Genomic DNA, 72,089 nt, shown 5'->3' with positions numbered 1-72,089 from the left:
CAGTCTATAATAGATATGTTCATAGATATTACTTCTGTAAATATGAATTCTTTCAAGATTTTCTGAGAGTGACAAAATTCAGCTATATGTCTTTTACTTAAATTATTTGGAAATATTATTTTGAATATGGTTTCTGCTAAAATTTTATTTACTGAAAATAACATACATTTTTAAGTTAATTTATGATACCTTCTAAAAAGGCTGCTGTGTTAGACCACCACCACCTGTGATTCACTTATGAAGTCTGTCATATTCTAGAATTTGTAAGTTTTTTATAGGTTTGTAGCTCAAAAGTAAAATTTTTATAATGGATAAATCTAGACTTTTATTCCCCTGCCTGGGGACAAATTATTTTTATACATTTTTGTGAAAAGAACTTTCTACTTTGAAATTTAAAAAGCAGTCACTCTTTTAAAGCAAGTAAGTTATTCGCCTCTATTCATCTCTACAAGATGTCATACAAGAAACAGAACCCAAAGAAATATGTTGAAGAACATATTACGAGTTAGAGTAGAAAAATGCACTGTATTCCCTAAAATAATATTTGACAATATTTTCCAATTGCTTGTTAATGTTTTTAGTCTAGGTTTTTGTGCTTTCTTGGAAATAGTTATAAATAAATTGACGTTCTTCATATAAATGAGCATTCAATACCCCTGAAAATAATGCAAACATTTTCCACTTATTTTAAAAGTGTATCAGGGAAAAGGAAGTCTAGCATGACTGACTTCATTTTGCTCCTAATCTCCCCGCCCCTGCAATGATCTCTTATAGGTTTACTGCATTTGCTTATCTCTGCAGGTAGGCCAAGCTAACTATGGGAGGAATTTGGTTGATAGTTTAACTTTATTTATTTTCTTTTTAAATTTTACTCTAAGTCCTGGGCTACATGTGCAGAATGTGCAGGTTTGTTACATAGGTATACATGTGCCATGGTGGTTTGCTGCACCCATCAACCTGTCGTCTAGGTTTTAAGCCCCACATGCATTAGGTATTTGTCCTAATGCTCTCCCTCCCCTTCCCCCTAACCCCCCCACAGGCCCCAGTGTGTGATGTTCCCCTCACTGTGTCCATGTATTCTCATTGTTCAACTCCCACTTATGAGTGAGAACATGCAGTGTTTGGTTTTCTGTTCCTGTGTTAGTTTGCTGAGAATTATGGTTTCCAGCTTCATCCATGTTCCTGGAAAGGACATAAACTCATTTTTTTATGGCTGTATAATATTCCTTGGTGTATATGTGCCACATTTTCTTTATCCAGTCTATCATTGATGGGAATTTGGGTTGGTTCCAAGTATTTGCTATTGCAAATAGTGCTGCAATAAACATATGTGTGCATGTGTCTTTATAGTAGAATGATTTATAATGTTTTGGTATATACTCAGTAATGGGATTGCTAGGTCAAATGGTATTTCAGGTTCTAGATCCTTGAGGAATGGCCACACTGTCTTCCACAATGGATGAACTAATTTACACTCCCACCAACAGTGTAAAAGCATTCTTAATTCTCCACATTCTCTCCAGCGTCTGTTGTTTCCAGACTTTTTAATGATCACCATTCTAACTGGCATGAGATGGTATCTCACTGTGGCTTTGATTTGCATTTCTCTAATGACCAGTGAGGATTAACTTTATAGCAAAGATGTGAATAGTCCTTTCCCAAAACTAACCCCCAGGAGATAAGGAGGATACACACAACTAACAATGTTATGTTAAAAATTTATAAGAGCATTGTGACCTGACCGAGGACAAAGAAGTTTACCCTTACTGCTCTCTAGATGTCTGTGGCCATCTGTCACTATTGGCCTCAACCCTCTTGTTCTCTCCCCTTCCCCTAACATCAAAGGAGCTCAAAATTTCTCGTAGTTTAAGATGAGTCTTTGGGACACCAGTCCTCCACCTTCATTGTTTTCTGGCTCTCCAAAAAAAGTCACCTTCTTTGCCCCAACATCGTGTCTCTCAACCTCTTGGCTATCATACAGTGAAGAGTGCCAGCTTTGGTATTGGTTACAAAAGACTTCAGTTGAATTCAAAGAACTAATTTTGAAAAAAAAAATTGGTAAAAATTAGTTGGATGGAAAAGATGTGGCTACCTTCAAATATGTAATTATTGAATGCACATTTATTTTGTTTTCTGAATGCAACGTATCATTGAAATATGAGCCATTAAAAAGTACAACATGCATGTTATCAGAGAGGTTAATACTTTTGCTTTCATGCATTGAAACAAATATATGTTGTCTACCTAAAGGAAACATGGTGGAAAATTAATAGATGTAGAGAGTTTATTTGGGCCAAGTCTGAAGACTGCAGCCAGGAGGATAGATTCAAGTTGCCCTGCATCTATGCTCTGATTAGCAGAGTGAATTTTTAAAAGGAAAAATAGGAGATAGTTCCTAAGTTGTTTACCAGAATTTACATTAAAATAACATAAAGCTATATGGCTTGGTTACACATTGTTGTTTTATCACAAATTCTAGGAACATGAAGAAAATGGGTGAGGAAGCTAGTCAGGAAACTACAAAGAAGTTAAGAAAGAATAAAGTGCCTTGAAACAATGGCTCCAAAGCATGGTGGCCAGGGGCACCACTGAGGTCCCATATTCATGTCTTTCTGGGCCTGATAAATTTTGCTTATTTCACATAACTCACGCTGCTCTGAGCTATTTTTCTTTTCTCAACATTTTAATCTAAATTAGATATTTCAAATAATAGTTTGTTATTTTAGGGTATATTCCTTTATATCCCTCTTTGATATTGTGAAATATACATGTGGTCTTCCTCATTATTTTCTGACATATAGCTCATAAACTCCTTGAGATTTCTGGAATGATAAGAATGTCTTTTTTTTAATGCTAAGAATGTCTTTTTTATGCTAATAAAATGACGTGTGGCTGGAGTTCCTCTATAACCTCAAAAGAGGAGTTGGTTGTCAGGCAAACCAGCTATGTGATTAGAAGTTTTGGACTTTTGGTCCCACCTCCTAGGAGAAGAGAGAGGATAAAAGTTGAATTATTAAGCCAATAGCCAAGAATTTAACCAGTCATGCTTAGGTAATGAAGCTTCCATGGAACCCAAAAGGATTAAGTTCTGAGGGATTATGGGTAGCTGAACACATGAAGCTTCCTAGAGGGTGGCACACCCATAGAGAGCATGGAAACTCTTTCTCCCATGTTTCACACTAGGCATCTCTCCTATCTGGCTGTTCATCTGTATCCTTTGTAATATCACTTATAATAAACTGGCAAACATAAGTGTTTTCCTGAGTTCCATGAGCTATTCTAGCAAATTAATCAAACCCAAGGAAGGGGTAGTGGGAACTCTAATTTATAGCAAATGGGTCAGAAGTATAGATGACAACCTGCTGCTTGTGATATGTACCCAAAGTGGGGGTAGTTTTGTGGGTCTGAGCCCTCAACCTGTGGATCTGATGCTATCTTCAGGTAGGTAGTGTAGGAACTGAATTTAATTAGAGGACACAGAGCTGGTATTTGCTGAAGGACTGATTGATTGCTTGGTGTTTGGAGAAATAGCCCTACACATCTGAGATCACAGAGTTATTCTGTGTTGTGAAAATGTGGTAGGAAAGACAGGTATTTTTTCCTCTCCCTCTCCTCTCCTCTCCTCTCCTCTCCTCTCTTCTCCCCTCCTCCCTTCCCCTCCCCTCCCCTCCCCTCCCCTATCCTCTCCTTTCTCTCTCTCTCTTTTCTTTCCTTTCTTTTCTTTTATTTTCTTTTCTTTCTCATCGTCTCGCTCTTGTCACCCAGGCTGGAGTGCAATGCTGTGATCTTGGCTCACCGCAAACTCCACCTCCTGGCTTTGAGTGACTCTCCTGCCTCAGCCTTCCGAGTAGCTGGGATTATTGGTGCCTGCCACCACATCCAGCTAATTTTCGTATTTTTAGTAGAGACGGTATTTCACCATGTTGGCCAGGCTGATCTCAAACTCCTGACCTCAGATGATCCACCAGCCTCAGCCTCCCAAATACTCACCCTTTCTATTAGTTTTATGTTTATGTAGTTAATTTTGTCATTTTTATGCTACATTCCTCTTTCAATTTTCTAATTGAGTTGGGAAATAAACTATTAAATCAGATAAATCTTCTCATCTACCAACTATGAATACCATTACAGACAAATACATTTTGCAAAGTATATTTTCTCTAAATAAAAAGTAGCATTTTCTTCAATAAAATTTACTTTTACAAGTATTGATTCATGAAAATATTGTGATGAGAGCATCACGGCAACCTCACCCTATATTTCTCTTAGGAGAAATGGCTCAGTATTTGGCAAATTACTATCCAAAGCAACTTTATGGAATATAACTACTGTAAAAAAAGATAATCCACTGTATATCATCATTAAACTTTTTATGGATGGAACATTGTAGATCTGGATAAAACTTTGATGTAATATCAGGCATTTTTCTATTACATGACTTCTGATTCTTTCATATTTGATTATTGATTATTGAGAGGAGAGTTAGCAAAGAAACTAGAGTGCTCTATCCATACAAAAGAGTTTAACTACATTTTATATAAGTAGATTATCTTTTTTTACTGTAGTTATATTCTATAAAGTTGCTTTAGATACTAGTTTAGCAAATACTGAGCCACCAGTCCTAAGGGAAATATAGGGTGAGGTTGCTGTGAAGCTCTCATCATGTTTTCATCAACCAATCCAACATAATTTTGTTTTAAATCAGCTTCTGTTAAAAACACTTCATTATATATATGGATTGGTTAATGTAATATATATATATAGTGACATGTTTTATATATAAATATACATATGTATTACAAATAACTCATTATGTGCAATATTTACAAGGAAACATTAGTGAAACTGGGTCTCACACTTTACTGACCCTGGGTAACAGGACCAAGACATTCTTTGGCTTTTGGCCTAAAAACAGTGCTATCCACTAGGTTGATTTCACCAATCATCAGCTCCTGACTCCCATAAATATAGTGAAGTTTCCATCTTTTTCATAGTTTCATCGTGCACTGTAGATGCTATTTTAGCACTTTTGAGAGCATTCTCAGGTAAAGATCAGTGAATTTCCCCTTCTTATCTCTGGGTATATGCTATTGTTGATTGACTGACATTGAACTCAGGTCAACAACGTTGCACTTCATGCATGAACAAAGTCTATCTAATGCTCGTATTTTCTCTGTAAGGCACATCATAGTCTTCTTGCACTTTGGAACACTAGACGGCACTTCAGCCCTACTCTTTAGGGCCATTTTAAACAGAAAATTGACTGACAAAGGACACAAAAATTTCAACAACACTTCTAAATAGATGGCAAAATTACAGTCGTTTACCATATGAAGGCTGAAATCAGAAGGTTAGGCTGGGCGTGGTGGCTCACACCTGTAATCCCAACACTTTGGGAGGCCAAGGCTGGTGGATCATCTGAGATCAGGAGTTTGAGACCAGCCTGACCAACATGGTAAAACTCTGTCTCTACTAAAAATACAAAAATTATCTGGATGTGGTGGCAGGTGCCTTTAATCCCAGTTACTGGTTACTCTTACCCATACATAGACAAATATTTCTGTATATTTTAAGTGATATTATTTAGAGATATCATTCCCAGTATTTTAATCTAAAACTAATAAATAAATAAATAAAACCTTTGTTACCATCTATAGTTTTCCTATAAAATAATCAGTTGTTTTTCTGGTCGCTAATCTCTGAAGATTTACAGGCTGTTCATTCTACCTCTCTCCTTCCACAAACAATTGAACACATTTTGTTCATTTAAATTCTCATTTCACTTTGTGAAAGCTTAGCTTACCTTCATAGTTATAATTTTTTTTACCTCTACTGTATTTATAGGTGCCAGATTTGACCTTCTTATTCTAGAGCATGCCATTCTGCTCTGCATTTACTTGATTACAAGTTTCCTTCTCTGAAATATGTATTGTGGGGCATGAATTATGTCTCATTTCTTTTTTCTTCTATTTGAAATGTCTAGAGTGACAATACATAGTATTAAATTATGAAGACAAGCCATCCACATAAATTAAAAACTTGTCTCAAATTTTTAATAATATCGAAATTAAAGTCTAGGAAAAATGCAATGGTTTTTAAACATAGTATTCTATTATTTCTGATTTTTTTCTGACATTCTCCTGATAACGATATTTATTTTGTCCATTGCTTCACGGGCACCACTACCCCAAAAAGCAGGCCATAATGAAAATAGCTAGGTTGTTTATTGTTTACTGTTTAGTGACTATAAGGACTCAATTAAGTGGAGGATAAGATAATTATGCAATCAATCTGGGTAGGAAAATAGCAAGCACACAATGACTTTTTCTTTAAGTCATGCAAAATAGCTTTGAAACAAATCTAGAATTTGCTAATTATGGTTAAACTTTTTTCTTAATTTAAGTTGTATGACTTAACAGCCAGAGTTCATTTTCAACCTAGAGCTAAAAATTCTCATTGTTATGTATTTTAAAGGGAACTTTACAGGCTTAAAGTTAAAATCATGACTGATGGAGTGTTGGCAAGATTTCACTTCTAATTCTTCCAGGACTTAAATCTATTATAATAATTCTAATTAGAATATTTATGAAAATTGAAGTACATTCTCTGCAGTTCAGAAGGTGGTGCATTTGCAATCCCTGTCAAAATATTATTTTTAAATATTGTTGTGAATAATCATTTTAAATTTAACAAGTACCATTCATAAAATACACATTTATAAATAGCAGGCCTGTTTCTATTACTTCCAACACAGCAATTCATAATGTAATGGAGTGAAGGTAAAATGATATCTAATCTCATTTTCTTTCCAAATTCCAAAATCCTTTGTCTATTCAATTCCATATTCAGAACATGAAGTAAAATAAGAAGTTTCTTCTTGCCACTAACTAGAAAAATTAATGACACAAGAGAAGAAACAATTTTAGAGTTATATTTCAAAAACTAGAGTTTTTACAGAATAAGGAGAATTTTAGTATTGCAGTTCACCTAGCCCTTCATATCTGTATCATTAGATATAAAAGAGGGTGATGATATCTAGACGTTTAAATCCTAACTCATCCTCCATAGCACCTCACTGTAGTTTGTGTCTCAATTCAGTTTCTTGATAGACTTCTCATGCACTTATTATTATTCTCACACACTTATCATGATTGACATGCATAGTTTCAGAACCCAATGTCACTACCAAAACCTATATATAGTGAGCTGCTGCTTAAGTCATGAACTCTGGTTGTTTCTGGGCCTTGCCAATTGAACTAGATTGGGCTTGTTTTTCAAAGTGTTGAGAGTCTGTCTAGGAACTGACAAGTAAATAGATTACTTATTTTAAAAACTGAGAAGTTGTATAAAAAATACAAAAGAACCATGGAGGAACATATTATACCTGAGTCCCTAAGGGACTGAATTACGTAAGGGGAGATATTTGAATAATGAGTATAAACTTGCCAAATGAAGGTGGAAAAATTATCATCACTTTTGAAAGAAATAAAGAAAAGGGGTATGAACACTACCAAGAGAATATGAGACCAGTAATTGGTCTGGGGCCTGAACATTTAAAAAGCATTTGACTAACATCAAGCACAGAAGTAAAGGTAATCCTCATACTCTCTGCTGCAATGAATGGGTCAGAATAGCTATCTTTGTACTCAAATATGCATTAATACAGTGGAGCTGACATGAGGCATATTTTAACAAAATATTCTGTAGAACAAAGAAAAAAGCAAAGCAATTCTAAGCATCAAAAATGTCTACAAAATTATTTATAAATAATTATACTGTTTGGTGCCTTAAGAAGTTGTAGCTTGTTCCTGTGACAGAGCTTCCAGGGGTAATAGGCACGCCTACCATTTTTAAGCTCTGCAATCCCTGCCCCTGTTGCCCTGAAGCTCAGGAGGGAGCAAAGCACTTAAGGCCTATCATTAACCTCCAGCATCATGCAACTGCCTTATGGAAAAGCTGAGACGGTTTTCCATAGTTATCCCTGCTCCATCTATGCCTCATTGGGTGGGACCTCTTCATGTCAGACCCCAGTGACCCCACATCTGCCTGGGCTCTTGGGCCACTAGCGGCTCTGCACTTCCTTGGGGCAGAGTTCCCAGAGGTAACAGGTAGGAGTGCCATTTTGCCACTCCACAGCCCCTGCCTCTGCTGCTGTAAGGCTTAGGAGGGAGTGAAGAGCTTAAGGACTACTGTGGATTTTCAGAACAGTGCGGCTGCTTTATGAAAAAGCAGCCAGACTGTTTTCCACGTGTGTCGTTGCTTCTGTTACTCCTTACTGTACAGGGCCTCTCAACCTGGGCCTCCAGCACAACCACCCTGCCTCTATCTGAACACTTCAGTCAGTGGTGGCTTCCAGAGACAACACACAATCACTCTGCCATTGCAGCTGCAATAGATCTTCCCTTGCTGCCTTCAGACCGGGGAAGGAACGAAGAGTGTGATTGCTTTACTTGCTCCTCCAGCATGCCAGAGTGACTGTATGAAGTGGAGCCCAGCCTCTCTTTCCTGGGAGACCCTGGCCCACTGCTCTTTACCGGGCAGGGCTCCAGCTTGACCCTGCAGCGTAGCCACCCCTTCCCTGCCTGAACATTTCTACTGGCAGTTGTTCTGTGCTTCTCTGGGGTGGAGCTCCCAGAGGCAATTGAAATTCCATCTGCCACTGCCACTGCCATAGTACCACCCTTGCTGCCCTTAGATTGGGGAAGAACAAAGATTATGATGGCTTTACATGCACCTCCAGCATGCTGCAGCTGCCCTACAGAGAAGAGCCAGTCTGTCTTCCCTATGATCTCCCCCCATCTGCTCATCACAATGTAGGGTTCCCTGGATTGGGCCTGCAACACAGCTGCCCCAACTCAGGCTGATCATTCCAACTGTGTTTCTTTGGGGTGGAGCACCAAAAGACAAGTGAAAGATCCTCTGCCATGGCCACTTTCAAGATCCCCGCCCTTGCTGCCTGCAAGATAAGGAAGAAACATAAACCCTGAACTTGTCCCAGGGCCCAGGGCTGTGGTGTGCAGCCCATGATTTGAGTGGGAGAGGAGCTCACACTCTCGGAGTACTGAGAGGGAGCACAGCTGCAAATGCAAGAAAATACAGAGGAAACAAGTGGCTGAGCAAGAGCCTACCTATTAGCCATTAACTTTAAGCAACATCTATGGGATCACAGCCAAAATATTAACGCCAAAAATATTTTGCTAATGTACTCCCCCACCATCAAACCAAGGAAAAAATTCAGTGACAAATACAGATCCTGTACAAAGTTTCAGCCCTCTGAAAACATCCAGAAATGAAGACAACTGACTATCCTCAAATTATACCATAGTTAAAGGAACATCAGCCCACATGAATGAGAAAGAACTGGCGAAAAACTCTGGCAACTCAAAAAGCCAGAGTTTCGCTTTTCCTCCAAACACTGCACTGGCTCCCCAGCAAACAGCTCTTAACCTGAAGGAAATGGCTGAAATAACAGACATAGAATTCAGGATCGGGATGGCAACAAAGATCATCAAGACTCAGGAGAAAGTTGAAACACATTCCAAGGAATCTAAGTTATCCAGGAAAATGATTCAAGAGATAAAAGCTGAATTATCCATTTTAAGAACAAACCAAACCAAGAGATAAAATTGAAAAACTCACTGCCAGAATTCTTAACACAATTGGAGGTGTTCAGCAATATAGACCAAGCTAAGGAGAAAATCTCACAGCTTGAAGGCAGGTTCTTCTAACTAACTCAGTCAGCCAGAAATAAAGAAAAAAAAAAGAATTTAAGAAAAATGAACAAAGCCTTGTGAAATATGGGAATATGTAGAGACAAAATCTACTACTCATTGGTGACTGTGAAAGAGAGGGATAGACAGTGAGCAACTTAGAAAACATATTTGATAATATTGTGGCTGAAAATTTCCCCAATGTTGCTAGAGAGGTAGGCATATAAATTCAGAAAATTCAGAGAACACCTTTGAGACATTATATAAGATGACCGTCACCAAGACACATACTCATCAGATTATCCAAGAACAACATGAAAGAGAAAATATTAAAGGCAGCTAAAGAGAAGGGGCAGGTCACCCAAAATGGAACCCCATTAGGCTAACAGCAGACATTTTAGCAGAAACTACAAAGCTGAAGAGATTGGGGGCCTATGTTCAGCATCCTTAGGTACAGAAAAATTCCAACAAAGAATTTCATATTCATCCAAATTAAGCTCCACAAATGAAGGAAAAATAAAATCCTTTTCAGACAAGTAAATCTAAGGGAATTCATTCTCACCAGGCCTGCCTTATAAAAGGTCCTTAAGGGAGTGCTAAACATGGGAATTAAACACCATTACCAACCACCACAAAAATACACTCAGGTGCATATACCATCTATGCCATAAGGCAAATACAAAATTAAGTCTAAATAGTAAACAGCTAACAATATGATGTCAGAATCAAATCTGCACATATCAATATTAACCTTGAAAGTAAATAGATTACAAGTACCAACTTAAAAGGCATGGAGAGGCAGGTTGGATAAAGAAGCAAGAGTAATTTTTATGCTGTCTTCAAGAGACCCATCTCACATGGAAGGATACTCATGGGCTCAAAGTAAAGGGATGGAGAAAGATCAATGAAACAAATGGAAAATAAAAAGAGCAGAGGTGGATGTTCTTATTTTAGACAAAACCAACTTTAAACAAAAAATCATTGAAAAAAACAAAGAAAGACATTACATAAAGGTAACGTCAACAAGAAGACTTAACTATCTTCAGTGTATATGCGTCTAACACTGGAACACCAGATAATAAAACAAGTTCTTAGAGACTTATGAAAGCTTGAATAACCACACAATAATCCTAGGAGATGTCAACCCCCACTGACAGTATTGAACAGATCATCAAGGCATAATGCTAACAAAGATATTCAGGACCTAAACTTGACTCTTGACCAAATGAACCTAACAGACATTTACAGAACAGTCCTCCCAACAAAAAGAGAGTATGCATTCTTATCTGCATATGGCACATACTCTAAAATTTGCCACACATTCAATCATAAAGCAATTCCCAGCAAATTAAAAAAACACACACACACTCGTAACTACAGCACACAAAAAAATAAAAATCAATACCGAGATGATCTCTCAAAACCATGCAATTAAATTGAAATTAAACAATCTGTTCCTGAATGACTATTTGGTAAATAATAAAATTAGGGCAGAAAGCAAGAAATTCCTTTAAACTAATGAAGACAAAGATGAAACTTACCAGAATCCCTGGGACACAGCTAACACAGTATTAAGAGGAAAGTTTGTAGCACTAAACACTCACATTAAAAAGTTAGAAAGATCTCAAATTAACATCCTAACATCACAACTAGAGGAGTCAGGAAAACAAGGGCAAAGCAACCCAAAAGCTAGCAGAAGACAAAACATGACCAGAATCCAGCTGAATTGAATGAAATTGAGATGTAAAAAGCCATACAAAAGATAAACAAATTTAGACTTTTGTTTTTGAAAACATAAATAAGAGCAATAGACCCCTAGCTATACTAATGAAGAAAGAAAGAGAAGATTCAAATAAACACAGACAGAAATAACAAAGGAGACATTTGCCACCGACCCCACAGAAATACAAAAAACCCTCAGAGGCCATGATGAACACTTCTATGCATGCAGACAAGAAAGCCTAGAAGAAATGAACAAACTCCTGGAAACATACAACCATCTAAGACTGAAACAGGAAGAAATGGAAACCCTGAACAGACCAATAATGAGTTACAGAATTGACTTGATAATAAAGAGCCTACCAACTAGAAGAAGCTCAGGATGCAACAGAGTCATAGTCAAATTCTGTAAGATATATGAAGAAGAGCTGGTACCACTCCTATGAAAACTACTCCAAAAAATTGAGGAGGAGAGATTCCTCCCTAATTCTATGAGGTCAGAAGCCTTCTGATATTAAAACCTAGCAGAGACACAACAGAAAAGAAAACTTTAGGCTAGTATCTCTGATTAACCTAGAACCAAAAATCATCAATACAATACTAGCAAACTGAATCCCGTAGCACATTAAAAAGCTAATCCACCACCCTCAAGTGGCCTTTAGACCTGGGATACAAGGTTGCTTCAACATATAGAAATTAATAAATGTGACATAAAAACATAAGAAGAACTAAAACTAAAAACCATATTATTATCTCAATAGGCACACAAAAAAGCTTTCAATAAAATTCAACATCTCTTCACGTTAAAAACCTTCACTAAACTAGGCATCGAAGGAACATACCTAAAAATAGTAAGAGCCACCTATGTCAAACTCACAGCCAGCATCATACTGAACAGGCAAAAAAGCTGGAATCATTCTCCTTTAGAACTCCAACAAGACAAGGATACCCACTCTCACTATTGAATATAGTACATTTGTTATGCAGAAACTCATTAATTTAATTGGCTCATGCTTGTCAACTTTTGTTTTTGTTGCAATTGCTCCCGGGGCTTGGCCAAAAATTCTTTGCAAAGGCCTATGTCGCATAGTGTATTTTCCAAGTTTTTATCTACAATTTTTATAATTTGAGGTATTAAATTTAGATCTTTAATCCATCTTGAGTTAATTTTTATATATGGTGAAAATAGAGGTCTAGTTTCATTCTTCTGCATGTGGGTATCCAGGTATTTCATTACCACTTATTGAATAGGGAGTCCTCTCCCCATTTCATATTTTTGTTGACTTGGTCAAAAATCAGATGGCTGCAGATGTACAGCTTTGTTTCTGGGTTCTCTATTCTGTCCCATTGGTAATGTGTCTGTTTTTGTAACAGTACCATGCTGTTTCGGTTACGATAACTTTATAGTATAGTTTGAAATTGGGTAGTGCGATGTCTCTGGCTTTGTTCTTTTAGCTTGGGATTGCCTTGATTATTCAGGCTCTTTTTTTGGTTTGATATGAATGTTAGAATCTTTTTATTAATTCTGTGAAGAATGACATGGTAGTTTGATAGGAATTACAGTGAAACCCTAATTTGCTTTGGGCAGTATAGCCATTTTAATAGTACTGATTCTTCCAATATATGAGCATGGAATGATTTTCCATTTGTTTATGGTGTCTGTGATTTCTTTCATCAGTGTTTTGTAGGTATCCTTGTAGAGATCTTTCACCTACTTGGTTAGCTGTATTCCTAAGTATCTCATTTTATTTGTGGCTATTGTAAATGGTATTGCATTCTTGATTTGACTGTCACTCTGGGCATAGTTGATATATAGACATTTTATTAATTTTTTTACATTGACCTTGTATCCTGAAATCTTACAAAACTTGTTCATTAGTTGAAGTAACATTTTGGTGGAGTCTTTAGGGTTTTCTAGCTATAGAATTATATTGTCAACAGAGAGAGATAGTTTGACTTCTTTACCTATTTTGATGCCTTTTATTCCTTTCTTTTGCCTGATTGCTCTAACAAAATTAAAAGGAAAGCCATACGATTATCCAAATAGATGCAGAAAAATCTTTTAAAAAAGTCCAACACCCCTTCATGATAAAAAATAAAAATCCTTGACAGACTAGACACTACAGGAACATCCTAAAAATAATAAGAGCCATTGATGACAGACATGCAGCCAACATCATACCAAACAGGCAATAGCTATAACCATCCTCCATTAGAATTGAAACAAGACAAGGATACCCACTCTCACCACTTCTATTCAACATAGTACTGGAAGTTCTAGCCATTACATGAGTTTTTGGAACTAGAAAAACTAATTATTGCTGGAAAAAAAAACTATAAACGTGGTTGCCTTTGCTAGGTCTCAGAAAAGACTTGATTTAAAAAAAGCATGAGAAAACTTTCTGGACAATATTAATGTTGTGTGTCTTGGCAAGAGTTAGATTACATAAGTAGATGTATATGTCAAATGGCAGCCAACATAAACATTTTATTGTATGCAAATTTTATTTCCAAAGAAAAAACTGTAAATAAAGACTTAACACTAGCTAGTAATATACATGCTAGACTATCAAGGGAGAACTGTACTTATGTCTGAAAATTACTTTGAAATTCACTTAAAAATTTAAATGGATTGATACAAGGATAGAAAAATAACTAAATGGATAGATATGTGATAAAACAAATGCAGTCAAATATTAACAGTAGAATCTAAGTGATAGGTATGGATGGTCGTTTCAAAGTTCTTTAAAATTTGCTCTTTGAATATTTTCATAAAAACATACTGAAAACATTAAACATACCTCTACACTGACAAAGTTATTCTATTCCTAGGTAGTTACCTTAGAGAAATGAAAACATTTATGCACAGAGCATGCTGTACAAGAATATTTAAAGCAGCCAATAACTGGAAAAAGCCCAGGTACTCATATGCAGGTAAATGGATAAACAAATTATGTTAATATTTATACAATGGAATAACGTCGAGCAATAGAAATGAACAACCTACTCATATATGCAACATTTGCATAAATCTCAAAAACATTATATTGGGTGAACAAAATGTAGCACAAATTAGTACCTAGTGAATGATTTTCACATACATGAAGTAGTACAACAGTCGACATTAAGTTTCAGTAATACAAGTCAGTGTAGCAGTCACCTAAAGGATTGGGGATCTTTGCTTGGTGATGGAAGCATTTTGTATTTTGCATAGAAGCTTGGGTTACATGGGTATATAGATTTATCAAAACTGATTTCAGTGTATACTTAAGATCTGTGCATTTAAGCATATGTAAATTATACCTAAATTAAAAAAAAAACAAGAAGGAATGTGTGTGCATGTGTCTATAACTGGAATTTCAAAGGTTCAAGAAGCTCTAACATATATATTAAGAGCCCATTAAGACCATATTTATCAAACTATAATGTGCACATAAATAATCTGGTGATTTTGTCATGCAGATTCTGATTCATCCACTGGGGATGCGGTCATTTTGCATTTTTAATAAGCTCCCAGGTCTTAGTAATAATACTACTGATGCACAGACTGCACTTTGATTATAGCAAGGGTTGGAGATGGAGATGTTAAAGCCAAAGAAAAATAATAATGGGGCAAATTGCTGTCTGCAAATATTAAAAACACTCTCATGTGAAAGAGCGTTCTAGTTCCTCTCTCTTGCTTTAATACATAGAAGAGAATAAATGGTAAACTATTTATGAGGAAGTAAATATTTGATCAATGTAAATATATAACTTTAAACAATTGGATACTATTAATAATGCCAATTGTTGTTTTGTAATAATTGTGGCTAGAATTGATCCAGCAGAGACTTGCCAACTCTTAAGAATATAGCAGAAGCCTGGCACACTGGCCCATGTCTGTAGTTGAAGCTACTCAGGAGGCTGAGGGACAGAGGATCACTTTAGCCCAGGTGTTCAAGACCAGCCTCGACAACATACTGAGACACCTGTCTCTTAAGAAAAAAACAAACAAAAACTAAAAATATACCTCTAAAGTGTTTAAACATACCTCTACATTGTGTGTGTGTGTGTGTGTGTGTGTGTGTGTGTGTGTGTGTGTGTTTAATTTTAGATCAACAGTCTATTAAATGGTCTGTAAATCCCTATCATGTTTATTATTTTAATATCATGGTGAGGAAGATGCAGCTATTACAAAACAAATGTTATAACAAATCTACAACTTGCATATATTTTGAATCCAAGAATAAGAAAATGATTTGCACTTTTTAGTCAAGTATATAGACCCTTCAGAAAGTTTCATGTTATATATTTTTACATTTAGTTTAACCAAAAATATTAATATAATTAACTGAAATAAGGTTTCCTGGTTATATTTAAGCATTTTGATAGTACATCACAATAAAAGTATCTGTAATCAAAATCTAATTTTATCATTAGAATTTAATCTCTCTCTCACTGGTCACCGTGTCTCTTCTTTGAATTTATACATAATGTTACACTGTATTACTCTAACAAGACATTCACATACTGTGCTCATGATGCTATCAGGAGAACTTACTTTTCCCTTTTCTGGCAAAAGACATATTGTGCTACAACGAAAATAGCCTAATTTTGTTTCCCTTGTCACACTGAAACTAGGGCGATGTCATTCAGAAGAGTTAAGTATTCAGAAGATGTCCAAAATCACACAATGGTAACATTAATTTACATCATTAAACTACCCAAGGAACCTGCCTGGCATCAATTGGTTTTATTCACAGGTTTCCAAATTTAAACTCTATGTAAGTGCCCACAATATTCACTCATTCTAAATCTTACCAATCACAAGTGGAAGCAATATTATATTTTTTTAGATATCACTTTTAAATTTTTCAAATATATAATCATAAAACAGTTTGAAGTATATAAACTTAAGCCACCATGAGTTGGGGAGTAGAGAAATCTGTAATATCTGTTTAACACATTTAACTTAAATATATACATTCTTAAAATAGATGTCATAGAATATTAGATTACCTAGGGAAGCTAAAGAATGTTCTTTTTTTTTTTTTTCTGAATGTCACTAGACAGTTAAACTTTTATTGAAGCGTAAATTGTGGTACAGAAATACATTTCAACTGATTTAAGTCCAACACCAGTGAAAGGAGAAATTATGGCACCAAAACTTTCCCTCTTCTATCATACCATGATTTAGATTATGATTCAATCTACATTTCTCTTTTCTAGGCTTTGTCCCATAAAAATTTGTGCAGTTTTTCAACATTCTTAATTCTATTAGAAAAAAAAAAAAAAAACCAGACCTCAAGTCAACAAATCTATTGGGATATTGTTTACGAACAAAGTCCACCTTAAGCATTGGTCCTCGAAACAGAGCTCCTCAAAATATTAGGTGCTGTGCTCATTACAGAATCAAACTGATCACACTGATTGAAAACTTCCTCAATGTTCTAATTTAAAATGAATTTAAAAAGTAAATTATTCTTTTTAATTCATTAATATTGAAAAAGCACTATAATAATCGATCAAAATCCCAAGGAAAGAGTATAGGATGACTCTATTTGTTCATAAAATCCTTGAGTATTTTTTTGTTACAATAATATTTTGTCTTTAATTTTCTACTGTTTTTACTTACACTTCATATTTGTTGCCTACTTTCCTAAAGAAATTGAAGAATGTCCTATCATAGACCACAAATGAAACAAGTCACTTAGATTTAGATGGATGAGAAGAAAAGAGAGACTTACAATATTATATTAAGCAATATTTTTATTGAACCCGATTTTAATCCTGTTTCTATCTTGACACAGAAACATAAAATTTACATTTAGGCATCAATTTATGAAAATACAAATAAAATGAATGCAAGCAATAGACAGCAAGGAACACACTTTTTTTTGCCTTAACGAAGTAAAAAATCATGATCTCTTTGGATTTCTTTTCACAGTCAAAATATGAAGAGTTATATCAAATTTGTTAAATGTCTTCTCATGCTTCTTTCTATTTTAATTATAAAAATCAACCCAAAAAGTGACAACAATGATTATAATATCCTTAGCTACTGTGGTCTACATTTTATATCAAGTTTCGGACAGATACTATTGGAGAAAATTAGGCTAATCTATCAGTGCTTTCCTATGTTAAAGAAAAATGTTTAAAAGTTGGTAAATTCAGTTGTGTTAGCTTAGAAGGAACATTTTGAAATTACTAGGTTATTGATTTGAAATGTAATACTGGACAATAAGAATTTGTCCATTATAAAAATAAAATTTATCCATTATAAAAATTTATCCATTATAAAAATAGTATTTCAAATACATGTATTAATATGTGTAAAATTCTTAAAAAGTAAAATGAAAATATTTTCTTAATTTTGTGATTAATTTGGTTATTTAGTAATGGTAATTCTGTTGAAAATATTTTCATTTAAGAAGAAAGTGGGTGTAACTGAAAATTATTTGATATTACTTATCAGGTGTATGGTTTTATTAACAGATTAAGAGCAAACTAAAATGTAGTTTAAATTGCACAGAAGAAAACCATTTTAATTAGGAAACTATTACAAATATTTCTTCATGAAAAATTATATACAGCCTCAAGTCAAAATTTTCAATGTCAAAATGTCTTTCTTTTAAAATCGTTTTTTTTTTTTGCCTTTTTTTATTATTATAAGTTCTAGGGTACATGTGCACAATGTGCAGGTTTGTTACATATGCATGCATATGCCATGTTGTTGTGCTGTACCCATTAACTTGTCATTTACATTAGGTATATCTCCTAATGCTTTCCCTGCCCCCTTCTCCCACCCCATGACAGGCCCTGGTGTGTGATGTTCCCCTTCCTGTGTCCAAGTGTTCTCATCGTTCAATTCCCACCTATGAGTGAGAACATGCAGTGTTTGGTTTTTTGTTCTTGCGATAGTTTGCTGTAAATGATGGTTTCCAGGTTCATGCGTGTCCCTGCAAAGGACATGAACTCATCCTTTTTTATGGCTGCATAGTATTCCATGGTGTATATGTGCCACATTTTCTTAATCCAGTCAATCATTGTTGGACATTTGGGTTGGTTCCCAGTCTTTGCTATTGTGAATAGTGCTGCAATAAACATATGTGTGCATGTACCTTTATAGCAGCATGATGTATAATCCTTTGGGTATATACCCAGTAATGGGATCACTGGTTCAAATGGTATTTCTAGTTCTAGATCCTTGAGTAATCACCACACTGACTTCCACAATGGTTGAACTAGTTTACAGTCCCATCAACAGTGTCAAAGTGTTCCTATTTCTCCACATCCTCTCCAGCACCTGTTGTTTCCTGACTTTTTAATGATCGCCATTCTAACTGGTGTGAGATGGTATCTCATTGTGGTTTTGATTTGCATTTCTCTGATGGCCAGTGATGATGCGCTGAAACAAGTTGAAGAAATATAAAAGGGATTGGTTGGAAGGACGCTGGGACATTTCAAAGAACTGAAGCGCAAACCAAACAAATAAACTCATAAACATCTGAAACCAGAGCAGTCTTTGGGACTTCAGGGAAAAGAGCTGAATAGTTAGCCATGATCATCCACTTTTCGTACATATTGTGACTCTTTCTTTGTCAGCATTTAAAAATCCCCCCAAGTGTATTTCTCTATAATGCTAAAATTGCAACTAGAGTTTATGTAAGTTCAGTTCAAAATACTTGGTTCCCATTGAGATCACATGTGGTGGTAAGTTACAGGGAAGTAGGGAGATGGGCAAAAGGAAATATGAATATTATTTTTGGGAAACAAGAAGGGATTTTGGAAGTCAAAGTTGCAATTTCATCAACCAATAATGAGAAACATAAAATGAGTCTTAAGCCCGATTTCTACACTCAAGAGAAAAACTTTAAATATATTTGAAGATAATGACAAGAATAGCAAGAGAAACAAAAATAAGAAAGGGCAGATAAGTCGCTCATTTTAAGAGATTACAACTATGACAGCGGTTTAAAGAAGTAAAGAGCAAGTTTAAGTTTGTCCTTAGCTAATGGATTACACATCATTCCGACAGTGGTATTTGAAATGACTTAAACATTAATGGCAACTGTCTACATTAAGAAGGCGACCTCTGGTGGAGTGGACCTCATAGCAAGCCAGCATCTTGAGCATAATATTTATTTATTGGGCTATTTAATGCTAATTTAGGCACTCCTTTATCCTTTTCTTCACCAAGACCCAGGGAAGCTATGTAACATTTACTTTTTTTTTCTTTTTAAATTAAGGAATTCGTGCTTGTATATGTGAGAACTAATTGATAACAGTTAAAAGTATTTGCACACGAACAAGAAAGAGGATAGCAATATAATGAGTTTTTAACAAAAAATAATCATTCAAATACCATATATAAATTAAAACAGGTATGATACTTGTATCAATTCAGTCTTAATTGATGCTAGTCATACCCTTTTATAGTATTTTAAATATTTTTATCTTTTAACAAAGTTTTAAGAAAAAACATCTTATGCATGTAGCAGAAAAAATACATTTTAGAAAAGTCAAAACTAAAAATTAAATTTTAGGGAGTATGTGGGAACTTCATACTTTCTGCAAAAATTGCCATGAACCTAAAACTCCTCTAAAAATTAAAGTCTATATAAAAAAATTAAATATCACTTCCTGTGTCACCAAACCTCTTACTAATCCAGAGATAATAAGGATAATCTTATTCCTAGCATTCCAAAAGTGTTTACGTAGTTAAATATGTATAATTTCTATAGACATACATGTGTTATAGTTTTAAATGAGATTATACTACACAACATGTTCTACAGTTTGTAGTTTTACTTAAATGCAGTGATTTCTTTGAAATTGATACTTACATCATCTTTTTCTTTCTTTCTTTTCTTTTTCTTTCTCTCTTCTCCTTCCTTCCTTTCTTCCTTCCTTCCTTCTTTTCTTCTTTTTCTTTCTCTCTTCTCCTTCCTTCCTTCCTCCTTCCTTCCTTCCTCTTTCTTTCTTTCTTTCTTTCTCTTTCTTTCTTTCTTTCTTTCTTTCTTTCTTTCTTTCTTTCTTTCTTTCTTTCTTTCTCTTTCTCTCTCTCTCTTTCTTTCTTCTTTCTCTCTCTCTCTTTCTTTCTTCTTTTTTCTTTTTTTTTGAGAAAGGGTCTTGCTCTGTTATCCAGCCTTAAGTGCAGTGGCACTACCGGAGCTCACTGCAGCCTTAACCTCCCAGGCTCAAGCAATCCTCTTAACCTCAGCCTCCCAAGTAGCAAAGACTAGAGGCATGTGTCACCATGCCCAGCCAATTTTTTTAACTTAATGTAGTGATGGGGTCTCTGTATGTTGCCTAGGCTGGTCCCAAGCTCCTGGGCTCAAGCTATCCTCACACTTCAGCTTCCCAAAGTACTGAGATTACAGCTGTGGGTTACTGAAAACAGCCAACTTGTTTTAAGTAAGTGTATAGAATTCCATTTTTCAAATGTACCATAAGTTATTTCATAAATATCCTATATACCAACTGCTTCTATTTTTTACTGCATAGTTATGCAATCATGATAAACACCTCGAGTTTAGAGTTGTGGAATATATTTCTTTTAAATTTACTCTGACAATCATGCTGTACACCAAAGTGGCTGCAATAAGCCATACTTTCACAGGTGGTAAATGATCCTCTACATTTGATTTAGAAAGACTCTTTAATATAGTAAACTCTCCCAAATTTATCTCTTTGGAGTAAGTTTGATGGAAATTACTGAATAACCAAAAGAACGACCTTGTAAACAATATATTAGGGGATCTCTACTACTTACCTTGAATTACAATTCTATGATTTTTTTTTTTTTTGGACAGAATTTCCCTCTTGTTGCCCAGGCTGGAGTGCAGTGGTGTGACCTTAGCTCACTGCAAACTCTGCATCTCGGGCTCAAGCGATTCTCCTTCCACAGCCTCCCACGTAGCTGGGATTACAGGCACATGCCACCATGCCCAGCTAATTTTTGTATTTTTATTAGAGATGGGTTTCACCATGTTGGCCAGGCTGGTCTCGAACTCCTGACCTCAGGTGATCCGCCCACTTCTGCCTCCCTAAATGCTGAAATTACAGGCAGGCCTGAGCCACCGCGCCTGGCTATGATTCATTTTTGTATAAATAATAGGAAACACCAGAGCCATAAAATGGGAACCTTCCAAAGGTAAACAAATGGGCCATATTGAAAAAAAGAAAGAAAGAAAGAAAGAGATTGTTTGAGTCTGGCTTCCAGTCACAGTTTCATTGCTAGTTTACCTCATGATTAAGTGACTCACTTGAAATTTCTGGGCCTCGGTTTTCTCATATGTGTAAAAAAGATCAGTCTGGGCCGGGCGCGGTGGCTCATGCCTGTAATCCCAGCACTTTGGGAGGCCGAGGGGGGCGGATCACGAGGTCAGGAGATCAAGACCATCCTGGCTAACACGGTGAAACCCCGTCTCTACTAAAAATACAAAAATGAGCCGGGCATGGTGGCGGGTGCCTGTAGTCCCAGCTACTCGGGAGGCTGAGGCAGGAGAATGGCGTGAATCCGGAAGGCAGAGCTTGCAGTAAGCAGAGTTCGCGCCACTGCACTCCAGCCTGGGCGACAGAGCAAGACTCCGTCTCAAAAAAAAAAAAAAAAAAAAAAAAAAAAAAAAAAAAAAATCAGTCTGTATATTGGGGAATAATATCCCTTCCAAGCTGATATTATGTTGAAATTTCATGGAACTAATAACCCAACTACTTTGTTCATAAAATTACATTGTCTAATGGGGAAACACAAATTTTGTCATGACATAATGAAATACTACAATTTGTCTCATTAAGATTTCCAAGATGGAAATAAAAACTGAGAGGGTGAAGAGATTTCATTAGTTGGAGTATATTCTCTCTAGAATAGCAAAAACTCTACAAGAAATAAGGTTCCAGTAAGAGCAATTGATTGTGGGATGACATGAAGTTCTATAAATATTAGGATTAAAGACTAGGAGACAAAGACATAAGATTTTTGAATTAAAAAAACGGATATTTAAAGTTAGTAATATCAGTTTTTACTGTTAGTGTTTGATGATGTCCTTCAGTACTTGGGTTTAGCTGACATTAAAGACGTTAACAATTCTAAATATGAATAAGCACTATTCTCTGAGTCAAGTAAACAATGTCTGAGGCATCAATGTACTGTTCCTGCCACATGTTTGTTATTCAATCTTGTTGAATTTTTAAAACCTCTTGAAATTTAAATTGGCAAACTCTGACATAGTTTTAATATAGCACTAGCAAAGGAGTTTCCTTAGAGAGTAAGAAATGTTTACATAGGAATTACATTGTAATTAATATTAAAACATTTAGAGATACCGTGATTATTTGAATACACATTCTTTATAACTATAGCCACCATATCAATTTCCTTAAAAAATACAACCCAGAAAAGGATTTTTGAAACATCTACATAAAAGGCACGATGAAAATCTTTACTCCAGTAGAAATAGAGATGCAGATTCTGTATTAAAGTCTTCATAATCATTGAGGTTTTATTTAATTTACTTGACTTTAGGATTCTCATTTGGGGATATTAGTTCTCCTAATGTACTTTTTATCTTTCTGGTTGAATCTATCATAAATATATAAAATATATCATAAATCTGTGTCTAGATAAAAAACCTACTATATAAACCTTTATTTGTTTGCTTTATATCTAATAGTATAGTACGTTTTTGCCATAGAGTCTCATTGTCACTTCTTTTTTTTTTTTTTTGCTATTACCACAATTGTATCACTGAAACAATACACTGCATTTTCTCTATTTTGAAATATCTGTTCAGGAAATGACAACTTAAACTGGGCAAATCTGACCATAAAAAGAAATGTAAGCACAATAGACACTTTTTGGAAAACATAAAATGTCTCATATACTAATCAAATAAATTTGCTTAATTGTGTTAATGTTGTTAGCTAATTAATTATTAGACTTTTACCATTTTGAGTGGATTAATAACTTGCATCTTTGTAACTGAATTCACTGAAGTCACAAATCTTTAGCTTTAGGGCCTGAAATCACACTGAAATTATATTAAAACATAACATTGACTTGATTTGTCATGGAATACTGGTCAGTGACGGGCAGAAATCAAAGTGAACTGTTATGCTGTTATTCACACTTTTTCACATATTTACTTCATTAGCAGTTGTTGTGTGTTTATATGTGTTGTGTATAATATACATATTCCAAGGCAATTATCATTAGCAGCTGAAATTATCAAAACTTTGGAGCCATTAACCATTATTCACTTCAAATATATGAAGCACTTATTACATACAAAATACTACAATGAGAGTTTGTGGTAAACAATATTAAGGGCAGTTATAGAATGAATTCTCATAGAGCTTAAAATTTAGTAATTCTAGCACTTTGGGAGGTTGAGGCAGGCGGATCACCTGAGGTCAGGAGTTCAAGACCAGCTTGGCCAAGATGGTGAAACCCCATCTCTACTAAAAATACAAAAATTAGCCGGGTGTGGTGGCGGGCGCCTGTAATCCCAGCTACTCCGGAGGCTGAGGCAGAGAATTGCTTGAACCCGGGAGGCGGAGGTTGCAGTGAGCAGAGTTCGCGCCACTGCACTCCAGCCTGGGCGACAGAGCAAGACTCCGTCTCAAAACAACAACAACAACAAAATTAGTGTGAGGAATGGACATTAAATACGCAACTAAAATACAGTGTGATAAGAGCTCTGAGAGAAGGAGAATGCAGAGTACTATCAGAAAATTTAAGAAAAATGCCTGGATATGGGTAGCCTGCTAAGGCTTTTTGAAGGAGAAGGAATAGTGTCAGGAGGTGGTTGAAGTACAGCAGCACACTCCTTGTACTAACTGCCAAATTTTAACAAAAATAATTCTTGTCTGTTTAATCTTTTATATTGTGTTTTACAAATACAGCTCCAAACTCCTAACCCCACCCTGAATTATAATGCTGTCCCCAACATTATGCAGACCTTTTGGAACTGCCACTCAGCCATCGTGTCACTTAATCTTGAAATTCAGTGATGAGCAGGATTGCTTCAGGAAAATCCTGGGACAGGTATCAGGGGAAAGGGATTGAACATGGCTTGGGTCCACAAATCCAAAGCGAGACTAACCCCTTCAAAAACGAAAATAACTGAGCATAGAGGTGGAAAGAATCAAATTAAGGACAGTCTAATTGGTTTTTAACATTTTGATACAAGAAAGAAAACGATGATTTTTGCATAACACCTAATGGAGAATAATGGATAAACTTAGAGAATTTTATATATAACATTGAGAAAAACTCTAAAACTATGTTTAATTTTAAAATCAGTAAATTAAAAATAAAATCCACATAGCTGAAGATTCTCATGCTTTCTCTCCCTCTTGGATTATTATCTCTGCAGGAAGCAAGCTGACATATTGTAAGTAACCTTAGGATGGGAGCCTTGTGGTGATGAACTGGAGGCTGTAGCTAATAGCCAGAAAGGAGGTGAAGCCTGTCCCAACAAGCACGTGAGGGAGCTTGAATGTGGACCCCTCAGCTTCCGTCAAATCTTGAGATGACTGAAGCCCTGGCTGACAGATTATGGCAAGATCATGAGGGACCCCAAGCCACAACAACTCAGCTAAGCCACTCCTAGATTCCTACCCCATAGAAACTGTGAGATAATAAATGTTTCAGCTGCTATATATTGGAGTAATATATTGCATAGTAATTGATTACTCATATGCAACTCAAATGCCCACTAACAGGAGAAAGGATATATAAAGTCTATAAATCTTCTAACAGTGAAATGTTACTCAGCAATGAAAAATGAATGAGCTACTGCTCTACAAAACAATATGGATATATCCCACAGATGTAGTGATGAACAAAAAAAGCCAGGCTAAAAATTGTATATATCATAGGATTCTTTTCATATAATGTTTGAAAGTCTCTAGCAAAACTAATTTGTTTAGACAGAAGTCAAAATAGTGGTTGCCTTGGGGAGTACTGACTTGGAAGAGACAGAGAGTATGCTTTTAAGAGTCTGGAGATCTGTTACATCTTAACATTGAAGTATTTACATCAGGTTCACATTAAGTAGAAATTAAGTAAGCTTTAGACATAAGATTTGTATACTTTATTGTGTGCATATTTTATTTCAATAAGATTTTTTTAAAAAAGAACACAGGATGAAGGGCATGTTTTTAAAAACATTATATTAATATTATAAATACATATTGTATTATATTTTATTGCTCATGGAGAACATATGAAGTGATGATGGAGTAGAGCACAGACCACAGATCTCCAAGAAAAACCAATGTCAAAGGACCAGGAAACGAAAAACAAGTTTCATTGAAGGCCAGAAGCATCAAAGGAGAATCAAGCCTGGGCCGCTTCATAGAAACCCAAGTTTGTGGGTTTGTTTACAGTAGAATGGAGAGGTCAACTGCATCACATATGGTAGGATGGTCAGTACTATTCATTTAGGTCATCGACAAAGTGATCATTTCTGACCTTGAAGAAAGTCGTTTCCTGAAGAAAAGGTAATCTATGGTCATCTCTACAAACATCTTATGCAGAAGTGATTTTCAATTCATGATATAAAATAGAAACAAATTTAAGTAAGTTTCTGGTTGCCATAAAATCTTTTCTCTGATTACATTATTTCAGGCCATCTGAACACACAAGAACCTGTCATACTTAGATCAGTAAAATAAAGTTGAATTCAGGCAAACAACCTGCTATTGTCAAAATGGTGCCAAATACCTCTTTAGATTGAATGCAATACTTTTCAACTAGTTATACTGTTGTCATAAGGCTATAGTTACAGAGTTTCTATCTCAGGAGCTTCGAGGCTTTTCAAACTTTAAATGATCCTGCAGATAAGACAACAAATACATATTGTCAACCCCTTCACACCCCATGAGAATGAATCTTCTGCATTTCCAGGTGTAGTATGGGAAAATTTTATTTGCTATTACTCACAAATTTCCCATCTCTATTATAAAGTGATAAGTTGCTCTCACTGGAAAGTGGATAACCTATTTTGGAAAAACATCCCTTATTTCATTATTTTAGAATATTGCTTCTATAGGTGTGAAATTAGATTGATCTTTTCTCAGGAAACATTGATCCTTTTACAGATTCTCACAATTCAGGAATTTCTACCCTCAAACACAAGATCAAACTATCTCACCCAATAGGCAACAAATAGGAAACATACAGTGGTGTGACCTCAGGATGCTAGACAGAGGACATACGCTATCAGGGTTCACAACCAGATGGTAGAAGATCTGTAAGTTAAAGTATTTCTCCTAAGAAAAGCTATAACTTAAAAGGCAACAACAAAACTGTTTGCTATGTGGTTAAGTGTAGCTGTGAATAAGTTAACTTGTAATCAGCTTTGAGAAACTAGCTAATGCCCTAAATCTCCTTCACATATAATTCACAATTAAATTCAAGAGGAAAATATTGATTTTATTATCAAAATCTAATAAACCAACTGAATCTGGTTACAGTGTCAAATAGACTATACTGTCCCATATACACACATACACAAACATGCACACACGAAATGATTAGCTTACTTATATTGTTGGTAGTTGTATAACATATTTAGTTAAATTTCTCATTTTCTTTATACATTTAGTTATCATGTTTATTTATAACTTTCTAGCATTTAAAGACAAAACACCCAAAATAATTAAAACTTGTGAAATGTTCAAGTTGTTACCATGTACATTATGGGTAGATTATTTTTGCTTCTCAGTGACGATTTTATACATTTGTTCATACAGTTCAGTTTCAGTGATTTTCAGTATTGAAATTTATGAATATATTTGATGGTTTAGGATTACATTTAGTATCATAAACCTAAGCAGTTGGTCATATGTTGAAAAATAAATGTTAGGCACATAAGGCGAATACCGACAACTTTTCTGAGTATATGGAATTTTTTTTGATATGGTGGGAGAGTTAGTTATTAATCAACTAATGCTAAGGGCCACTTTAAAACTGTTTATGTAAAGAGCATTTTGAAGATTCATCAGAGTTTTCATCTGGCTTGGGATATCAGGGAAGGCTTCCATGGGGAAGTCATGTTTGCACCAAGGTATTACAAATTGAATGGCATTATTTAGGTGAAGAGCAGAGGAATGTGGATAGTTTCTGAGGATATTTATGTGTCAAATTCCACAACATTGAGTAATAAATGAACTTGAGGATGTGTGAGAGAGGGGCTTGATCTGGATGTCTTAGGTTTTATTGCTTATGCTATCAGAAGGATGATGAAGCCCTTTGTTGTAACAGGATATCCTGGAAGGAATATCCTCTTGGTGTTGGAGAGTTGGAAGTTGATATAATTTGCAGTTGTGTCCCCACTCAAATCTTATGTTGAATTGTAATCCCCAGTATTGGAGAAGGGGCCTGGTGGGAGGTGTATGGAACACGGATGTGGATTTCCTCCTTGCTATTCTTGTGATAGTGAGTGAGATCTCATGGGATCTGGTTGTTTAAAAGTGTATAGCACCTCTCCCTGCTCTTTCTTCCTCCTTCTCTGGCCATGTAAGAAGTGCCTGCTTCCCCTTTGCCTTCTGCCATGATTGTAAGTTTCCTGAGGCCTTCCCAGCCATCTTTCCTATACAGCCTGTTGAACTGTGAGTCCATTAAGCCTGTTTTCTTTATAAATTACCCAGTCTCAGGCAGTTAGTTCTTTATAGCAATGCAAGAACAGACTAATACAGAAGTCCATAAATTTAGTATTGATTTGTTGGCTTTGAAGTGTGTTTCAACACTGATAAAATGTCAAGGAGTGGTTGGACACACAAGCCCAAAGTTCAGAGGAAGTATCTGAGCTGGATATATAAACTTGAAAGTCACATGCATATAAGTAGAAACTGAAAGTTTGGATATAGATAATGTCAATCTACAAAAAATCTACACAGTTTGATGAATAAAGAAGTTCCACCTGTTTGAAAAAGTGGAATATTTAGTAGCTGACTAGAAGAGGATGAGCATGCAAATGAGAGACATATGAAGCAGCCAGAAAGGAAAGTAATCATTTAAAAAATGTTGGTGTCAGTAAAGGAAAGAGAGTTTATTAAGGAACTAACTGACAGGAGTATTGTCCAAGGCTTGGTGCATGGCCAAATGGTAAAATACCATTGAATATATAGCAAGATGGAGGTTATAGATGACCTAGTCAAAAAGTTGGTTTTATGGAATGATTGAAGAAGATTGGAATTAGATCAGTGTGCACTGCAAAGATTGTTAACATTAGGGGCTGCCCCTCTGGATCCACTAAAGGGTTTATCTTGAGACCATGTTTACCTAAGGGTGCTCCCAGCAAATAACTGATACTAAAGTTAATAAAGTCAGGGCAATAAGGTGACAGGTGGGACTTCAATGGGCAAGTTTTGTTCAAGTACTGCCCATTGGCTTGGTCTCACCTTTATTGGAATTATGCTGCAATCTATCTTATCTAATCCTCCTTTCTTACTTTTCTTTTCTAATCTTATCTAATCCTCCTTTCTTATCTAATCCTCCTTTCTTACTTTTCTAATCTTATCTAATCCTCCTTTAATATCTAATCCCCCTTTCTTATCTAATCCCCCTTTCTTACTTTTCTTTTCCTACCTGTGAGAGTCTTGCACCACTGTGTGAAGGCTGATGCAGTTGGCACTGGGATGGTGTGAGAAAACAGATGGTAACATGAAATTAGTTAATTCACATTTGGTAGCTGAATTGAGCATAATCCTGAGTGCTAAGTGGGATGAAAGGGAACCTGGTGCCAAATGGTGCCCATTGGTAAAGATTTCATGGGTGGTGATACAATAAAACATCCCTGTGGAAGGGAAGGCCCTTGTTGGTGTGATGATTCAGAACTGTTGTCTAGTTATTGCTAAGTTGTATTTATTACATGCCAGCCTCAAGAAAAGATCTTGGTGCTAATCTGAGTTGATATGTTTGCGTATGTAGGGAATGAGTTATAATCAAAATGCACTCTGAGAGGAAGAGATGGTATCAGTAGAACTGGAAGAAGGTGTTTACTAACTTTTTCTTTTCCTTCTTTTCTACACTTCTGAAAATGTATAAGTTGTGTTTTTAGAGGTAAAAATTTGTCTTCAGAAGAAAAGATAAACCTAGGCAACTAGCTGATTGTAAAATAAATTGTCAATCTAATTTAGAGTGTTGAATTTAGTCAAAAATATCTTTGCTATTTGATAAATATAGGACTTATTTTGAGGGAAGGTTGTGTTTGACAGCTCTAGTGTGAGGAAGATGGTATGAAGTGTCTAGGGATAGTGTTTGTGCCTGCACGGCTTGAAATTAAAAATAAGTCATCTTTATTTATAAATACAAATATAATATAAAGAAGTTGGTACTTCTTTATCTAAGAAAAGAGAAATAAATGAAACCATCACTGTTCCCAAGATAGAAGAAACAGATCTGAGATAAATATTTTCTACAAGATGAAATGTGATTTTAAAATAGTAACTCTGAATTAGGATGGAATCATATGAGTTTAGCATTTACAAAACAAGTGGAACGGAACTTTAAGAGAATGAAGGAGTATTTATATGGCTTAAGAGAAGTAGAGTTCACAAAATGTATTTTTTTAAAAAGCTGATGGTACAGATAAAATGTAGGCTCTTTTCAAATTTATAATAATTTATTCATATTGATATAAACAAAAACTATTTGGTATATATGGTATGATAATATATGATGTATTGTCTATAACCGGAGAAATTTGTCTAGACTGCTGGGAGAGAGTGGCGAGCAGAAAGTGCTTTCTTGAAGACATATTGTTTCCTGAAAACAGGCGTGAGTTAGTCAGGTAGAAAACAGGGACGATCACTATGAAAGTTATGAAGGTGGAAGAGTAGTCAGTGTTTGCAAATAAAATAGCTTGTGCAAAATCTCTAACGCAGTACAAATTTTAATAAATTTGGAGAATAGTCCTAAAGCATTATTGCTAGACTATTGAGAGAGGTTAGTAGTAGGTAAGTGTGGAGAAATATGCCACACTATACAGGCTGACATGGGCCTTGGCCAGGCTTACACAGGCTTTTAGAGAAAGGCTCATTAATGCTGCAAGAAATTGAACTTGATTATATAGCTGGAGGGAGTTAGCAAATTCCCATATTGTAATACGTGAACCTTTGTGTACTGATACATATACACTCATCCCACCTCCTGACCCAGTCTAATACATGGTAAAGCATGAGCGATGCCTTTATTCTTTTCTACTTGGTGAATTCCATATACCACTAGAGCTTCAGGTGTGCCCTGTAAAATATGAGGTACCCTGAGAAGTCAGACCCACGCATTCTAGCATTATTCTTGACCTTGTGTGTACCAGTATTTTATTTCTTTGCTGGTTGTGTCAGTTAAAGTCAGGCAGGAAACAGATTCACACATTATTTCAGAAGGTTGAATGCAATGTAGATAATTGATTGAACAGATATTGCACAGAGCTGTCCACGTAGCTGCTGATGAAATCAAAGGCGATACTTGACGTGGGGCCCATAGGCATTTGTTACACAAAGCTCATGAGGCCAGGACTTTCATGGGTGGTACAGCCTTATTTTGTGTTTACATGCGCTGGATCATAGTTATTTTAAGCAAACAGAATGATCGTGCTTAAATGGTGTCTCATTTGTTAGATATAATTATTACTAAGTGGTACCAGACTAGAAGATATGAAAACTTATTTTCTTGCTGTTGAAGCCTTGTGAATTGGATTTTTTAGCAAGTTTGGTAGATTTTAGCAAGTTTGGAAGATTTTTGCTTTGACTGCTTTTCTTGGCCCTTACTGACACCAATAACATCAAGGGGTTCATTTTAGACCGAAGAGGCATAGTTACAAGCACAATTTTCTGAGATGAAGCAAATAGATATATGTTTTGTGGGGGGTATAATAAGCTTAGTTTTCAACAAATTTCAAAAACTAATAAGTGTTCTAAAGAATTTCTATATGAAAATGCCTAGAAGGCAAATTGGGTTTACTAATAAGAATAGAACTCAAGCGAAAGTCTCTTCTGAATATACGGATAAAGCTATTAGAGCAAATGAGGAACCTTAGAACAAAATGAAGAATTTTTCCATGTACAGAACAGTCTCTGTAGAACACAAAATGTAAAAGCCAAGACAGAGAAATAGCTCATTTAGGAATGGAGGAGCAACTAGAAAGATTTTAAAAATCCCCAGAGAGAGTTATGCCATGAAAATAAAGAAGACTTTTCAGTAACGCAGAATATAAATAAAATTGGCCTAAACATCAAATGCTGCACTGGTAAGCTATGTTCTGAGGAGGATCGACTATATTCAACAATGAAACTATTGATAATATTGAGCAGTATAGGATAAATCCAGACTGTACTGGTTTGAGCCTGAATGCTAAATGAAGAAGAAAAGTCAATGAGAGCATTCTTTCTTACAACTACCGTTTAAATTGTTACAATATGATATGATTTGGGTCTGTGTCCCAGCCCAAATCTCATGTTGAATTGTAATCCTGAATGTTGGAGGAGGGGGCCTGGTGGGAAGTGATATGTATCATGGGGGCGGACTTTCCCTTTGCTGTTCTCCTGATAGTGACTGAGTTCTCATGAGATCTGGTTGTTGAAAAGAGTGTAGCACCTCCCCCGCCTCTCTCTTTCTCCTGCTCCAACCATGTGAGACGTGACTCCTTCCTCTTTGCCTTCTGCCATGATTGTAAGTTTCCTGAGACCTCCCCAGCCATGCTTCCTGTACACCTCTGAAACTGTGAATCAATTAAACCTCTTTTCTTTCTTTTTTATTTTTTAATTTATTTTAAGTTCCAGGGTACACGTGCAGGATGTGCAGGTTTGTTACATGGGTAAACATGTGCCATGGTGGTTTCCTGCACAGATCAACTCATCACCTAGGTATTAAGCCCAGCATCAATTAACTATTCTTCCTGACGCTCCCCCTTCTCCTCCACCCTGACAAGCCCCATTGTCCCCATTCATGTGTCCACAGGTTCTCATTGTTCAGCTCCCACTTGTAAGTAAGAACAGGCAGTGTTTGGTTTTCTGTTTCTGTGTTAGTTTGCTGAGGATAATGGCTTCCAGCTCCATCCATGTCCCTGCAAAGGACATGATCTCATTCCTTTTTATGGCTGCATAGTATTCCACAGTGTCTATGTACCACATTTTCTTTATCCGATCTACTACTGATGGACATTTGAGTTGATTCCACGTCTGTACTATTGTGAATATTGCTGCAATGAACATACACATGCATATATCTTTATAATAGAATGATTTATATTCCTTTGCATATATATCCAGTAATGGGATTGCTAGGTCAAATGGTATTTCTGCCTCTAAGTCTTTGAGGAATTACCACACTGTCCTCCACAATGGTTGAACTAATTAAATTACCCAGTCTCAGGTAGTTATTTCTATCAATGCGAGAATTGACTAATACACAATAGTTTGAATATTAATGGAGGAGAGAAAGAGTTTGTTTGGCATTGGGAGGAAAACATGAGCAAAAATGAAGAGCTTTAGCAATTTGAACAACTTCACTAAGAATCTCAAAGCTTAACCTACGGTATTTTTGAAAAATGCACCTTTTTTTCTACTATTCTGGGAATAAAAGTAAACTAGATTGTTAGGATTTAGTGGAATTCTTGATGACGCTTTGAAGATTTCTTTACTAATTTTGTGATCTATATTAGTTAATTGAGCTTCCCAAAATCATCCCTTTCATATTTTACTGAAAAATATGAAGTCAAATTTATGCATTACCTCCACTGTGCTGTAAAGTTTCTTTAAGAGTTTCTTCAAAAGTCTGACGATTAAAGAGTTCTGTTCCCCAAACTCCCATCCCACACTCTATCTTAGAAAGTGCAGATCATAATGGATTAATTGTAATCAGTTCCTGTGGGAACATCTGGCCCTCATATCGCCTGGGGTGAAATTATGTTTCTCCTCCTTTTGCTAAGATCTTTTAAAGTAATGATCTCCTACTACAATCTCTTCTGTCTCACTGGAAACATTGAGTAGGGGGGCTCAACTGTTTTGTTATTGAAATACATAAAAAAAAGGCCTGCTAATTTTCTCCTGCATTTCTTCCATAATTATTTTATAAAACATAATTTCTCTCTTTGTCCAATCCCATCAGTAGCACACTTAAAATTTATCAATAGGGAAATGCTCCCTAGTGCAACGAGAATTAACATCCAGCAAGTGACTGTGCTCTGCCAATCAGAATTTAGCACTGGTTTTCTGGTGCAATACCCTAACAAAAAGGTGATGAGGTGCAACAAACAAACGTAGTGAATGGGCTCCATAAAGGACACAGTAAAATGTGAGGACAAAGGAAAAATCTTTTGCCCACAAGAAATCCTGACAGGGTTATGTAAGGATATAGGGATTAATGGGATGACAAATGTGACAACCTCCGTGGTAAGTAACAAGATATATTACATTAAAATATCCACATTATGTAAATTGCTTTGACTTTATATCTTTTAGAAACCATAGATCAAGGCTTAATTGACTATAAATGAAAAACATTAAACGATGTCATATTGCTAAAGTAACATTTTCAAAGTCTAAGACTGTAACAATTGCTTTGGTTTTCAATTTCAGGTAATTTAAAAAAGAGTTAATGTAATATACGTGCTGTATTGAATCCAAATCAGAATTATTCAAGTCTGTATGATAAATGTGTTGCTCTACATGAAAGCATTATGATGAAAATCAATTAAGCCATTATACATAAGAATTTTAGATGATGGTTAAAAATTGTTACACCACATCAGTTATATTTGGGGGTACAGAAGGCCTTTAACCTAATTCTTAAGTCTCAATGGACTATACATTTTTTGATCTACAGACTCTAAAGAAACAATAAGAAGAAAATAATTTTTTTGAATATGTGTAACTTTCCCCCTAATTTTCACTTGTGATAGAGCAAAATTGACTATTTAATATACAATTAAACTAAGAAATAATTTTTAAAAATTCATGCATTATCATTCAATGCAAAATTACATTTATTAAATTATTTGTCTCAAATTGTTTTGCAAATAGCTTTTCACATTCTATTTGTCTTTAATAATTTTCAGCAAAATCATTTTCTAATAAATGTATAATTATTTTAAACAATACAAATTGGCAAATGTTCAAATACTTATCTCATTGTTAGTACTTGGATTCAACAACCATTTTTTTCCCTTGTTATGAGGCATGGACTGTGTTGATGTTTCTTTTTTGTTGTCATCTCCTATGTAAAGATCATTTTGCTGCCAGTTTTAAAGAAAAGTAAGCAAAAATAAGATACAGTGCCACCATGACATTTTGATTTTTTGTAAATGGAGTAATTGCTAAACTAAACAGAGCTTATTATATTCATAAAAAATAAATCAAATATTAGCCAATTTTGCGACTTCAAGCCCTACTATGTCATATCACTGTGCTTTTTAATATTTAAGTACTAAATATCAAATCCCCATGTTACATACGGTGAGAAACCAAAACCTCCATGAATGGCCAAGAAGCTTACATTCCTCTTTTATTTCCAATGTTTGATTCCATTGAATCTGTATTTTTCTGCACAAGATAAATGTGTCTTGTCTCCTTCACTCCCCAAAAGAATACAATTTACAGAAACTGTGGCATTCTCACAGCATACAACTCATCATGAGAGTCACCCTCCAATAGATTATGCTACCGATGAATATGGCTTATTCTACATAGGAAGTCAGACTCTGTGGAACCCTGGCTCTGCTAGAACCAACATCTGTGAACATGGGCGATTGACTTATATAAAGATCATAAAGACTCTATGAGTTAATATGTATGCATTATCTCATTGTATTATTTTTTGTTCTGTTTGCTGGCACATTGATCCAGCCCCCACACCAGCTGTTTCATGCATGTCTCAGAATCTTCCACCATTCTATTATGAAGAGAAAAATCTATTGTTTTGATATTTCTCCATAGCCCAGATGGTCATGACTTCAAGAATTTACATTAAACCAGTAGTCAGCAAAGTTTTTCAATAAAGGGCCAGATAGTATTTTAGGCCTTGCAGACTATAAAGCCTCTGTTGGAACTAAACAATTCTACTGTCGTAGCAGAAAGCAACCATAGAAAATACAAAAATGCATGGGTTGGCTGTGTTCCAATACAACTTTACCAAAACAGGCAATAGGCAGATTTGGCTGATGTGTCACAGTTTGACTGTCTCTCCACTAAATGAAGCATGAGCACGTTTAGCTGTGCAGACACCCATGGGACATAGTTGGCTGATTCTAGCATTAAAAAGGCAGACATCTTTTTAAAAAATTTTACTGTTATGGAATATCTTATACACATGATTTTTGTTATATAAATGTTATATGCCATATACAGTAAAACAATGACAAAAATGAGTAATTTAGGATCCAATATCTGCATTATCCAGTAGATCATTGCAACACTGTTAAATTCCTCTTGCCACTTTCCAATTGCATGACTCTTTTTTCCCACTCTTACTTATTCCAGAAAGAATTACTATTAATTCAGTATTGTATCATTAGTAGTTGATTCTCATTATTCCTGGTATTTATGTTCCATGAATTCAGGTTGAACACTGATTACAGAATACTGACCAATGCTTCTGGGGGAAATATGTATGTGGGTACACACGCACATGCGCGCACACACACACACACAATCTCACATGGATTATGATCTTAAACAGTAAAAACTACTCATCATTTTCCGTATTTTACAAAAAAGCTAACAATGTCCAGAAGTATTAAGGGACTTGTCTGAAGCTTCCTCACCAACAGGCACAAAAGTTGGGATTCAAAGCATTCCAATAGGCCCCAGAGCTGGATCTTTTTACTCTACACTGCATTGCACTACTGTTTCCATCCTCTGGTCATCTTTGTATGAGAGCTGAGACAAGAAGATCCTGCCCTTTTCTAAACCTCAGTTAGGAACATGTGCCTCAGTTTCTCTCAAATATTTTTTTGTTCTGATCATGCCTGCAAATGACTGTGGAAAACAAATTTTAACAAATAAGCAAACTTGCAAATACAGACTTTTAAAAATAATGAGGATCAACGGTAGTGTTGTTAAATAAATATATATTTTCTTAATTTTATATAATCTTCATCTTCATACAATTGATACCATACTGGATACATTTTTCCTTTTTGCAATGTTGTTGCTAAGCCAGTTGTATTTCTGAGTTTGGTCCATTTTGATTTGCATGATTCTGGCTCATCATTTACACTCCTGCAATTAAATTTAATGTATAGATATATAATTTCTTTATGCATACTTCCATTTCAGGACATTTAGGATGTTTTAAGTTTCTTGATATTACAAATAATCTTGGTATAAATTTTGTTCATGACATTTGGTATATAAAAGTTTCTATGAGGTATATTAATTTTATTTATTTTTATTCACTTGATGATATTTTATCTTTTTAATCACTTTACGAAAGGGTAACTTAAATGGTTTTTAAAATATTAATCCAAACTTTCATACAAGGGATAAAAATAATTTAGCTATGATCTTTTAGATTTTAAAACATAGCCTGGTTCAGTTTTCCAATTCATTGCTTAAATACATTGCATCCATGTTCATGAGTGTGAGTTGTCATATAGTTTCATTCTATTTCTAGGTGTTTTATTCTTTCCTTCTTAAATTTATTTTTATTTTTAAAATTTTATTTTAAGTTACGAGATACATGTGCAGGACGTATAGGTTAGTTACATAGGTAAACGTGTGCCATTGTGGTTTGCTGCACCTGTCATATAGTATTCTTATTACATTTTTTTCCGGTCTAGTGTTAGTAAAATGCCTGCTAAAACTAGATGATAAGTGTTCTCCATTTTACTATGCTTTGTAAGGTTTGTGCATTTATTCCTGGAAAATTTGGTAAAATTTCTCTTTTTTTTGGTAAAAAAGTCCTGCTAAAAATATGCTTTAATGTATTATTTCTTCTCTCTTTTAATATTCTTTCTAAATGATAAATTTATTCTTCCTTTATTTTCTATAATAATTTGTGAATGTATATGATCTTTTTCAGTTTTTTGGTGTTTTCTTTGAAATTTTACTATAATCTATTTAACTTCAGAAAACAATCAAATTTTATATCTGACAATAAAAATATATTGGAATGCTTTGATATTCATCCTCATTATAGGCCTGTACATTATCATGATCCAACAATTTGATATTACTACTATTTTTTGACAGAATATATTTGTTTAGGTTATATAGCTATCTAAGTTTATATTTGCCTGCCATTTTTTTATTACTTCTCAGTTTTAGATATGCTTTCCTATTTTGAAATGCATCCCGAGTGTCTCTCTGTGTGTATGTGCATGTGTGTGTTTTTGTGCACATGTGTGTATATGTGCATACATACATACGTGTATAGATATTCTTTTTTGGGAGGATTTGTTGATGGTAAATTTTTTCGATCTTTGTTTATCTTGTTCTTTAAAATCAGTTTGCTGGGTACAAAAAACCATGTTGTACACAGAAAGTATATACAATTGCTGTCAGTTTAACATTTTTAAAACAGAAAAAAATTGATATGATTCTTCAAAAAAAAAGTTTACCGGGTACATAATTAAAAAGTGATGATTCCATTTTCCTAACACTTTGCACATATTTTTTCACTGATTTTTGGCTCTTATTCTTGCTGTCGCAAAGTCTAGGTGTAATTTTAAGTTTTTTGCTTTATTTTTTAGATGATTTTTTTTAACTTACTGCCCGCTGTGTGGATATATATTTCATTAATCCCATTTTAAATACATTGTTTCTGAAGTTTAGGCTTCATGTCTTTCATCAATTCTGGAAAATTCTTAGCCATTATTCCTTCAAATATATCTTCTCTACCATTTTTACCTTAGGTTTTCCCCAAACTGTTATGAGAATAATATTAGTCTTCATTAAGTTCGCCATATACTGTCAACCATTTTCCGAAATTTTCAGATCAAATTTCAGTTCACAAATTCTCTTCCATTTTGTCTAATCTCCAGATTAACTCATACAATAAATTTTAATTTCATAAATGTATATAAATATATACATACATATATACATGTATTAAATGGATCTTTAATTTTCTTTCATTTTTAATAAGCTTTTGTTTCTTTTCTCATTGATGTTTTCAACTGTTATTCATTTACATGTCACATACATAACTATTTTATATTTTAATGCAACATTTGAATGTCTTGAATCTTGTGATTTTAACATTTTGACTGTTTCTTTTTTCTCCTCATTCTTCCCTTCCTTGGCCTAGAATACCAGGCCAAGACTACAGTTAGGTGAATGAGGCATTTGCTCTGGTTGCAAAATATAAGGGCTCACAATACTTCATTGTTAAATAAATAATAGTTTAATATAGTGTTTTCAAACAATCAAAATGAATGCAACATTTCATGATAAAAATCATCGAAATTTGAATGAAAACAGAATCTGACCTTGTACTTCACAAGTCACCTCATTTGTCTCACCTTAATCAAGCTGGGCACATCCTCTCTTTAACTAAAATTTTGATATTTTTTTCATGGAATTTTGCACAAGTTTTGAATTTTTTAACACACTATATTTGACTATTATTTATCTTGATGATGGAGAATTTTGGACCCTTATATTTTGCACCTGAGTTGAAGGCCCCATTCACATTGTCCTCCCGGGCCCTGATATGATAATTTATTTGTTTCTGTTTTTTAATTTTTTTCTAAATTACATTTAGTTGAGTTTAATGTGTGGAAAACCTGAGGAGTTTGAATGGAGAGTAGGTGAATACAGAGAGGATAGGTATATGCGTCTGATCTTCCTGAATACACAGTTAACATATATCCAAACACCACGCCCAATTGAGGGAAAAATATATAGGTTATAAATTCCAGCAGAAATGGTAAGTTTTTATCTTTCTTTTTCTATCCAATTTAAAGAGGATATCACAGGTTTTTTATTGTCTTCCTATAACTCAGATAATGAATTTTGTGTTTCAATTCATCCTTTGAAAGTGAATGACTCTTCCCAGTTTTGTGATGGGTTTTGATTTCAGTCTAATCCACACTTCCTCACCCTTGGCTTTGATGTGAGGCCAATATTTTTAAGTTTTTTCTTCGCCAAATCTACTGGTCTTTGAAACAAGCATTTGTCCTTCAGCTTCCACTTCCCACTATGGTTTAAATTGTGTGGGAGAAGGTATGTGTTTGTGTGTGTATGCTTTTGAGAGGTCACCTGATTTCTCATAACCTTGGCAATGTAATTTAATATATAGTTATGGCAATGTCTTAGTCCATTGGTGACTGACAACAGAAATTGTTTCTCATAATTCTGGAGACTGGGAAGTCCAGGATCTAGGCACCAGCAGGTTCAATGCCTGGTAAGGGCCCATTTCCTGGTTCATAGATGGCATCTTCTCTTCGTGCCCTCACATGGTAATGAGGCAAAGCAGTCTCACCTACGTTGGATAAAGAGACAGTGTTTAGATTTAAGTCACATTTATATCCTCTGAATTGGGGGAAAGCACCAGGGCAATTGCAGAAGCTGGCAAGGACCCAGTCTTAGCATCCCCAAGAGTTGCAGGAATTTTGTTTGCCATGCATGGCAGTGCAGCTGGAGCCAGAGGAAGCCAGGGGCGTGTCCTGTGTGGCGCCACCCAATGGACTAATACAGAAAGGTAAACATTATCGAAAGAAGAGGAAAAGGCGTTTGTGATCGAATAGCTTATGAGTTTATGCATGCATTGGATTCTAATCGACTCATGCATCTCCCTTTCCCCTTCTCATTTTGAAATTCAGGAAAATTTGATTTCCTGTTTGTCTTTGGTTACCTCACGGTGTTTCTGCTGTGAATTTTGTTCAGTCTCTTTCTTCTATGGATCTTTAATCTGAATTCATGTTCTTAAAACACAGAGGAGTTATAAATAACCTTTTTTCTCTTGGAACTCTTTACAGTACATGATTCTTCTCATTTTAAATGTTTTACTATCTAATTTCTGCTAAATTACTCGTCTTAGCTCTAGCATTTGCTAACTGTGCATTTGGGCAAGTGATTTAACACTTCAGCATTCTACCTGTAAAATAGACAGAATATAACCTACTTCAATAAGGACATTTTGGAGTTAATTTTGGGAAATAATCTAAGGCCTACAGAAGGCTGCAATAAATATTAACTTTAATCTGTAACAAACATTTGTTGACTACCTGTCATGCTCTAGATATTCTAGAACATTGAAATATATGATTAAAGAACAGATATTAGTGCAGCACAAAGTTTGGTGAGGATGAAGCCTGAGAAAGACAGTAATGAATAAATATAATATATTTTAAAATATTAAATATGTTACAGGGTATTGTTTGCATAAAAAGCATAAAAGATTTAAGAGGGCTTTGGTGTGACTGGCAAAAGAATGATTTTGTATCATAACATGAGATATTCTGATCGGATAATACCTTGTTTAGAAGGAGGTCTTTGATCAGAGAATGGAAAGATATGATGGAGTAGCTATGAAGATATGAAGAAGCATTGAATTCTAATCAGGAGAAACAATGGGCCCAAAGCCTTTACTACTTGCAGTGTTTCAAAATAGCAAGAAAGCTTGGCTAGAGCAAAAGAAGAGACATGAAAGTGGCACAAACAAGGTCAGTGAAGGAAAGTATCGGATTCTAGGACCTTGATGACAGTTGTGAAAGTTTTGATTTTTACTCTGAATAAAATTAGGACCTGGTGTCAGTCAGGGATTCCCTGAGAGACAGAACCAATAGGATGTATGTATATGTATGTGTACATGAGTGTGTGCGTATGTGTGTGTTTGTGTGTATGTGTGTATAAAAGACTCACACAGTTATGGAGGCTGACAAGTTTCCAGATCCGTGGTTGGCATGCTGGAGGCCCAGGAGAGCTGATAGTGTAAGTTGCAGTTGAGGCTAACAAGTTTCAAGATCTGTGTTTGGCTTGATGTTGGCCCAGGAGAGCCGATGGTGTAAGTTGCAGTCCCAAAGCTGGCAGGCTCAAGTCCGAAGTCAGGAGAAGACCCATATTTCAGCTCAAGCAGTCAGGGAGGAAAAGTTCTCCCTTATTTGGCTCATTTCTTCTATTCTGATCATCAGTTTATTGGATTAGGCCCACCCCACATGAAGGAAGACAATCTAATTTTCTCAGTCTATAAATTCAAATGGTAATTTCACCCAGAATCACGTAATTTCACCCTTCACAATCACGCCACAATAACATTGAATCAAATGGCTGGGCACTTCATGACCCATCAAGTTAAAACATAAATTTAAACATCACAGATTTTTAGGAATTTGAGCCAAAAGGTAGCATAATTTGTCTTTGTTAAAAAAAAAAAATAAAGTGCTCTAGTGATCTGTTATAAATCAACTGAAAGGGAGCAAGTGTTGAAGCAGGGAGGTGTTTTAGGAGGGTATTTGTAAAAATGTCAAGGAACAGTGCAGGAATGCCTGCTGTGGAGCTGGCAAGGGATGATAAGAATCTTAATAGATTTTGAAGACAGAGCCAACAGAATTTGGATATGGGTTGTGAAAGTACTAAAAGAGTCAAGGATAATGCTAAAGTTCTTATTTAGAAAATGCAAGGATGACGTTGACCATTTGACATGATCTGGCTTACTCTAGCAAGGAGGTCAGCAGATTTGGGTGGGAAGAGAACAAGTTTCATATTTGCTACCTTAACATGAGATGTCTGATAGACTCTGAAGCTATTTTTCATTTACTTGAGATATTTGTTAATAACAAATTAAATTTTGACTCTTCCAAGTTTATCAATTTTCATAGACACTCAAAAGAAGATGCAAAAGTAAAAAATGTTTAACTATTCTTAGGTAGTGGGAACATATTTTCAGGGGGTGCTGTATCTGAGCATTTGCAAATCATGTCACGTATTCAGCAACCTAGTTTGACTTTACAAAGCCTTTACTTACAACTATATGCTGGGAAGCAGGAAGGAAAGAACACAGACCAGATACCTTTCAGTGGTATATGAATCTCTCTGACTTTGCCCCAAACTGCCTTTCTGGCCTCATTAATCATTTCCTCTGGCATTTTTCTCCAACGTTTCAGTTACTTCTTAATAGAGTCTTTTTCCTACTCCATGTCTTTGCAAGGCTTATCTTTTAGTCTGAGAAGAGCTGGTCTCCCAATTTTCAACTCTCAAAATCTTTCATTTGAAAAATTTAAAACAATTACCCTTCTCTCTACGAAGATTTTTCTGATGTAAAAAAAGGAGGACTCTTTCACTATGTCTTCATAACACTTTTTGAAGGTAGTGATTATTTAAAAACTTCTGCCATGTATTACAATTTGCTATTATATGCTTTTTTTTATACTGTGGTGTTACTGTGAGCATATGAATGATGAACAATGTTATTAAGAATATTTTTAAAATATCCCAACACCTTGTGCGTAACAGGTGCTTAACATTGTAGGATTATTTTCATTAATTTGAACAAATAGAGTATTTCAATAGCAATGCATCATCCAATAAAGACTGTAGCCTTTTCACGATAAGTCTATTGTTTTAGGCAACTCTTTACTTTAAAAGTCATTGTAACTTGTCCCCCGTCAATGCCTGGTACCAAAAAAATATAGAGACATCCATGTTAAATATCAGTTGTCATCCTCAAACTCATTTTCAACATTATGTGTGCATTTTAATTTCTTGCTATAAGATATTGACGCATTATAATTATGTAGTCAGAAAAGATTACACATATATCACTGACCACTTGAGTATACCAATTAAATTATGCATTTATTCGTGGGTATAGACATTATTTAAAACCAATAAAGTTCATATTATGAAGCAGGAGCATGCAATTTGTATAATTAAGCTGTGGAAGGACAGGAAATTGGTTTTTAACAATTTCTAATTTGCTCGATCTTTCCCATGTGAATAATCAATATCATATTTAGAATTGTTTATAGCTTCCTCAATTTATAGTCTAACCAATACAGAGTAATTGAATGCTTATCTCATTCTCTCCACTTGCATTGTTACTAGTTATGGAACTATGGGCCATCATTATTACGAAATAAATGAATTATTCAAGGCATTATTATAATTAAATGTGTTTAAACAGGAAGAAAATATTTAATAATTGAATGATTTTTCAAAATATTGGAACAGTATAATTTTTGTGATTCCTCAGACACCAGAAATGAAACATAATATTATATCACTTACTGAGATCATTCATTTGACAACCTAAACTATGCAGTTTTTAGCCAAGTATAAGAAAAGTGAAAAAACATGTTGTCTAACCAGACAACATTAATGTCATAAAGTCTATGCAGTAAAACTGACACACACATTTTTTTGTTTGTTTGTTTAGAATTTCTCAGTCCTCGGGCAGAACCAGCTCACTCTTACTTAGCTACTTTTCTGACTTGGTTATTTCCTAATCCATTATATAATTAGAATAAATCGACAGTAGAGAGAGGCCAAAGAAGAAAAAGGGTTGACAGTCATAAGAATAGAGTCCACACAAAATCACAAAACAAAGACTTCTGAAACGTTTTCTGCATCAGAATATCAGATATACTCTTATCATCCATATTATTTTTAAAGGTGTAAATCTTTATTGAGCACCTATGTATGGTATTATAGTTAATCTTCACAATAATTATATTGTAGGTAAGAGAACTGAAGCTTACAAAGGTTAAAATAATTTTCTATATTGGTTTGGATTATCTACTTATGTGACTACGCTGGGCTAAGGATCTTCTCTGAAAAGCATCAGTGTTGTCACCTTGAAAACCCCTGGAGAGTCAGTTTGAGATGGCGAAATGTTGGGATGGATTCCTGATGACAATAATCTGTTCAACCACATTTCCAGATAGAGCAATGATTCTGAAGCAGGATTCTTAACTTTTTAATAGGATACCTATAATGCCTGGTTTGTGATAATCCAGATATTCAAAGCTGTGAAAAATATTATATTCATGAAGGAAAATGGGACTGGGTTTTCACTGAATAAACTGAGAAGGAAGGCTATGTTCATCCACAGGTAAACAAAGACTGAGCATTATTCACTGAAATGGAAAAATGTACATTATAAATTGGATCTTTAAGTATAAAGAGGTAATAAAGAGTCCAAAGAGCTGCTGACAATATTACTGTTTGTTTTTAAAGACATCATAATGTGTGGAAATTTAGACTTTATAAAACATGAAAGAATAACTATAATTATAAAGTCATTCATAAAGGGAGAAAAAATGGTAACGTTCTGTCACAGTTGTATTTTCTAGAAAATTTTGCAAAGGAGCTGATAACAAACACAAATATTGTGAAATGAACAGATATTTTAAAATCAACATAATAGCTAATGTAAGTAATCCTGAATCAAAGAAAATAAGAATAAACTCCTATTTGAAACTTATATTTTTTTATTTCCCACCACGCCCCCTCTTGAAACTTATATTCTTGATTTCAATAACCTAAGCTGGGTTTTTCTGGTTTGTTCACTCAGAGTCTTTCTCTCTCTCTCATCTATTAATTCATCCATCTTTCCAACTTTCCATCTGAATTTTCCAAAAAATATAAAGTAATTGTTTTTTTTGATTGATCTACATTTACTGTACTTTTTCAGCACTTGTTTGCCCTTGAATCCTTACATCTAACTCAGCTGATTTTTATTACTTTGCTATGTAATATAGGATTACTGGGGCTGTGTTCCTTTGCAATTATAGTTGTCTGATTTCCTGTTAAGTATGACCTGTGGAAGGTATCCATGGGAGATTGTCAGTCAGTGTTAGAATATGAGATTGGATTATGGATTATGTGGATTATGTGTGAGTGGTACTGCCTACTTTGTGTATGCAAACTGTCCCAGATAAACCCACCATCTTTTCTACCAACTCTTGTCTATCCTGGGTCCTGGATCCTGATAAAACTACCTCCTCCTTTTATGCCTCTAGCCTAGGGGTTATAGCAGCCACTGACATTGCTCATGTTTGGGCTATTATGCTCTCCTAAATTTAGATCTTAAGCTTTTCTTTCAGTTGAGTAACCAATTATCTGCATTACTCTGTTTAAACATTCAGTTGGTCTCTGTTATCTGATTAGACTCTGGTTAACACAGCAACCAAAACATTTTACCTCTTTACTCTAAAATGTTGTTTTGGATGCAGCGTGAATAAAAAGAGTAAAAGCCTTTGTTATAAAAAGGCTCTGGCTCTGCCAGCTGAGTTTTCTCTACTCTCCTGTGTCTAAGGAATTTATTTCCAGATAAATTTTTATCATGATAAAAATAGAAATAGAGCTATTCCATTAGATGGGGAAGGATGTTGTGAGATCATTTTAGAGAATTAAGTGTATGTGTAGCTGTTGCATAGGCAGGAAATAGATGATAGAGAAAAAATGATTAATTTTAAGAAATATTACTGTTTTACATTTATAGTGTTCAAAAACGCAAAATAAGCACAGAAAAGTTTTATTAAAATGAATGTTTCTGGCACTGTGTGTCTCTGAACATAGGTATCACACAAAGTGTTCAAAGGAAACAGGATCTGTTGCTTAAAATGGAAGTAGTGATGGTTTATTGCAAAAATCTTTCCTCATTTTCTTCTGTGTTGTCTTTCTTCCCTGGGTTGGTTCCTATATACTTTTTCTCAATTTTGTTGTTCTAAAACTGGAGTGAGTTTTACTTAGAAATTCTGAAACCGAAATTATGGTTGATTCTAAAAATGCATTTAGCAATCATATTAAAAGGTGACATTATGTTATGCTAATTATATGACAGATGGTGGTATACATTACTCATAAAAATTATCTCATTAAATCCTTGCGAATGTGAGCTCAGCAACATTATTTATCCCTATTTCATAGTAGAAGAACAGGTTTAGAGGCCAACTTGGAACTCTTTATTCTGATTTCAGATCCCAATCTTTAAACGATTCGGCTATATGTAAAATACAGGACTTATTGAATGTTATGAATAGACATGTATACAATTAATTTACTAATTATCACATTTCAGATGAAGGTAGTACAACTTGAGAGTGATGACTTGTAAGTACATCATTAATAGCAAATGGAAGCCAATAGCTCCTTAGCTCCTATGTTTAATAGAAACAAATTTTATGGATAAAATATATTTAGAGTTTTCCAGAGACAAACATTTAAAGAAAGAAATAAAAAGAGACAGAATTCACAAGCATAGAATTAGCTGAATGATTATAATTGATTATTTTATGGGAGATTTCCCTACGGGAAAAAAAATACTTGTTTGACTTAAGTATAAATAAGTTCGCAAAGTAATTTTATTGTTTATCACTTCCTTTGGAGTCTAAACACAGATCAAGGTTTGTGCATAAAATCTTAAATAGTCGCTTTTTATTTTTCTGAATTTGTTTACCCCAGTGACTTTTTTCACATATCATTTATTGATAAAAATAAAACTCATTAGAAAATTATTATTGACTCAAGATGAGAAATGTACATAAATCCTTGACATTTTTCTGGGATTATGTTTCATGCTGAGTTAATGACCCAATAATTTAGAGTGATATTTTCATAACCAAGTAGTTAAAATACCTGATATCTGAGATACAATGTGCGCTCTACAAAAAATCTATGCCTTCATTGTTGGAGTTAGAGTAGGATTTTATTTAGAGTTGGTTTAAAGCTCCCTTATCATGTCTGCTTCTGGTCCTGTCTTTCTGCTTAGTGATTGTTTTTTGCCTAAGATACATACTCTCTTCCTTCTACTCATCTCTGTCTGTTTTTCCCTTTCTGCCTAAATAAAACCCAGCTTAAAGTCCTTAGGGAAATTTAAGAGTCTCTTTTATAGTTGAGTTTTCTGCTTATTTATCATTCTCTCTGATTGTCATAGTTAAATACATGTAATTCCCACTTATTGAGACATTATTTAAACAGCAATCAAAAACTGGGACAGCATCAAAAATTTCTAAAGAAAGATCTGCCAATGTTTTCATTTCCAAATCTACAATATCAGAGACTCAGGAGCCAGGAGGAGCAACATGGTATCCAAACACCATTTAAAATGTTTATTTTGGAAATGTCCTTCCAACCCTGCTCAAGTATTGGCCTTTTGTGTTCTAATTCACCTTGTGAATATTTCTTCTCAGTTTGTCCTCCAACTTGTTCATGAACTAGTTATGGGTTTGTGTCCCCTAAAAAGAAGTTATATAATCTCCTTGTATATATAAACTCTTATAATCAAGTTAAGGTGAGGTCATTAAGTCATTAATTCAATATGGCAGGTGTCCTTATAAGAAGAGAAAAATTTGTGCACAAATATACACAGGGAAAAGACGTCATGTGAGGACGGCAGATAACCACACGAAGGCAGAGAATGGAGTTATACTAGGCAAGGAAAGATTCTCCTACAGGTTTCTGGAAAGCATAATTCAGCCAACATCTTGATTTTTGGACTTCTAGCTTCCAAAACGGTAAGATGGCAGATTTGTGTTGTTTTAAGTCACCTAGTATATGGTACACTGTTCCAGCAGCACTAAGGAACTATATAACCCTTGACTTTGATCGTGCAACATATACAATTTTTTTTTTTTTATTTTTTTTTATTTGAGACGGAGTCTCGCTCTGTCACCCAGGCTGGAGTGCAGTGGCGCAATCTCGGCTCACTGCAAGCTCCGCCTCCCGGGTTCACGCCATTCTCCTGCCTCAGCCGCCCAAGTAGCTGGGACTACAGGCGCCTGCCACCATGCCCGGCTAATTTTTTTTGTATTTTTTAGTAGAGACGGGGTTTCACCATGTTAGCCAGGATGGCCTCGATCTCCTGACCTCGTGATCTGCCCGCCTCGGCCTCCCAAAGTGCTGGGATTACAAGCGTGAGCCACCACGCCCAGGCGCAACATATACAATTTTATTAATATACTCTATCTTGAGTTTGACAACCCTTTAGTTTTTTTCAATGGTTTTGTCTCTGCTGTTACAAGTATACTAACAACAGTGCACATAGCTCCTGCAATTGGCATAGTTCTTGTGTCATGAATATAGATACAAAACGTTCATTCATTGAATCTCATGAATTTCATTCTTAGATTGACCTTCATGTCCTCATTATTGCTCTACTCTATTTTCATATCCAACTGTAAGAAAATTAGTTCTTCTGATTCCCCTGTTCCATAGGTGATTAGAAGCAGCAAATTGAGTGGGAAGGAAGGGATTCAAGAAGTGCAGCCGGAATAGGAATTATTACGTGGCCACAAAGTGAGAAGTTTAAGACCTGCCTTAGAATGTAAATTCTGTTACTAATAACCTTCTAGAGATTGGGAATTTTACTTTCTCCTTCCCTCATTTATTAAATAGAAAACCACAGCACCATTGTTATGACAATTAATGATGTAACATTTGAAAAATAACCAGCTCAGCTAGTCATGTGGTAGGAATTTACTGTCAATTTGGTTATTAGTCCTTTTATTTCAGAAGGTACACCAGTCTAGCATCACTAAATATAAGAAGAAAGCTTGTTCCTACCTTTTTCTTCAGTGCTATAATTGCTAAGAATGAATTTGACCTTGAATCTTTAATAAATAATTAAATTATCATTAGTAATTAGTAGGAATTTATACAACTGATTTCGGAACTTGACATTCATTTATATTCGTAGGAGTACATTGGAACCATCACATACCCAATATTTCTATTATGAAGTCTTCTTAAACACTCTATTAGTGAAATAAATGCTACCTGCTTCAATTACTTAGACTATTTTCTAGTTGGCGTATCCATGCTCTGTAATGTTTTTCAGAGTTGGTAAATTTAATTTTTGTGTTCCTTGCATTAATTCTAAATCTTATATTCCAAATGGAAATGTGTCTAATGTAGATTACAAAGGCCAAAGCCTCAGATGCAAAGTAAAAATAAGAAATAAAAACAAGTTTCTCGAATTAACATTTTTTTCAATTTATCCTAGCTTCAGAAATGGGAATAGCATTCTCTATTCTCCTACTTCCTAAGAGTTCTAAATAGGTGCACCGAAAAATAAATCCACTAGGCATTTATACAATGCTTCTAACTTGTATGAATTTGAGTTACAAGTGCTTTATAAATATAAACAGTAGCATTAGTATATAGATATGACCAGTGTAGTCTTTTTTAATCAAATAATTAATTAGTGTTAAAAGTTAAACGTAAAGTAACCAAGATCCAGATTTATTTGATTTTTTTTTACCATAGTCACAATACTAATTTTAATTTCTCTTTGGATTTACTAACAAACTTCAGGGAAGATTTTGTACAGAGACTGGCCTGAAATCATAGTGTAAATATTAATTCATTTATTCAATAAATATTTATTCAGTGCCAGACATTGTACTAATTGCTACGAATAGAGTGGTGAGTAAAAAAGATCTTATTTTCCCTTGCCCTTCAGAGCTTACAATTGACCTGAGGCAAATTTGTCATAGGCATTTGTTTTATTTTCCCTTTCAGAACCCTTCTATCAATTCCAGTTTCACTGATGACCCCATCATTCCCTTACTCAATTCAACTTTCCTCTCCTTAAATGACAATAATTTGACTAGAGAGTTGACTCCAGTTTTTATTAATGAACTTATTATTGATATAATTCCAATGTAATAAGAAAATCTGGAAAACAAAATAAAAAGCTTAATGAAAATTTCAAAAAATGATTTTTAACAACATGGGAGAAAGTTGGAATAAAAAGACCTGTAATATGTATATATTTCAAAAATACCTATTCAAAGTACACTTAATACTAATTAAATGTAGAACTTGAGAATGTGCTTATTAAATTGGGTGATAAATTTACTATTATCAAAGGAGGACTATGAGTAAACAAAACAAGCCTCTAATATTTATCCTGATTTCAACTTTTTGAATTCATGTGAATTCTCTTCTAGGAATTATGTTTTATTGAAATGAAGGAAAAGAAGGAAATATGTTGTCAGTGCTGCCTTCAGGAAATGGGAAGAACTTCCCCGCCATCACTACCACTGCCAACAAAGAAATAACTCTCAACAGTTCATTCTGTTAAAGAGTTGAGAATCAAATATTTTATTTCTATTGACAGCTGTTCCCTACTGATTCATTTTGTGAATTAAAAACAAATCACTCAAGAATAATTTGTATTTACATGCTGCCTTTCTTCTGAGAATCTAAAAAGATTTAATTTCTTTCTACTTCAGTATTTTGTAAAGGTTAAAAAAAATTATATTGCCAACCATTGCCCCATAATGTTAAAAATGAAAGCCTTTAAACCATTTCAATCAGTTCTGATAAATAATGCTAGATCTAAAATACTATTATTAACTACACATTGATCACAAGTTGCCCATCATTAAAAAATAACTTTAAAACTTCGCAATTTTTACTGCTGTTTTGAACAGTAGAAGTGTCTAATTAGAAAGAAGGCATGGATTTTGAAACTTCAAAACTGAAATGTCAGATAGTTACAGTAAATATATACGGGAATAAACGCAAGAAGGAAAAATGTGCATTCTACTCACCACTACCCAATAGTTCTTCCTTACTGCCTATTCTATTTTTTTAATGCATTGCATTATTCTTTGGATAAAGTATCCCTTTTACTGATTGCTATGTTTTAAACAATTTTGAAAATGTGATGAGATGTCCATTCCTCATGCTGTCCAGGTGTTCCCAGCTGATTGTGATGGCTTAAGTGAACACAGCAGCAGGGAGAGACGCTGTAGGGAGTAACACTAATCATAGGAGACCACAAAGCCCAATGTAACTGCCATTTTTTTCCCTTCATTTTTTTCTGTTAAATTAGTTGTTGGTGTATTCATAATTCTCAAGGAAAGAGGGCTTTCATTCAACAAGTATTTATTGAGATACCCCATGAAACTTTCCTTTTTGGTCTACCTACAAATCATCAGTTGGTTGTGGCACATCTTAAAATGTAACATAGCTCATTGCAGCCTCAAATTGCACTTGATTTTCTTCTTTGATTTTTTGAATCTTTTAGATCTTCTGAGGCATAACACAATGAAACCATTGTTTTTATCCATCGCAATTAGAATGTCTACTCTTTTTTAAGGGAATAATTTAGGCCAGACCCTTAACCAATGTTTCAGGTTTTGGTTTTAATTTTGGAATTCATGTTGAAAGACAAAAACGTAAAATATCTTTAAAGATGCAATTAGATGTTTTATTACTGAGAGCGATGCTGTCTAAACAAAACCTAAATCTCACTGTAGCTATGAGGTTGAGCCATCCCAATTCATTGATTTATAAACATTGAAGGTTTCTTTCTTCCAATAGCCATCATTACAACTCTCTTGGGTAAAATAATATTTGGTGGCTCTTTAGTGACATCTGGGTTGGATGCATAGCTTTTGCATCACTCATATCTCATTATGGTAATTAAGACACATTCTCCTTATTTTGTTTTGTCTTTAATTTAATGTCAATCTGTATTTAAAGCTTGATTTCTCCTCTCCCTAATTACATACTGAAGTGGAGGTCATGGCTTTTTGGAATGGATGAACAAAGGAAGACTTGGACTATAAAATGAACACTACATCCTCTTCTAATCACTGGCTCCTCCATTCATTGTGATGAGGGGTAGGGAAGAGGATGGAAAGAGCAAGTATTTCTTTACTAAATAAGGTTAGAAGCACACTTCCTTTCTGGTTGATGATCCTGTGTCTCTGGCTAACACTGCGTGGCACTCAGTATCTTCTCTGAAGTAAGCATTTGAACACCAACTCTCTTGTGGTGCTTGTGTGGGTAGTTCAGAGAAGTTCAACAAGTACCTTCTCACTTCAATATTCCCTTGATTTTTGAGATTTAGTCCTGCTAAACCTAACTCCTACATCTGTCTACATTTTCCCAGCCAGTGCTAGTGGCCAGTCATCTTCCTGTTTGAAATGCTTGTTCCCCAGTGCTGTAAAGAAATAGCACTTGAACATAAATTTAATTTTCTCAGCAAGGCCATTTTTATATTTTCTGCAGAAAGAGTACAATCTCCAGCAGTTTTGCCATGAGAGTACACTGAACAAAGGAGACAGGGTCATTTATAATCTGGCGCATCCACCGTACTACTGTGTCTGGTTTCCATTGGCTGCAATGGGACCTCACATTATGTATTTGTCCAGATTGGCTAGCAACTTAGAAGCTTTTAAAAGAGGCAAAGGCAGAGGAGAACAAAGGAAGGAGGGAGTAATCTGTGGAATGCTGAGAAAAGTAAAAACACCTTCAAATATGGAAGAGGAACAGGGTATGACCTAATGCTTGCTTGGACCAGTATAAGCAAGCCAGGGCAAATATTTAGGCCAAATTGTGGGAGCCAAGAACATAAAGTACATTGATTTCTTTATTAAGGCTAGCAGATATTTAAGAATGTTAGCACAGGCCTTTGAATAAATTTTGCTTTAAGAGAAGTTACTATTTATTCCTAATTAGACAAGGAGGAAAGTCTTTGAAGAGGAACCTCTACTTTACTTTTTACATTCCCTATGATCTTTTGATGCTGAGTCTCCCTGACTGATATTTTTAATGGAAGGCATGGGCTAAATGGCTCAAGTCCAGATCACCATTTCAGAGTCCAGTCACTCACTAACATATCAGTAGGTCTGTTGACTAAACAGATACACAACCTAACAGCCAAATATCAGTTTTCCTGCAAGCTCAACTAATCTTTACAAGGGATTCTCTTAAAACAGTCCCCAGATCTCTCTCTCTCTCTCTCCCTCCCCCGCCAGGAACACTGTATTCCCTAAACGGCTTCCACATCATTCTTTTCATTCTCTTTTTGAATGAAATGAGGCCACTGTGATTGATTAAACTGTGTTGATTTTACTAAATGATTTATATGATTCTGATCTACTGGGATAGTAGGCTTCTAGAGCACACAATTTTTAGAACTCAAGACTGATTCTGCAAATATTTATTGAGCACTAATAATGTGGAAAGAATTACTAGTAAAAAGAAAAAAAAAAAGCATACATTTTACTCTTAGGAATAAAAAGTCCTGTGGAAAAAACTACAGTAAATAAGGAAAAGGATTTTGGAGGAAGTGAGTTTTAGAGGCTTCAACAGTGATGATGGTATTTTTTAAACCAAGATAGTTAGTGGGACCCTTGCTGGGAAGAGATTATTTGAGCAGAGACATGATGAAGATGAAGGGTTAAGCTATAGAGATATTGGAGTGGAAGTAGGGGAGAGGGTCCCAGACTGATGGAAAAACAAGTGCAAAGGCCCTGAGGCAGGAACATGGTGACTTGTTCAAAAAGCTAAACATAATATGGAAGTATTTCCTGCTACTCATTTTCAACTTTTTGTTCCTAGTTAAATGCATGTGTTTGACAGTTAACATCATGCTGTTCCACAATATTAAGGCCAAATTAGTGTTAAACTGTTGTAGGTGTGTCTTGGCTTGGGCTAATATAACAAAAATATCATAGACTGAGAGGATGAAACAACAAAAGTTGATTTCTCACAGTTTTAGAGGCTGGCAAGTCTCCAGATCAAGGTCCAGCAGATTCAACATCTGGTGAGATCCCACTTCCCAGCTTGTTGACAGCTGTCATCTCGCTGGACACTTACATACCAAATAGTTTTCTTGCTGAAGGTCACAGCAGTTAGTGTTAGGAAGAATTATAGTGTTCACAGAGTCTGTTTACAGAGAATTATAGTGTTTGCAAGACTGTTTACAGAGTCTTGGATGATGTTGTAGACAAACTAAGCACTTGCTCAAAGAATTGAAAAAGAGAGAAAAGGGAAATAATTTGATGTTTGGAAAAATTGGTTGAAATCATCATTTTGGATTACGCAAGGGGTTACAGAGCTTGCAGCATAATATTTTCAGTGCTTGTTTTCTTCCAATTGTTTTTATCTGCCCTTGGTTAAGTCTTAGGAAGGGGAAGGTAAAAGAGCTTAGCTGTAACCTGGCTTTGACAAGTTTGGCCGCTTCGGGCAATCTCTCTGAGGCCCACTCAGATCTATTATCTGTAAAATAGCAATAATTACACCAATGTTGCAGGTGAGTATAAGGGATAAATGAGAAAATGCAAAGACCTTAGCAAAAACATATTAAGGACTCAGCGAAAGTAAACACCGCCATTCTTAGCAGAAACAAATCTGGAGTTCCAGATCATATCTGCCTCACTCTAAACCATACACTTTCAGCCACTGTACAAGATGACAGCTGCATTTTTTTTTTCCCCAGGAAGTTCACAGTGATAGTCTGGTATCAAACACAGATGTCTATTTGTGTACAGCTTCCATTCTTTATTTTTCTGTGTCTTTTACAGAAAAGGAAGGAATAGCACCTGCACATGGGTGTTCCATTAAAAGACCAAGGCTGTTTACTGCAGTGTCTGGAAAAGCTCTCTCTTTTCATTTTTAATATTTTGTGAAAAAACATTCAATAATCTATTCCCTCGGGCAGTTTCAATTTATCCAAATTGCAAGGAAACATTTTAAGGTGAAAACCTCACTACTGTGGGTTTCACTTGAAAGAAAGCGGTGAAAAGCAAGGAGTAGATTTTCCCATCTTATTTGCTGAGACACCTGCAGAGAAATAATTCTCACTATCCTCGCCTATAGCCTATGGCTTTTACAAATATAGCATCTGACAATGGTTTATTTTGGCCTCTATTCACAATTGGGAGTTAAATTCTGAGAACACAGTAAGTATTTACAAGTTGTGGGAAAAGAGGGTAAAAGTGGGACAGATGACAGCTGAAGTCTTTTACCAGTGTTATAAAAGATCAATCATACACAAGGACCTACTACCCAGAATTGGATAAAAATGAAATCTCTGTATTTGCTACCATATTTTTCAGTAACAACAAAAACTTGGGGGAAAATAGCACGATAGTTATTATAATAAAATAATTATATAAAACTAAGTTTTTAGCAAATCCTCCCCTTAAATATCTTTCACAGTTTATAAACTCCTCGCATAGGCATAATAGAAGCTTAGAATTATTGCAGCCTAAAGATGTTAGTTTCAAATATTTTTCACAATGGGACTGTTTTTCACATTAAACTAAATAAGTATCCTAATATAAAAATAAATTAAATGGGTGCTTTAATAAAATAAGTTATTTTATAAGTTCAAATTTAAAATATGTATACAATAAAAGTCAGTCCATGGGGGGAGAAAAGAGCCTGTTTCGATAAATACACAAGTTAGCAGCAGTTGTTCTGGGTGACAATTGCAGTTTTATATGTTTCAGTATCCAACTTATTTCCTCTTCTTTCTACTTACACAGTTTTGAAAATAGAAATCCACACAAAGAACTCACAGTTAATGGAAATAATTTTCAATAGGACTTTTGGAAACCTCAACACACCTTTGATTTAAACAAATGAAGGCATTTGAAATGGAAGTAAGAGATTTTTACATTAAATTTCAATACTCACTTTTCTCACTTCTGGTAAATAACGTAACAGAAAATACTCCAAACTGACAAAGAAGCACGAAAATCATATTCCAATATTATCAATAGATAAGGAGTACGGAAAAATCTTGTTATTTTCAACAAATAACTGAGTAGTGGAGATCACACATCTGAGAATTAACTAGTATATAGTTTAGCAGGCACTTATGTGCTTCCTAATAATTTTCCTAGGTAAGTTTAGATGATTGGATTTGCACACTTTTGTTAAAAAAATCAAATACAGAATTTCAGTCATTCTTAAGTACGTATTTTTAAGAAATTGTATTATATGCACAGAGACAGCAGGGAAAAAAGCCTAGTTTCTGATGTCAGCACAAAAATACCTAGTAACATAAATGGGCATTTACAAAATATTAGTATTTATTAGAGTGAAGCAGAGGCTTTTCCAAGCTTTTCACTTTTATACTTTTAATATTACTTAAAACATGTTAAAAATAAAGTTCTCATTAGATTTAGAAAGACCATGAACACCTGAACACAATTTGAAAATCTTAGCTGGAGTTCATTGTTCTTCACCTCTAGGAGACAGAGAGACAAAGACAGAGATAGAGATAGAGAAATAGAGATATCACATTTAAAAATACTTCGTCAGAAACTAAACAAGGATTGAGATTATCTTACATTTATTTCAGCTTAAAAAAAAAATGGGCTAGGCACAGTGGCTCATGCCTGTAATCCCAGCACTTTGGGAGGCCGAGGTGGCGGATAGCCTGAGGTCGGGAATTCGAGACCAGCCTGACCAACATGGAGAAACCCCGTCCCTACTAAAAATACAAAACAAAATTAGCTGGACATGGCGGCGGGCACCTATAATCCCAGGTACTCGGGAGGCTGAGGCAGGAGAATTGCTTGAACCCAGGAGGTGGAGGTTGCAGTGAGCTGAGATGGTGCCATTGCACTCCAGCCTTGGCAACAATAGCAAAATTCCGTCTCAAAATACATATATATACATGTAAGTTCTCTTGTCCAGGGCACATATATATATATATATATACACATGTGTATGTGTATATATACACATATGTGTATATGTATATACACATATGTGTATATGTATATACACATATGTGTATATGTATATACACATATACATGTACATATGTCATATATGTATATATATGTATCCCACTTTGCCTTCATTCAGTGGTTCTCAACTGGTATGATTTTGATGCCTATGGGACATCTGACAGTGTCTGGAGACATTTTTTTGTCATCACAAATAAAAGAAGATGGTGCTACTGGTATCTATTGAATAGATTCCTGGTGTGCTACTAAACGTCCTGCAATGCACAGAACAGTCCCCACAATTAAAGAATTTTCCAGCCCCAAATGTCAACCGGTCTTAAGGTTGAGAAACCCTGCATGAGACCACTAACGTTAAATCAAAACTTGCACACCATTATGATTTTCTACTGGAAACTATATGGAAAAATTCTATTTTGATTCATTCTCACATTATGTAAATTGGAGCTCAAAATAATACTAAAAACCACATAATATTTAATACCTAAATGTCTCAAAACTACACAAATTACATACACCACAGATGTTTCAAAGTTTTTAAGAGTGCTTGGAATAATCACACAACTATGGAATCTAATGACAATGCCATGATTAGAGAGGCAGAATAATAACACATAATCATCCTGTCCTTCCATATGATTTGCCATTTTGCATGACTACTGATCATGCAGTTTTCTAGAGCTCTGCTCTGAAGCAAGGCCCTGAACCTCCATACACTCTGGTATTTTGTTTATGACTTCCATGTGCTGTATCAGTAACACTATTACTCTGCTTGTTTCCAACTTCAAAACTTATCCAGATTATTTGATCTAGATGCTTTTGGACATAAGATTTTGTAGGTCATTTCTTGAAGGATGCATTCTTTTCATAAATTATATCTCTGAAAATAACCTCCACTTTATAACTAAGAGGGCCTTTAATTATTTTTAAAGAAAGAACACCATCACAAACACTCCAGAAGCGTAGTTCTGTATGATGAAGGCTTATATCATGCATAATTACAAAGCTTCATAAATGCTTCTGCCATGTTACCCCTAACAGTAATTCATAAGAGAGGCTTTTCAGTCATCATTGAGCTATGGAACACTGGAAGTCAAAATTCGCAAGTTAATGTCTTGCCCTGTTCTGACAGCACACCAGATTTTCACACTATAACTAACACTTTGCCTCATTCAACAACTGAACTGTTGACAAGGGCACTTAAGCTAGTCAGAACAGAAAAAAATAAAATAATAAAAAAGTACATCAAGAACTAGTGAATAAGAAAGAAAAGTATATAAAATTAAAGAAAACAATAAAATAAAGAACTCTCAGCTTTTCATATTGCTAGCATCGAATATCCCAGTCGACTTTTTCTAAATCAATTATGCTATGTATTAAATACAGTATATTTTTTCTCCTAACATATATATTTTAAGCTAATTAGGTGGAAAAGTTTATCCTTAGCACCAAATGTTATTTTAAAGGAAAGTTCTAGTCTTAAGCTCATTTATTTAGTATTTCACTTTCTATTTATTGTTTGACTTTGTTAGAAATATTTTCTGTGAAGATATTGACTTTTATGACGAGAGCAAGAAAATTTTTTTGTAAACATTAAAGACACACCCACATTTTTTTCTAGAGCCATTCTCTGGAAAAAGGGGCAGCATTCTAGGTGGGCTGGTGTGCATTAGCTAATAAGTTCTATTTTTAAACCCAGCAGTTATTTCACTCATCTCAATTCAGAATCTGTGCTCCTAGCCAAAGCCCATTTGCAATTTTGAGTTACTTGCTCTCAACCTGTCCAGTACATTAACAAATAAATCCATGTTGCATTGATATATGCATCAGTTTTTAAGTTTGGGTCTTCTATCTTGACTACTTACCTCTACCTTACCTCACCAATGGCATCATCATTAAAAACCTTAGAGGCAGATGGAAATTGGAAATGTTAAGTTCATCAGCACAAACAAATGGAATATTTAACACAATAGATATTATTAATATATTTGATTCAAGAAGAATACATAAAGGATCTTTGAAACTCATTATATAAAAAGGTTAAGGTATGGCCATATATGCTAATATCTTAATTAGAACTTAATATATTATGCCAGGTGAGGTGCCTCATGCCTGTACTTCCAGCATTTTGGGAGGCCGAAGTGGTCAGGAGTTCATGACCAGCCTGGCCAACATGGCGAAACGTTGTCTCTACTAAAAATACAAAATTAACCAGTACAAAATAAATAAAATAAAAAATTACCCAATACAAAAATTAACCAGGCAGGGTGGCGGGTGCCTGTAGTCTCAGCTGCTTGGTAGGCTGAGACAAGAGAATCACTTGAACCCAGGAGGTGGAGGTAGAAGTGAGCCGAGATCGTGCCCCTCAACTGCAGCCTGGGTGAGAGTGAGACTCCATCTAAAAATAAATAAATAAATAATAAAAATAACAATATATTCAATTCTTTTTTTGTAAATAATTCTGTAAGAAAAAAAAGTATCTTGGAAAATATAAACCAAATACATGGCTTCAAGTCCTTCGAAACCTAAAGTATAAATTAAATTATATTTGTAATTAGGAAAGTGTATTTTTAAGATTGCCACAAAGTTGTTCATACACAAGGAATAGAGAAATTGTATGAGAATAAATTCCTTTCAGTGAGTATGTAGATCTTCCATGTGATGGAGGCCTTCTTCTTCTATCACCAGAAGCTTAAGTTTTCTTGTTCAGAGCACATGTTCTATATTTAGAAATGACTGCATTTGTATGTTATATCAAAAAGACAAGGGCACTCACATGTTTATCACAACACTATTAACAATAGCAAGCTCATAGGTCAACTCAAGTGTCCAACAATGGATAAATAAAGGAAATGTGGTTTATATACACCATGGAACACTACACAGTCACAGAATAGAATGAAATTATGTATTTTGTAGCAATGTGAATGGAGCTAGAAACCATTATTCTAAGTGAAATAACTCAGAAAATCAAAACTGTGTGTTCTCATTTATAAGTGGGAGCTAAACAGTGAGTAAATATGGCCATACAGAAGGAAATAATAGACTCTGGGAACTCCAGAAAGGGGGAGAGTGAGGGAGTGGTGAGGGTTGAGCAATTACCTGTTGAGCATTGTGTTTACTATTCACGTGATAAGTAAACTAAAAGCCCAGATCCCACCATTATGCAATATGTTTATGGAACGAACCTGTAAATATACCCTCTGAAACTATAATAAAAATAAATAAATAATAAAATATTTTGTAATTTAACAAAAGACAAAACAAAAATTACTAAAATAAAAATGAATGATTTAATTTGTAAATGCATTTTATTCTCCAGAATTAACATTATTTTATTACTCTTTAATTTTGAGGCAAGATGGCACAATGATTAGAAAAATAAGCCAGGTAGCATGATGCCTCCAGCTTTGTTCATTTTGCTTAGGATTGTCTTGGCTATATGGGCTTTTTTGGTTCCATATGCAATTTAATGTAGTTTTTTTTCTAATTCTGTAAAGAAAGTCAACGGTAACTTGATGGGGATAGCACTGAATCTATAAATTACTTTGGGCAGTATGGCCATTTTCATGATATTGATTTTTCCTATCCATGAGCATGGAATGTTTTTCCATTTGTTTGTGTCCTCTCTTATTTCTTTGAGCAGTGGTTTCTAGTTCTCCTTGAAGAGGTCCTTCACATCCCTTGTTAGTTTGATTCCTAGGTATTTTATTATTTTTGTAGTAATTGTGAATGAGAGTTCACTCATGATTTGACTCTCTGTCTGTTATTGGTGTATAGGAATGCTTGTGATTTTTAAACATTGATTTTGTATGCTGAGACTTTGCTGAAGTTGCTTATCAGTTTAAGGAGATTTGAGGCAAAGACAATGGGGTTTTCTAAATACACAGCCATGTCATCTGCAAACAGACAATTTGACTTCTTCTTTTTTTTTTTTTTGAAACAGAGTTTCAGTCTTGTTGCCCAAGCTGGAGTGCAATGGCACGAACTGAGCTCACCACAACCTCTGCCTCCTGGGTTCAAGCGATTCTCCTACTTCAGCCTCCTGAGTAGTTGGCATTACAGGCATGTGCCACCATGCCTGGCTAAGTTTTGTATTTTTAGTAGAGACAGGGTTTCTCCATGTTGGTCAGGCTGGTCTTGAACTCCCGACCTTAGGTGATCCTCCTGCCTCAGCCTCCCAAAGTGCTGGGATTACAGGCATGAGCACCATGCCCAGCCCCTCTCTTCTTATTTGAATACCCTTTATTTCTTTCTCTTGCCTGATTGTTGTGCCCAGATCTTCCAATACTATGTTGAATAGGAATGGTAAGAGAGGACATACTTGTCTTGTGCTGGTTTTCAAAAGGAATGCTTCCAGCTTTTGCCCATTCAGTATGATGCTGGCTGTGGGTTTGTCATAAATAGCTCTTATTATTTTGAGATACATTCCATCAATACTTAGTTTATTGAGAGTTTCATGCTATCTGACCTCAAACTATACTACAAGGCTACAGTAACCAAAACAGCATGGTACTGGTACCAAAACAGATATATAGACCAATAGAACAGAACAGAGGTCTCAGAAATAACACCACACATCTACAACCATCTGACCTTTGAAAAACCTGACAATAACAAGCAACGGGGAAAGGCTTTCCTATTTAATAAATGGTATTGGGAAAACTGGCTAGCTATATGCAGAAAACTGAAACTGGACCCCTTCCTTTCACCTTATGCAAAAATTAACTCAAGATGGATTAAAGACTTAAACGTAAGACCTAAAGCCATAAAAACCCTGGAATAAAACCTAGGCAATAGCATTCAGGATATAGGCATGGGTAAAGACTTCATGACTAAAATACCAAAAGCAATTGCAACAAAAGCTAAAATTGACAAATGGGGTCTAATTAAATTAAAGAGCTTCTGCAGAGCAAAAAGCTATCATCAGAGTAAACAGGCAACCTACAGAATGGGAGACAATTTTTGTAATCTATCCATCTGACGAAGGGCTAATATTCATAATCTACAAAAACTTAAAAAATTTTCAAGAAAAAAGCAAACAACCCCAACAAAAAGTGGGGGAAGGATATGAATGGACACTTTTCCAAAGAAGACATTTATGTGGCCAAAAGCATATTAAAAAAAAGCTCATCATCACTGGTCATTAGAGAAATGCAAATCAAAACCACACTGAGATACCATTTCATGCCATTTAGAATAGCAGTCATTAAAAAGGAAACAAAAGATGCTGGAGAGGATGTGAAGAAATAGGAACACTTTTACACTCTTGGTGGGAGTGTAAATTAGTTCAGCCATTGTGGAAGACAGTGTGGCAATTCCTCATGGATCTAGAAGCAGAAATACCATTTGACCCAGTGATCCCATTACTGGATATACACCTAAAGGATTATAAATCATTCTGCTATAAAGACACATGCACATGTATGTTTATTGCAGCACTATTCACAATAGCAAAGACTTGGAACCAACCCTAAAACCCATCAATGATAGATTGTATAAAGAAAATGTGGTGCATATACACCATGGAATACTATGCAGCCATAGAAAGGATGAGTTCATGTCTTTTGCAGGGAGATAGATGAAGCTGGGAACCATCATTCTCAGCCAACTAACACAAGAACAGAAAACCAAACACCACATGTTCTCACTCATAAGTGGGAGCTGAACAATGAGAACACATGGATTCAGGGAGGGGAATGTCACACACCAGGGCCTGTTGGGGGATGGGTGGCAAGGGCAGGGATATTAGGAGACATACCTAATGTAGATGATGGGTTGATGGGTGCAGCAAACCATCAAGGCTCATGTATACGTATGTAACAAACATGCAGTTTCTGCACATGTATCCCAGATCTTAAAGTATAATAAAAAAAATTATTTCAGAAATAAACTATCTAAGAAAATATTTTAAAAAAGAAAAAGAAATACCAACACAGAGAAAAGTACAAAGAAATGTATGAAAATGAAAAATAGCAACACCCAGGGAATGGCTTCTTTGAAAACAGTTTGGCAGTTCCTCAACTGAATTACCATCTGGCCTGGTAATTGCACTTCTAGGTAAGTACCTAAGAGAATCGAAAATGTATTTTCACACACAAACGTGTATGTGACTGTTCATGCAAGAAGTACTACTCATAATGGCCAAAAAGTGGAAACAATTCAAATGTCCTTCAATTGATGAATGGCTCAACAAAAATTATTCAGCCACAGAAAGGAATGAAATACATTGATCCATGCTATAACATTGGTCAACCTTGAAAACATTACGCTAAGTGAAAGAAGCTTTCACAAAGGAATAAGTATTGTATGATTCAATTTATATGAAATGTTCAGAACAGGCAAATCTATAGAGTTAGAAAGTAAATTGGTAGGTGTGTAAGGTTGGGAGCTCGGTTGGGTGGTGGGTAATAGGGAGTGATTGCTAGTGGTGACTAAGTTTCTTTTTTGAGTTGATGAGAAGGTTCTAAAATTGATTGTGGTGATGGTTGTACAACCCTGTATCATTGAACTGTATACTTTAATTGTATGGAATATAAATTATAGCTCAGTAAACCTATTATTTAAAAAAAAAGAAAAAGAAGCATATTTGGATTTCAGTCTTGTTTTCAATATACCAGTCAGCCAGGAGTTTCCATATCTATAAAATAACACTATTAATAGTATCTAGAACATAGAATTGTTGACAAATTAAATGAGATAATGCAGTAAAGAAGTTAGCACTTTGCTTGTCCATAAAAAGCCCAACAAATGATACTTACTACTGTGTTGGCTTGAAATTATTAATAACTCTGGCGTTTAATGGTATTCAACAAGAATTGTTATGATCGTAGATATATGGTATTCTATTCTTTTATGGATCCCCCAGTATGAAAAAGAACGCTGCCCCCAAGAAAACCCAAAATCACATAAAAAATGTCTGGAATATTCAAAGAAAGAAATTGATTGTCTCCTGAAAGAATACAAATAAAGCCTTCTCTATTTAGAAAGAAGTGAAGTATTTATACAGCTATTCTAAGGGCTCAATGGATAGATCTAGAATTGTCCATAATTGGTAACAAGAACTACAAATTCAGAGTAAATTATTTCCTACTAGATCAATCTGTGTGACACAAAGGAAAATAGAAATGTTATATAAAGAAGCTCTGGTGCCAATAATTACAGAGATCAGCTCTTAACTGTACTTATCGTTTCTTTAATAAGGAGGACCAAAGACAGATCATGGTTTAGTCTTTCTTTTTCATCAAATAAAATAAAAATCCTAAGGTGCATATCAATCTCCCTATTTTGGACATATTTCATCTCAAAGATTCTTTATTTATCAACCTAACACATAATTATTGAGGTTTTATTCTGCACCATCTGCTATGTCAGGAAGCATTGAGAATATATTGGTAAACAAGACAGACTTAGACTCTGCTCTTGTACGCACTGCAATATAAATGGGAAGATAGATGTTGAATTAGTATGTTCAGTATTAAGCAAAAAAGTTAACAAATAGGGGTTATTTAGGATTAAAAGATAAGAGAAACAAGGAAACAAGGGTATACTAGATACAAAAATAGCATTTGGAAAAGTCTAGAGTCAAGACTAAATGTGGCCCCTTTAAATAACTGAAATAATTGCAGTATGTCTGGAGATAGATTAATGATGACATTTTAGTGAAGAAAGAGGAATAAGCAGGTACCTGATCAAGAAAACAGATTATTTGCAAACGGAAAACCAATTTAAGTTTTTGTAAATTTTAAGTATTTGTAAATGTCTTTCAGTCAAGGGGTACAAGTTGGCACGTGTGAAACCAGCTTACCAGTTGCTATTCACTCATTTAAGAAATATTTATTGAGTGCTTAACATTTCCTACACATTGAGATACATGCTGGAAGTAGAAAATGTTAGCAAGAGACGCAGCAGGAGACGTACCTGGCCTAATAGAACTGCCATCTAGTGGTAAGAAAAACAAACTAGTAATTACAATAAAATGTAATACAAACTGTGATACAAAGCAGGGAGATACGCTGTAATCTATGAATTGTCGTCTTTGAGGAGGATATGAGTTTTAAATGAGTTTTAACTTGAGACATAGTGTGTGTAAAAGCCCAGGGTAGGAGAAAGGGCTTAACAAGAGAAACAGTATGACTGTTGAAGAAGATGAATTTGACACCATTCAAATACTAAAGATAGTTGAATATCTCACTTAAAGGAAGCAATGAAGATGGATGAGACTAGAGTTGTAGGTGAGAGTCTAAATGATTTCTGTTGCCATTTATGTCTTTTCAACATATTAGGAAAGGCAATTGGAAGACGCTGAAGGGTTTTCAGAAGACCAATAGTACTCTAAAATGTATTTAGAAAGGGATTGCCTAATTGCTGAGTGGAGAATGGAGTGTAAGGGAGCAAGATTGGAGGCAGGAGGTCTGGAAGAGGCTTCTGTAGTAATACAGCCAGGAATGCTGATGGATATGATGGTTGTGGAGAAAATGGGCAAAGTTAAACGATAATTAAGATGTTCAACAGGACTCAGTGAATGGTAAAAGACAACTTGTGAAAAAAGGGAAGAAGCCATAATTCTAAAGCCCAGAGTTTGCAAAATAAGTCAGGCATCTTTACTTCCTGGTTGCTCTCTAAATAAAACATCAATATGTAGGTGCTACATATTAAAATATATTCATCAACTTGTACCTGTAGTTTGAGGTTCTAGGGGTACATACAATTTGGGGTTCTAGGGGTACATACAAAAATTTGAGACATGGTTTGTTACAATACACTTAAAATATGACATTCTCATGACACTAATCACTTAAAAATGAGAAAATAGATTAAAGAAAAATAAAGTCATTGTTAAAGGGTAAATGTACTGATGACATGACAGTTACAGAATATAATACTTAGGATCGAATTTTGAAACTTTAAGATTGCTAAATGTTCAAAATGGCTAAAGAATCAAAATTAGAATGGAAGGTTTTATTATAATAAATGCTACTGATGTGGGTTTAGTATCTGAAATTACAGAAACACATGCAAGATTTTTAAAATCTACATCTTTTTTATTATGGTAAATGTATGTAATTTAATATTTGCCATTTTAACTAATTTTAAATGTACAAAATTCAGTAGCCTTGATTACATTCTCAATGTTATGCAATAATCACCACTACTTCCAAAATTTTGCATAACTCCAAAAGGAAACTCTGTATTTGTTAAGCAATAATTCCTCAGAAGTCTCTGGAAACTTCTACTTTCTGGCTCTATTAATTTGCCTATTTGAGATATTTTCTATAAGTGTAATCATGAAATATTAGTCTTTTGTATCTGGATTATTTCTCTAGGCATAAGATTGCAAAGTATATCTATGTTTCAGAATGTATTAGAGCTTCATTACATTTTATTGCTAAATAATATTCCATTGTATTTATATACTAGATTTTATGTCATCATTTGTCAATGGCCACTTGGGTTGTTTCCACTTTGGTGAATTGTGAAAAATGGTGCAAGGAACACTGGCATACAGCTATCTGCTCGAGTCACTGTTATCTATTCTTTTGGGTGTATACATAGAATTGGAATTGGTGGGTCATGGTAATTAATGCTCTGGCTAATATTTTGAGGACCTGCCAAACACAGGAGCAATAGCATTTAACATTATCATCGGCAATATATGAGGGTTCCAATTACTCCACAGCCTCACCAAAACTTGTTATTTTCCATTTTTTTTTATACTTTAAGTTCTAGGGTACATGTGCACAACGTGCAGTTTTGTTACATATGTATACGTGTGCCATGTTGGTGTGCTGCCTCGTTAACTCATCATTTACATTAGGTATATCTCCTAATGCTTTCCCTCCCCCCTCCCTTCTCCCCCCACCCCACAACAGGCCCTGGTGTGTGATGTTCCCCTTCCTGTGTCCAAGTGTTCTCATCGTTCAGTTTCCACCTATGAGTGAGAACATGTGGTATTTGCTTTTTTTGTCCTTGCAATAGTTTGCTGAGAATGATGGTTTCCAGCTTCATCCATGTCCCTACAGAGGACATGAACTCATCATTTTTTATGGCTGCATAGTATTCCATGGTGTATATGTGCTACATTTTCTTAATCCAGTCTATCATTGATGGACATTTGAGTTGGTTCCAAGTCTTTGCTATTGTGAATAGCGCCACAATAAACATAGGTGTGTATGTGTCTTTATAGCAGCATGATTTATAATCCTTTGGGTATATACCCAGTAATGGGATGGCTGGGTCATATGGTATTTCTAGTTCTGGATCCCTGAGGAATCGCCACACTGTCTTCCACAATGGTTGAACTAGTTTACAGTCCCACCAACAGTGCAAAAGTGTTCCTATTTCTTCACATCCTCTCCATTTTTTAAATTAAAGCATCTTAGTAGGTGTGAAGTCGTATGTTAGTGTGGTATCAACTTGCATTTACCTAATAACTAATAATGTTGAGCATTTTTCATGTGCTTATTGGCAATTTATATATCTTCTCTGAACAAATATTTGTTCAAGGCCTTTGTTCATTATTAAATTGAGTTATTGTCTTTTGGTTGCCGAGTTGTAGAAGTTCTTATATTCTAGATATTAAACCTTTATCAGATACATGATTTTAAAATGTTTTCTTCTTTTCTGTAAGTTGTCTTCCTACTTTCTTGACAGTGTCCTTCGATGCACAAAAGTTTTTTGATTTTAATGAAATCCAATTTATCTATCTATAAAATTTGAGAAGTAGTACGGATCTTCTCAAAAGTTTATTGTTGGAAAAAAGGAGAACAAATATTCCTGGAATATAGTAACTGCTAAATAATTGGATTTTATTAAATATCATACTTCTAAAAATATTATGCATTTATTGATTCTAGACAATTGAGCTATGCTTATTTAATTGATATCATTTTCTAAAATAGGTTTAGCATTCCAGTATTGTACAAACTTTGAGATACTGTCAAAAGTCTTTCCGCCACCAGTTTTTTTAATTTAAATATTCAGGTACTAAAATAGTCAGATAATGCCATAATAATTTTAGCCCTTTAATTGTGAGCTTTCTTCATTTTTACAAATGGCCTAGCAGGCCTGAATGACCCAACTCCTCTTTTGGAGATATAAGTAACAGGTTAGTCTGCACTTGTATCAAAGAATACCTCACAAGAAAGTGATTTCTTTCTTTACATAACCCCTCCTGAGTCAATTGGAACTTCCTTTTTTTATTTGCGATGGATTCAGGGATCAGCTGGCTCTGTTCCTTGTAGTAACGTTAAACAAAGAAGTCCTTTGAACAAATATTTTTCATATGAACTTTAGAAATATTATATATATTTTTATTTAAAAGATTATGAAATTTATCTTCTGGAACAATTATTTTTCATCAACTTTGAGGTGTACTAGTCACAATTAATTTTTCCATATTTTGCCAAAGAAACTGAAAAATTCATTAAATTTCTGAAGCAAACGTTTACAAACAAAATTTAAATTTTTGTTTATTTAGAAAAATAAATTTAAGAGAAACTATCTTTCTAACTACATAATGCTTGTTATTAAACTTTACTTGACTGTGTTAATACATTGATTTTTTGGTTTAACATACAGAAAGGGCTTTTATAATTGATATCAATAAATTCAATTTTCAGCAGTGAGAATAAGTCCTATCTTCTTAAATAAATGATTTGTAATAAAATTTTATATACTTTCTTGTGTTCATAGGTGTCTTTTTCTTTTCCTTTTTGTATTTCTAAGCATAGTAAACTTTTCATCTAAGTAAATGTTGAATGGTAGATATAATCAAGACATAGATTTAAAAAAATGTGACTAGTTTGGTATAAAAAAGAAATCTTCAAAGATTGTTAACATTATTTTCTATTCTGACCATTTTATAATTGCTTCCTGTCTGGCAAGTTGATTTTTTAAACATTAAGGATATTCTTGAAATGAAAGCATCTGTTTGTTTTGGCATGAACTAATAATGAATCAACATGCTTTCTTAACATTTATAGATTTATTGAATTATAATCTGCGATAAAAATCGTGCAAGAACATTTTTTAAGTGCCATTACAGGGAAATAAATTAAACCTCTTGTTAATATACACTTTAGCCCATCGCAACACTCAAAGAAGACTCATACATTTGTAGCAGTTTAGTTAAGGATTTCACATTTATTCTGGTTATGGCAAAATAGGCCTGAAAGAATTTGTAGCCAAAAAATAAGTGTTTAGCACAGTTCTGGCATCTCTTTTACACATGCACACACACACACACACACAGACACACAAGCTAATAGTTTCAAATATATGTTTACGTATAAATTAGTGTAACTTTTTTACACTCTTGGATGAATCACTTCGTGAACTTTATGATTAAATAGTCCCTTTCACGTGAACTTTTACTTCACCAATTCTGGAGTATGAAAATGAGTGGCAAGTATAGCTATCTGAAAACAGATCAAATTATAATACAACATAAAAACATATCACAGGAAGTAGAATGCTTGGATTCAAATACCAGTCGAATCACTTTACTATTTGTGTTAACTGTTATGGTTAATTTTGTGTGTCAACTCTACTGGGCCACAGTATACCCAGATATTTGGTCAAACATTAAGTGTTTCCATGAAGGTGTTTAAAAACGTGATTAGCATTTTAAATGGTGGATTAAGTGAAGAAGAGCGCCCTCTCTAAGGCAGGTGGGACTTGAATAGAACAAAAAGGCTGACTACCCTTCTCCCTCCCAGTAGAAGAGAATTCTTCCTGACTGCCTTAGAATGGAGACATCAGCTTTTATTCTGCCTTCAGACTCAATCTAAAAAATTGTATCTCCTGTTCTGCTCTCTAGCTTACCAACTCACCTTGCACATTTGGGATTTGCCGGCCTCCAAAATCATATGAAACAATTTATTGTAGTTTTGTTGTTGTTGTTTACTGTAAGGTGCTCTGAGCTGGCTGCACCATGGTCAAGTGATCCTGACATCCTCCCCCACCTTATGATAATATGATAATGTACTTTGTGATATTTCCAGTCCTTGCGAATGTACTTTGTAACATTCTTCCCTGCCCTTGTGACAATACCTCCTCCCCTCCCTTATGAATTTACTTTGTAACATCTATCCCTGCCGGCAAAAATTGCTCCTGACTCCACGGCTTATCCCAAACCTATAAGAACCAATGATAATCCCACCACACTTCGGTGACTCCTTTCTCGGACTCAGCCCACTTGTACCCAAGTGAATAAACAGCCTCGTTGCTCACACTACGCCTGCTCAGGAGGTCTCTTATACAGACGGATGTAACATTTACTTTATAGAGACAGGGACTCACTTTGCTAGGACTGGAGAGTAGTGGCATGATCAAAGCTCACTACAGATTTGAACACTTGAGCTCAAAGAATCCTCTTGCCTCAGCCTCCCAAACAGCTGTGATTACATGCACACACTACCACGCCCAGCTAAATTTTTAATTTTTTTCTATAGGTGAGGGTCTCACCATGTTGTTTATACTGGTTTCTAACTCCTGGCCTCAAGCAATCCTCCTGCCTTGGCCTCCCAAAGAATTGGGATTACAGACGTGAGCTACCATGCCCAACTGAGCCGATTTCTTTCTTTCTTATTCAAAAAGCATCAAATAGAATATATATATTCCATTTGTATATGTATGAAGATTATATTATATATATACACACAAACAGACACACAATATTCACTATGTATCTGATGATCCTTGACTAATAAAATAAACTTTGGTAAATTACTTAATTTCTCTATGCCTTGATTTCTTCATATGTAAAATGGTAAAAACTATAGGATCTACTTAAGCAGCTTTGAGGATTTAATTAATTAACCAGATTTAATTTCTTTCTTATCACTCAACTGATGTCAACTATTATTATGTCCAAGAACTTATTAAGAAAATCAAAAACATAATGGTAAGCATTTAAATTCCCACTTTTAAAAATAAAATTTGACAATATCGTGTCCGGAATTGGTGGGTTTTTGGTCTTACTGACTTCAAGAATGAAGCCGTGGACCCTCGTGGTGAGTGTTACAGCTCTTAAAGGTGGTGTGTCCGGAGTTTTTTCCTTCTGATGTTTGGACGTGTCCAGAGTTTCTTCCTTCTGGTGGGTTCGTGGTCTCGCTGGCTTCAGGAGTGAAGCTGCAGACCTTCACGGTGAGTGTTACAGCTCATAAAGGCAGCGCGGACCCAAAAAGTGAGCAGCAGCAAGATTTGTATCAAAAGAGCCAAAGAACAAAGCTACCCCAGCAGATTGCACTGCGGGCTCAGGGCGGCCTGTTTTTATTCCCTTATCTGACCCCACCCACATCCTGCTGATTGGTCCATTTTACAGAGAACTGATTGGCTCATTTTACAGAGAGCTGATAGTTCCGTTTTGACAGGGTGCTGATTGTTGCATTTACAAACCTTGAGCTAGACAGAGAGTGCTGATTGGTGCATTTATAATCCCTTAGCTAGACACAAAAGTTATCCAAGTCCCCACTAGATTAGCTAGACACAGAGCACTGATTGCTGTATTTACAAACCTTGAGCTAGACACAGGGTGCTGATTGGTGCATTTAGAAACCTTGAGCTAGACACAAAGTGCTGATTGGTGCATTTACAAACCTTTAGCTAGACATAAAATTTCTCCAAGTCCCCACTGGACTCAAGAGCCCAGCTGGCTTCACCTAGTGGATACCCAGTCCTGCCCCCTGGGGAGGCGGTTGAGGCCCAGCGAGAATTCGAGTGCAGCATGGGCGGGCCGGCAATGCTGGGGGACCTGGCGCACCCTCCACAGTTGCTGGCCCAGTTGCTAAGCCCTTCACTGCCCAGGGCTGGTGGCGCCAGCCAGCCACTCTGTGTGCGGGGCCTGTGGGGCCCCCGCCCACCCAGAACTCGCGCTGGCCCAGGAACGCTGCGTGCAGCACCGGTTCTCACTTGGGCCTCTCCCTCCACACCTCCCCGCAAGCAGAGGGAGCCAGCTCTGGCCTTGGCCAGCCCAGACAGGGCTCCCACAGTGGGAGGGCTTCAGCAGTGGGCTGAGGGGCTCCTCAGGCATGGCCAGAGTGGACGCGGAGGCCGAGGAGGCGCCCGAGAGCGAGCAAGAGCTGCTAGCACGTTGTCACCTCTCAATATTACTTTAAATTTTGCTGATATAAAAGTAATTAACTATTACCTGATCAACTATGTATTTTTAAAAGTGAAATTACTATTACTAAAACATATTTCTAAATGTTGTTTGTTTTACCTTTAGAAAGAAAAGAATCCATGGACTCCTTCAAATCAAAGGGAACATAAAACTTAAATT

This window comes from Symphalangus syndactylus, chromosome 16 (genome assembly GCF_028878055.3).
Source record: "Symphalangus syndactylus isolate Jambi chromosome 16, NHGRI_mSymSyn1-v2.1_pri, whole genome shotgun sequence".
Lineage (NCBI taxonomy): Eukaryota > Metazoa > Chordata > Mammalia > Primates > Hylobatidae > Symphalangus > Symphalangus syndactylus.
This window is presented reverse-complemented; position numbering follows the sequence as displayed.